This window comes from Platichthys flesus, chromosome 10 (genome assembly GCF_949316205.1).
Source record: "Platichthys flesus chromosome 10, fPlaFle2.1, whole genome shotgun sequence".
Classification (NCBI taxonomy): Eukaryota; Metazoa; Chordata; class Actinopteri; order Pleuronectiformes; family Pleuronectidae; genus Platichthys; species Platichthys flesus.
The window spans coordinates 4,508,455-4,570,180 of NC_084954.1; the positions used below are offsets into that span (position 1 = coordinate 4,508,455).

Genomic DNA, 61,726 nt, shown 5'->3' on the forward strand with positions numbered 1-61,726 from the left:
GAGAGATCATACAAACACAAGTGGAGCAAACGTTGAAATTATTATTATTTGAAAATCCCTGACCTGGTTCATCCCTGCAGGAGCTCTGCAGGAACATCATTGTTTTAAGGCAGTTTTATTTTTAATGGCTGAAAAGAGCTGTGAAATTAAAATTGGTCCTGACATGATGGAGTAAACGTTTGTTTACTCTGGAGACACATGGAATCATTGTGGACCTGAGGATTTGAGTCCGTGATGAGTGAAGGAGCTCAGCGGAATCAAACGTGTCCCCTGGCCCACTGACCCACTGTCCAACTGACCAACTTTTGGCACCAACTACTCTTTCTATGTCCCTCAATGCATCACACCTCCCTCTCATTTCCTTTCCTTTCTCTTTGCACTCTTCTTTCCTTTCCTTCCTCTCCTCTCCTTCTTTCCACACTCATCTTTCCTTTCCTCACTCTAATTTATTTTCCTTTCCTCAGTAATCTCTCCTCTCCTAATCTCCTACTTTTTATACTCATCTTTCCTTTCCACTTCTATCCTTTCTCTTCCTCGTCCTGCCTTTCTCCACTTTCCTTTCATTTACCCTACACTCTCCTTTTCTTTCCTTTGCACTCTTCTTTCCTCTCCCTCTCCTCACCATGCTTTCCTTTACCCTCTCTTCCTTTCCAATCTCCTCCTCTGCCCAATAGACCAAAGAGCAATTTAGTGATTAGAACACACACACACACACACACACACACACACACACACACACACACACACACACACACACACACACACACACACACACACACACACACACACACACACACACACACACACACACACACACACACACACACACACACACACACACACACACACACACACACACACACACGTAACTCACATTTTCCACCACGACACAGATGAATCTATAAAACTGGTGAGGAGATGAAACCAAGCCAATAACACTGACCTGTGATCAGCTGTTACACTGACCTGAAGGTTTTTTCACAGCTAATCTCACTGCAGCCGAAACTAAGTTAGAGCGCTTGTACAACATTATTATCTCTCGTGTTAGTGTTGGATTCCTCCATCCTTCATTCCTGCCTCCTCTTGGTGGGGGGGACATATTTATTCCACAAGATGCCACAGAGCACCGGAGCGTTCACCAGCTTGTATGGTTCTTTAGCTCCTGAATTTATGGTCGTAAATCAAAAGAAATGGATTAAAAAAGCACGATTCTCTCAGAAAATGTGATCTACTGTTGCAGACCCCAGCACATACAAGTGACACACGTGCCCACGTCCTGTGAAGCAAATTTAAAAAGATGAATCCAACAGGGAAGGGATGGATTCTATATTTAGCTACGTTAGAGCAAAGAGTGTTTTTCAGAGTGTTGTGTGTTTGGTAATTAGCGGTTCCATCCAAATGCTATCTGAGAGGTTTAATTAATGCAAACCATCAGGAAACCAGAACCATTTATCCTCCAGTGTGCAGCACATCCCAAATGTGGCACAGGGGCTGAATCCAGCGTCGTCCCCTCAGGTGACGCGGACGTGAAAACCAATGACAACTCGGCGTCACCTTTCACCGGCTGTCGGAGGAGAGAGAGTCATTAATCAGTGGCCGGAGGGTTCAGTATCTCTGACGCTGACACGGCCGCAGGCGACTGAGCTGAAGACCGAAGATACGGTTTGTACTTCACAAATGAGAAAAAGGCTTTGTGCTGTTAGATGATGTGCTTTAGAGATAACATGGGACAAGCAGGAGGTGGTGCTTCTTTCTTTCTCACGGCGTGCAGCACAAATACAACAAACAATAACTATAATAAATAGTATAATATTATTCTTTAGAGCTCAAACGTCAAACTAGACCCAACAGTTTCCTCTTCATTCATCAATCACCTCACTCACCTGAAGCTGATGTCACTTTGTGGCATTTCAATTTAGGAATAAAATCTCTGCATGTGAATTTCTTATAGTTTCTGTGTTTCATTTAAAACCCAGGTTTTAATATTAACAGATCTTTAATGATGGGAAACTAAATTAGTCAGAGAAAATAAGGCTGAATTGCATTAATTACCACCTGGTTGTTCTTACGAGACACCTAATTAATATCAAATTTAGTTATCCACAGAATGATGATGTTGTAATGTTGTGTTACAGCAGCAGCTGCAGTGTAACCACGCTGCGTGGAGCCTGTGATGTGTGTCCCTGGAGACTCCGAGCCACTGGAAGTCATCACTGCGAGGGCGAGTAAGATGTGTGAGGGGGACACGGGGCAAAATGAAAATCTCACTGGTAATCAGCATCGCTCCACCGGCTCCAGATGTTGATGGAGATCCTGGAACAGCTGGTGTTTAGCTGTAATTGCCACCAGCAGCCTCCCAGCTCTCAGGTACATGTGGTTCTCCTCATCAAGTCCAATGAGGACAGATTGTCTGCGTCACTCGGCTCGTCCTCCTGATTCTGCAGAAACACAACAACATGAACACACACTCTGAATGTGTCTGTTCGTTTCATTACATCCACTCTGCTACACAAACACCTGCTCATGTTACAGACCTCACTCAGGTGCACGTGAAACATTTTAGCTGCTTTCATTTTAAAAAAATCTGAGCGTAAAGAATTCATCTGTTGGCAATTGTGATAAAGGTTTTATTCATGTTAATAATATTTATTTATTTACAGAATAAAAATGCAGAAAAGATGTGCATTTATGTTTACATTTTACATGGTATTTATTTTTGATTTATAGTCAAATGTATGGTTAACCGTCTTTGTCATGAGGGTTTGATAATGGTATAATACATATTTCATATATATTTGTTGGACGATATATCCATTTAAGAAATTGTTAACTTCCAAATATCATTATTGGCATTGGTCTTCAAAAATCCATAATGGTAACGCTGTTATTTAATGTATTTATGTTTCATTGGTTAATTTGTTTTAACCACACATCTTCTGCTAATTGTAATAAAGTGACTATTTGTTTAAAGCACCACTATGCGTCTTTTCCTGAGCAACAGCGCCCTCTGCAGTAAAATGTCATGTTTGTTTCTGTTGGGCTCCATGTCCAAGTGATGAGGTGGTTTTCATGGAGAGAAAAATCAAAGCAGAGTCCCACTAACTGAGCGGTGGATATTACCCACAATCCTCTGCTTCCTGAACCAGAAGAGCTGCTACTGCTACAAATAAACCAAACTCTGTTTAGAGTTCCTCTTATTTTAAGGGTTTCCGGCTAAATATTGGAGATAAACTCAGGTTTTTCAACTGATCTTCAGTTCAGCTTCACTCTTCAACTTGCTGGACCTGATTGTGATGATTGAAGAATCAGTTCCTCTCCCAGGAGATCGAAACCCACTCCCCACAGTTCCATAGAACAGACGTTCAGGGTGAGGAGTGGGAATGAAGGAGGAAACATTCTCCACATTCACACTCGCCCAACCATCAAACTCCTTTTGAAGCTGCTATAAAAACTGCACAGTGTCGCTTTATTAAGATATCTGCTCATCGCTTCCTATCATCTCTACAATCACATCTGAAGGAACGATCAGGTCGGAGCCGAGACGGAAATCTCTCAATTTGTTCTGCTGCTGTAATAAAACCTCTTGCAGTTATCTGATTGAAAAACATCTTAACATTTTAAAATAAGAGAAAGTGAGAAGAGGGGAAACCAACATTGGCTCGTTGTTCATCACCACTGGATGTAGGTGACAGGATACAGTCGCTGAGAGGAGAGTATCAGGACACGTTGTGCAGCCCCTCGTGCAGAATAACCACACACTGAAGTGTCGTGCACAGTGCAGCCTCGGGCGGCGACTCTCGGCTGTGATTGGAGGACGCGCTCTTGCCTCCTCACTCCCACGCGGTGCCACTTCTCCCTCATCACTCTTGAAACCTGGAAATTACTGGAATCCATCAGTCGTCACGTGGATCTTAACAATCTGTCTCTCTGAGCTGCGTGTCAGCACAGTGGCACTGCCCACGGGTGACCTTCACCGCCATGCAGGGCCTCAGCTGCGAGTGTGAGTGACAGCCCGATCTCTCCGAGGTGAGCTAATGCGGGGAACCTTGGAAAATATTGAAAAGGAATGAAGAGAGTTGAGGCTGTGAGGAGAAGCGAGCATCCATCCTCCAGGAGAGGGATTCGAAGCCTTTGTGTTACTACGTTGTACATTTGACATTTGCAATTCCTTTGTGAAACCATCTGTACCAATGTCAATGATTATATGTACGAGGACATCCGTCACTTTCCAAAATCCTTTGTTTGCCTCCCTCCATAAAGGAGAAGTTGACGAATGCATGTTTTACAGTTTCGATTGTTATTTGTCAGAAGGCCTCACCTCTCATCGATCCCAGTCTTCCCAGTCGTCCTTGGGGCAAGATACTGGATTACCCCTCACAGTAACAGTGCTGCCCTCAGATGCACTTCATGAATGTGTGTGAAGAGCAATAAACTGTTCACCTCACCACTGACAATAATGATATGAATGATTAATACAACGCGGCCACAAAGTGTGTTACATGGTTGAGACAGGATTTAAACATTTCAGGGCCGAGAGGGGGCATTAGATCAGGGAATTAAACAATATATTAAAGGGCAACATTAAAACAATAACAACAATAAAACAGACAACACAGCAGAAGTGGGGCTGTTATAAAAGCAAAGGGAGGAACTACCCAGTATTAGTCTGTTTAATAATAAGAGTTTATAGAAACTCGCCATTTTCTGCATGACTTCCCTACTCTGGTTATTTCATTTATAACTTGTTAATAGATCAAAAATATATCATCATAGTTACATGAGCTTAATAGTTTTCTCTGAGGGGCCCTGGAATGGTCCTAACCCCCCTTACCTGCGCCCCTGCGTGCGAAATAAAGACACTACGTGATAAAAAAACTTAGTTTAAGTTAGGATTAGTTATTTAAAAGGTGTTAATGGAGTCAGGATCTGAGGAACATGTCATGGAATGTCCTCACTACTGTAGGAAGTCAAACAAGACCTGCGCGCGCGTGAGTGTGTGTGAGTATTCAAAACAAACTTTATCACCTCTGTCAAACTTCCTGCTTAGCTCAGAGTGTGTTTGTGTGTGTGTGTGAGTGTGTGTGTGTGTGAGTCCTCCTCCACCTCCTGACGGCTGCTTGTGGACACACCAAGCCGAGCAGCAGCGTCCCCCCCTCGGATCAACTCCTCCAGAAGAACCCGGGTCCAAATCTCAGACTCTATGATTCCAACAAACACGAAGACACAAACTCTCCAGGTTCGTTTCGACTTCCGCTTCCCCGGCTAACCGGTTAGCATCGAGTCACGAGGGGAAAGAGAAGTCTGCTCAAAGTGGTTAAACTTTCCCAGGTGTGGAGCCACTTACGTGTCCGCCATGTTCTGAGGTCACAGCCCGCTGCGTGTCACTGAGTGTGTTGTGTGTGGTTGTTGTGTGTCCCAGCCGCTGAACCGTGAAACATGGAGGACCGAGGCCCGGCTCAGAGGAAGATGTCCACAGCTGGAGACAGTCTGTACAAGGTGCTGGGTCTGGAGCGAGGAGCCACGCAGGAGGACATCAAGAAGGCGTACAGGTGGGTTCTCACACTGGGAGCTACTGGTTACACATCAGCCAGTTCCCTTTTTAAAGACTTGAACCAACACAAACTGGGGAGAGTTTGTGTTTTAGAGCTTGAATGACTCACTCAAAACTATTTACACAACAGTTTCACAATCACCCTGTGGATCTACGTGCTTCTCTATCACACATCACTCACACACTACCTGCACAGAGGGTTCTGTATCTTGTAGTGAATCTTGCCCAAGGGCACTTTGGCATTCAGACTGAAGACTGCGATCGATCGAACCGGCAACCTTCTGGTTAGTGGACCACGCCCCCCTCTCCCTCCTGCTCTCCCAGTTCAGATAACCAGTCTACATTAACAACATCTTTATTTGTGTAGCACTTATCTAACAAGGTTATAAAGAACTTCACAAACACAATCCATGGCTAAAAGATTATTGAACTAAAATAAAAGGTTTTAAATTCAGTTCAATTATAATCATAACATGCTAAAATGTAAATCATGCTAAAATGTATAGATAATAGGCAGAGTGGGTAGAGGTCATCCTCCAACCAGAGGGTCAGCAGTTCAATCCCAGTCTTCCCAGTGGTCCTTGGGGCAAGATACTGGATTAAACCTCACAGTAACAGTGCTGCCCTCAGATGCACTGCATGAATATGTGTGAAGAGCGATAAACTGTTCACATCACCACTGACAATAATGATATGAATGATTTATACAACACAGCCACAAAGTGTGTTACATGGTTGAGACAGGATTTAAACATTTCAGGGCCGAGGCAAATAATCAGGGAATTAAACAATATATTAAAGGGCATCATTAAAACAATAAAAACAATGAAACAGACAACACAGCTGAACTGGGGCTGTTATAAAAGCTAAGGGAGGAACTACCCAGCATTAGTCAGCTTAATAAGTGTTACTTATACTCAACTCGCCATTTTCTGTATGACTTCCCTACTCCCCCTCCCATACACACAAGACATACAGACACACACAAGATTGACAACACATCAACCAGACAATGACAGAAACAGCAATGATTGAAAATACCACGAAGCAGAAACAACATCTGGACTAGAATGGTAGAAAGGTCAACATTCTCCTGATGAAACTATGTTTAATGTGAATTATTACCTGATAAACATGTTAGAGTATTACAAACTGCCCTCGGGCAATGTAGGAGAAAGTGAAAATACGTTTTCTGGATGTGCACCATGATTTTGTGGGTTGTTCACTGACCCGTAACACTTCCCTCCACCAGGTTTCTTAAGAATAGTAAAGTTTTTAAGTAGGCGAGAGAATTCAGTCCAGGTCTTGTGACACGAGTCGATCAGAAAGTGAACAGCAGCAATAAAACCTTTTATCAAGAAGAAACCTTGTACAACGGACCTGCAATAAATGCCACACTGATAATTCTCACTTGTGTCCACACGGCTTCAGAGGAGTTTGATTATATTCTGTAATTTTAATCAGCCTCAGTGGAAGTGTTTGTCTTTTGTTTATTTTACAGCAGGTTGTAAAGTAAACAACTCAAACTAAGAACTGCACAGTAGCTTCTGCTCAACAGATCCCATACATTAGGTGCTATGTGTTGTAGTAACCAGTAGATGTCGCTAGTAAGCTACATCCCTTCCTTAAATATATCAAAGTGATGAAATAAGTATGAAATAAAAGTGACGACACACGATTACAAATGTTTGTGTGATCGAGACCATGAAAAGATTCAGATGAGACGAGATCTAATGAGATTCTTTATTTGTCCCACAACAGGTATTTGTTGTGTTACAGCAGTTGTAAGTGAAAGTGAAAGTAAAAAGCGTCTGTAAATGCAATAATAAGATAAATAAGTGTAGTAGAAACATGATCATAGATGACACAAGGCTGCACGTTGCACAGGTTATTATAATTATTATAATTCATGCTGCATGTTTGGATTTAAGAGGTTCAGTACGACACAAAGACAGAAGTTAGATTTGTTGTTCTGCACATTTGCAGGAAGATTTATTCTGCTCATTAGGATTAATGACATACTGGACGTTTTCTTGGCAAAGATTCCATCTGTATAAAAGTTGTAGTAATAGTTCACACTCAGCCAGTTGTGTATCTGGATTTGTGTTGATCATTCCCTGTGCTAAAGGCTGGTGTCCCTCTCATCCTTGTGTTTCCAGGAAACAGGCACTAAGGCATCATCCCGATAAGAACCCGGACAACCCAGAAGCTGCCGAGAAGTTCAAGGAGATCAACAACGCCAACTCCATCCTCAGCGACGAGAACAAGCGGAAGATCTACGACGAGTACGGATCCATGGGCCTGTACGTGGCCGAGCAGTTTGGAGACGAAAGCGTGAAACTGCACTTCCTCGTGAACAAGTGGTGGTTCAAGGTGAGAGACGTCTGGATCTCATGATGCCCTGCAGCTGGAGAGTGGTGTGTTGGGACTAGTTGCAGAAACAACGGCGCAGAAGAGACGGAGCTTTTATCGTTGTTCTTTTTTGTGTGATTTGTAAATAGTTCTCTGGCAGGTTGTAACGTATACACAGAGCGTTGTTTCTGAAGAGGAGAAATTTGCTTTGTTTCTTTGAGTTTTGGTGAAATGTAGCTTTATGCAGCCCTATAGTCAATTCCCTGCTTTTACCTGAGTTCACTTTATAACCACCTGAATAATGTCTACTAATGGAAGTGAGTGGAGTCCATAACACATTGTCAATTATTTACATAAGAATTTATTTCACCAAAGCAGTCATGTAGTTGTAATAGTAATGATTCGCTACCAGAAATAAGATTTAGTTATGTTTAGGCTATTTAAGCTACATTTAGGCCCTGTATAACAAACTCAATGGATATGGGCACTAGGCCAATAATGAAAATAGCAATCTCCCTTATCAATGACCTGCATACAAAACAGCAGCTCACATTTAAATCTGAATTATCAATATGGGAGCTAATAACAAGCCACACAGAATAGTAACTGCCACAAAAGTCTCCCTAGTATAACATAAACTCTGTGTTCACATGGAGTTACAGTCACCTGTTACACACAGGAACATGCACACAGGCTTGTTAACCCCACGTGGGGGGGGGGAGGGTTCAAAGCAAACACCGAGACGTCTGCAAATTACCTTTAACATTGTAGTTTGTTTGAAGACACCAAAAGGTACCAAGTGAACCTGCTCTGTACAATAACTGACACGTCTATGAAAGGAAGCAGCCCCTCGAGGGGTTGAAGCTGCAGCTACTGGTGTGTATTACACAGTGTGTTGGTTATTCACATTCCCATTTGCCTTCCCCTTGTGTTTAAGGCCCTCCTGGGGTGTGGATGTTTCTTCACCTGCCTCTGCTGCTGTTGCTGCTGCTGCTTCTGCTGCGGGAGGTGCGGCCCCCCCACCCCCGAAGAGGAACCCAACTTCTACATGGACCCGGACGACCTGGACGGGGAGTTTGGAGAACACAGAGCAGGTGAGGGGAAGTCTGCGTTCAGACAGTGAACACACACGCCGTCTCCTGGCTGGTCACACACAGACAGAACAAGGCGACCAAGCAGTTCACCACTGATTCCCGTCTTTACCGACCGCTGACAGCTTCGTGGTAAATGTGACCTGGGGTCAGTCGCGGCAAGAAAGTGAAGATGTGTCTCCTCCTCTGAGTCTTGCCCGTGTCCTGCGTTGTGTTTTTTAGATACTTCACCATTTTTATGTCTCCAGCTGCGACATTAACTCCAGTTGTTTCTGTGAGAAGCAGCGCGTGGTGGGTTCAGTGTTAAATTCTGTTTCACAGAAGGAGATCCTGTGATAGTTGCTCAGCCGAGCTCCTCCTCTGCTGCTGCTGAGGATCCAGGTACAGTTCTGTCCCTGCAGGTGATGCTCAGCTGCTCTGTGCTGCTTCAACTCTCTGACAGAGGCTCTAACACGCCTGGAACTGTGTCGCTCACAACATTCACTCACTCACTAACATTCAAGGATTTCCTGGTTCTAACAGCTTCCCACAGGAGAAAGCACAATCGGCTGAGGGGGATTCTTCTTCTTCTATCTGTTCCTCTTTTTTAACTTTCCTTGTTTTCACCTGCTGCTGCTGTTGATGCTTTCAATGTAGAGCGGTCAAATAATGATTGTAAAGAAACGTGCTCCTCTTTTAAGATACTAAAAATATGAATTGAAGGCTTCACATGCGTTTGTTTAAACATCTGCTCTGTTGTCCTGCTCTCTAATGCTGCCAATCAAATACAACGAATTGTCTATTTCTTCTAAACCTGCTGTTTTTATTGTGTTTCCAGCCGGAGGAGAGCATGTGATCGTTATGCAGCCGAGTCCTGCTGCCGCCGACAAATCAGGTAAAGTTCCTCTCTTCAGGAAACTCTCACCTGTTAGTTTCAGCTGCTGCGGAATCCAAGATGATGTCTTTTAAACGTTTAACCTGTCAAACAGTCAAACACAAGAATATGAAGTTCACATTTGTATGAAACAGGGAAAACAAGCAAATCTTCATATTTATAAGCAGGAAGCAGCAAATGTGGCATTTGTTTGGTTTAAGTGAAGGATTGAGATGAGTAGATCTTTCTCTGATCATAAAGATGGATGATGCACAGCCACTGGATCCCATCGCACAAAACATACTGCACTTCTAACCTGATTTGAAGCCAGAGTCTCAAATAAGCAGGGTTTTTTAAAATGTGTTTTCAAACTCATGGAAAAAAATAAAATCCCTAAAAAGTTATGGAAAAGTCGTGGAAATTAGTTATATTCAAATTTGTTAATGTCGTTCAGTTACGCTGAGTTTAAAATAATTCATATTCTTTTAAAGAAACACACTCAAAATATAAACAGGCATACTTGGGTTTGTGTCATTTAAGGTTAACTGTATGCCTTGGAATTCTCATTGTTAGTTTAAATACACTGAGATCTCACAAAATGTTCGGTCATGGAAATTTGGTTTAAAGTTATTGAAAAGTTATTGAAAAGTCATGGAAATCCATTGGTCAAAATGTGTATGAACCCTGAAATAAGTGATAGAAAGTTGTCGTTGTTATTAAAACTCTGTTTGTCACCCGTGCAGGTGACAACGCAACGATTGTGATTCAGCCTCAAGCGAGTGACGGCTCCTCGGGGCCCGGAGCCGCCCTACAGGAAGAGTGAGCTCAGGAATGAAGACGAGAATGAATGACTTGAGTGAGTGGAGTCATTTCTGATTGTGAACCGTCTCTAAACCAGGTCATGGCTGTTGATGAACACAAGTCCAGTGTGTGTGTGTCTGTGTGTGTTTCCCCTCAGACTGTGGCCGGCCTGCAGAAAACCTGTTCATCTCTCAGGTGTTTGCGTTTACATGAACCAGGCAGCGATCTGATTGTGCCAACGTTTCTCTTCCTTTTAAAAACAACAATGTTAATGGTGTATTCTTTAATCCCGTCTTTTATTTATTTCTATAAGATATAATATGGAGCAACTCTTAAAAATGACTTGATGACCAGATGTTTTCTATTTAGTTGACTCGTGTACTTTGATTGTGTAAACTGTTTCCGACAGAGTTCCAACCCAGAGGATATCCACAGTTTTATTCAAGGGAACGGTACATTTAGATCTGGTCTCCTTTTTAAATTTGTGCCATATGAGCTCTGTCCGTGTTTGTGTCCGTCCCAGCTCAAACCTCGAAAAACTCATCGTTAGCCAGTCGTCAGTTTGTTTGTACTGGTCACTCGTGATGGATCAGGACTCGTTCATCGCCGTTTGATTCGTTACCTCATGGAAAACACGTCTTTTCCAAAGAGCTGAGCGGGGGGGGGCACATAGTAGCTGTACTGTACAAGCACTTGAAACGAAAGCCAACAGGGACTTTATTTTATTATGACTTTTTGTGCCAAATGTTTCTTGTTTTCTGATATTTCTGGACGCTCCAGATGTGTCGAGAGCTTTTCTTCCTCTGGTGTTTGAGACGACTTGTTCCCTGAGAAGTTGTGACGATGTGTTAAAGGTCCAGTGTGTAAGATTTACCTTTTTAGAATAGGCCTTTTATATTTAACCACTTTATTTTAAGAAGGAAGTGGAGGGTGAGGTGAGGGGTATCCACCTGCAACATGCAGCTTAACCACTAGATGTCACTAAATTCTACACACTGAACCTTTAAATACTGGAATCATGTTATCTTGTAAATTCAGAGATATATATTTTAAATCTGAGGTTTTTATATATATGCATATATATTTATGTAAAACCTTAAATGATGTCATCTTTAATCATGTTTATATTTTATGATTCTGCTGTGTGGGCATCGTTGGGTTGCTTCTATCTAATTTAATTTGTACAAATCTATATCTATTCAATCTATTGAGATTTAAAAGAACATTTGTATATTTTGTTTAATTATCTCAACCTTCCCTGGTAACGTAATGATTTTTTGTTTTGAATGACTTTTACATGCTTCTGTAAAATGTAATATTTGTCTGTTCAATAAACTGGTAAAACTGGAACAGCTGGTGTGTGCTTTGATTAAAAGAGTTTCCTGTCCGTGAGCAGCAGCTCTGAGATCAGGAAGCTGCCATTGGCTGCTCTCATGCTCCTCCTCTGACAGGAGGCAGGTGTGGGAGCAGCTGGCCGGTTTTCAAGCTTCACTTCAAACCAGTTGAACTTAAAGTCAGGGAATAAGTGAGAGTGTGTTCACCTGAAGAGAAATGGAGTTATCCTCTGATTCTGAGGAACAGCTTCTGATTGAGACTCAACCTCTCGGATGGTTTGTTTCAAATCTTTTTATCCTCCTTGTAAATTCAGTCACTGCTTTACACGTTCAGAATTTAATCTGGACTCATTTGCTCACCTGCACTCCTCCGACAGGGCGAGTTCTCTGGAGGAGAGATACTCTGAATCCAGATCGGAGATCCTGGAAGACGCCTCTGGTTCCTGTGACCTGTGGCAAACTGAGCGAACCCTCCAGCTCTGCCAGGAGACGGGTGCGATGCCGGCGGCTGAAAGTGAGGCAAGACGTGTGGCAAGGAGGAAACTCTTCATCGCCGGCGCCCTCACCCTCGTGTTCATGATCGGGGAGGTGATCGGTAAGATCACAAGTGGATTAAATGACTCCCTGACTCAATGCACCAAACGTTTTGGTTATATCTTGAACTGACCGTTTATAACTGTCTCCTGAAATATCCTTTTTTTTTTGTCTGTGAAAGGAAAGTGACTCCTACATTTACTGAAGTACATTTTCCAAGAGTTAAATAAAAGAAATGGCAACAATATGTAGAATGTAGACAGAATATTTACAATGTGAACAGGATTTTGAACAAAAAGATATGTTCAGAGACAGAACATGAATACTTCATACTTTATAACAAATATTTAGTTTAATTTTGTCACTGATTAGATTCCCTCACAGCATCCGAGAGTCGTCTAAAACCCTGCCCCCCCCCTCCAGGTGGATACGCCGCCCACAGTCTGGCCATCATGACGGACGCAGCTCATCTCCTCACGGACTTCGGGAGCATCTCCATCAGCATCTTCTCTCTGTGGATCTCCTCCCGACCTCGGACGCAGACCATGACCTTCGGCTGGCATCGAGCGGGTGAGGTCAAAACACTGGAGCGAAGACTTTGTTGTTCGGAGAGAGAGAGAAATGATGTTCAATGTAGAGATTTCACAAGGTTTGTAGTTTATTATGTATTTGTGGGTCTTTTTTTTTAGTATTTGGAAATACTCTTGGCTGGATTGTGTTCCCTGAGTGAGATGAGGAGATTTATATCAATCTCATAACTGTGCATTGAATATGAACAGGGCTGAGGTTTGTTTTAAATATCTGGCAAAACGTTTTAGAGGCATTTTTTGAAAATATATATATAAATTATTATTAACCCCTTAATGCCTGAATTACTTTCCAATTATATAAAAAAATATATTATTTGTGTTTTGGCTGTCATACAGATACTAAATTAATTGGAGATTGTGAATTTCAATATAGCATATACAGTAGATATAAAATTAATGTATGAGGCAAATTAGCGACATTAGGCATAATGGGTCATAGCCTTAATTTAACTCATTTTCCAGTCTCTGGTATGTAGATTGATGCTGCTTTTGCTTGAAATTGAATAACAACATGTGTTTCTGTACAATCATTGCTGTTCCATCATCACAGTATTTAAAATACAGCTTGATACCTCAAAATAACTGCACAGTCCCAAGTGGCTAGTATGTATTTTCCACATCAACTACTAGATGGCCACAGAGTGCTTCCAATACCTTCCTTGGTATGTGTAGTATTTGCACCATCAGGCACAATCGTAATCAAATCATAAATCGTAAGACCGGAATAGGGTTTGAGGCAAATTCGCGACTTTCATCCACAAGGGGGTAACTCTGATGATCCAAGTGGATTCTACTTATATAAAATTTGCCTTTTTCTTCCCCCTGTAAGAGATCATATGTAAATGATTTTGACTTGTTTTGTGTGTTTTGTGTGACTCTCAGTTGTTGTGTTGAACAGAGATCTTGGGCATGTTGTTGTCCATCGTCTCCATCTGGGCTTTGACGGCGGCTCTGGTCTTGTCGGCCGCTCAGAGGATCTCAGACGGGAACTACGACATCGACGGTCGCATCATGTTGATCACGTCGGGCTGCGCTGTGGGCGCCAACATCCTGTGAGTGGGACGAGGTCGGGTCATCGACCTCCTGCAGGCAGACGTCTCATCAAACGTCTCTGAAGAGTGTTTTTTGATTTGTTTGACCCAGGATGGTGTTGATCCTCCATCAGTCCGGGGCCTCCCACGGACACGGCCACAGCCACGGGGTTTCCACCGGCCGGCCGCAGGGGCACGGGGAGCGTCACAGTCACGGCAACGCCAGCGTGAGGGCGGCCTTCATCCACGTGCTGGGAGATCTGCTGCAGAGCGCCGGCGTCCTGCTGGCCGCCACCGTCATCCACTTCTGGGTGAGTGGGTTCTTATGAGGAGTCGTAGTCGGATGTGGCAGATCTGCATTAACTCCACTTACTGTTCCTGGAGCTTTCAGCTGTATCGTGTGGACGGAGGGAGACTCCACCACCTGATGGAGTCAGTGGGATGTGGTTGAAGCTCTGGAAAAAGCTAGAAAGTAAAGCTTGAGAGTATTTTATTTCTAAATTCGAGAGCAAAGTTGTTATTGTTTTACTTTATTTGTTGGTACAAGGTCAAGAGGTGATATAAGCTGCATCTCTATTGTTTTAAACTGAAACACAAAGATAAACTAAGTCCCTGGAAGTGGTTGCATCAACTTTTTTTGATAAATTTGAGGCAGACAGACAAATTAATGTGTTTAGTCGGAGAACCTGTCCTCACGTGTGGAGTTGATGCAATAAACTCTTTATTCTGTGGTTTCTTATTTCTTGTGAATCATATTTGTACTTTCCTCACAGCCTGAATATAAAGTAGCAGATCCTATATGCACGTTCCTGTTCTCCGTCCTCGTTCTGGGGACGACGCTTCCAGTCACTAAGGACGTCCTCAGGATCCTGATGCAGGGTAAACACTGCATGGAAAGTCATTCCATCAGTTCCTGCAGTTCCTGTTGTGGTCAGTGACTTCTCTCCTGTTTTCCTGCAGGAGCTCCTCGGGACACGAGCTTCAGCGCCGTGAGAGAGTCGCTGCTGTCGGTCGGAGGAGTCGTGGCCGTGCACAGTTTGCACATGTGGAGCCTCAACCCCAGCAACGCTTTACTATCAGTCCACGTGGTCACAGGTAAAGGCCAAAACAAACACTGCTTATCTACAGCGGGGGGGGGGGGAGACGTGTGCATGAGGTGCTAAGCAGCAAGTTGTTCTGGATGTTTGATTGTTTGGTCATATCTCAGAATTCACGACTTCTGTAAAGATTGGTGTGGCATAGAAAAGTCCTTTTATATATATAGATTTGTAAAATAGTGATAGTCCACTAGCCGGTGGTGTAGAGTCACTGCAACTGCAAGAAAAATCACAAATGGTTAATGAAGTCAAACCAAGAGGTGGTGTAGAGAAGATGAAACTGCAGCACTGGAGTTTGTTCAGGATCATTTTAAAGTCATTACTCTGAGCAAATGTCTGTTTCTGTATTTGTGTCGTCAGAAAAAGACGCAGATTCACAGATCGTCCTCACGAGGGCGACAAAGCTCCTGCGCTCGGAGTTCAGTTTCCACAGCGTCACGATCCAAGTGGAGCGTCTCAGTCCCGAGTCCCGGACGGACGACACAGGAATCTGAGGGAGAAGCTTCCACAAGCCTCCGACTCACCTGCTATCTGAGGGGTTTTGACACTGTTAACATGTATTACACATGGTTTCCTCCCCATTGTGTTCCTTACATATAGTTTCTGTCTGCTGGAGTTCAGCTAATATTTACTACTCTTGTATTTATACAACATCCTAGAGCTGGGATCCTTTGAAATGTGTTTTCTCTTTTGTTTTAAAAGTCACGTTTTAACTTTATTCGTTTCTTAAATTTGGCTAATTCTCCTTGAAAAATTAAGAAACTTTCACAACCTCCTTTTGCACAAATCTGAAATGTGAAGTCAAATATATTTGTCAGGCATTTGAAACTAGAAGAATTATAACATTCTAAGTAAATTAGACAGAAATGTATAAAGTACTATGGTATTTTCTTTCCATGTTGTATTCTTGATTCGAGCATAAGATGCCAAAAACAATAAAAGATTTATATTATTTAAAATTACTGAAAACATATCAATTCACATCATATTTTTTAATTTATTTTATAGCATAAAGTGATTTGAATTAGAAAACAGTGACACACGTCACTAAACCCATACATTTTATGAAGGGTTAATTCATTCAAACTGGAAACCCTGGTTCCTCAAACTAGACAAATGCACAACAAATTCAAACACTACACACAGATAATCTTCACTCATAATATTCAATGTAGAGTTAGTGTGGTTGGAGTCCTGGGCGAGATAGAGAAATGGAATCAGAAGCACACAGAATCTGACGGTGAAAAGATCTGGACACACAATCTGCTCCAGGCTTCACGAAAATATCTCCACAGGTGAGAATGTGGGAATTGAATAGTTCAACGTCCTACAGAAACCACTGGGAACTCCCGGGTGGGAACAAGCTTCCAGGAAACCCCGTCTCTACTGGTGGTGCACGTCCTTCCAGTAGTTGTCATACGCCTCCTGGAACATGTTCTTGCAGGAGATTTTAGCTTTGAGTTTGGAGCAGATGAGGAAGGAGCCGCCCATCTTCCTGTGGAGGGAGTAGGTTTCCTCAGGAGGAGGCGTCAGGCGCTCCCTCAGCATCACGGGGATCAGGCTGTGGATGCGCTCGGTGGTGCTCTGAGCGCCGAAGTCAAAGGGCTCCTCGCAGGAGAAGGCCTCGCCCAGGATCATCACGGCGTCCACGTGAGCGCTCTCCATCGCCTGAGGGTGAGACACGAGGAGTTGATGATACACTGATTTGATTCAATTCCACAGTGATTCCAGTTTGTTGTTGTGTGCAGTTGAAACAATGATGTTTCTCACCTTTGACTCGTATCCCGTGAGGAACTTCATGTCTCTGGATCTCTGCAGGACGCCCTCTCTGTCCTGATGTGCAGCTGCCTTAATGATCTGGTGCGAGAAGGAGCACATTAAATAAAAAATACTTTAAATCTCATAACACTTTCATTATGTCTCATTCCAGATATGAAAGACAGTCACTTTTCTCTATGTAGAAACATTTTTTTCATAACTTTTTGGTATTGACTGTAGTTACATCACATTATTGGAGAGGCGGTGGTGGACTAGTGGCAGAAAAATTGGACTATGGGCAGAAAGCTACGGCCATCAGACCGGAAGGTCTCTGGTTCGACTCCTCGCAGTGACAATAAAAAACCTACCTGGATGGATAAACCCTGGATCTGTTAAAAAAGTCCAAAGAGCACTCTCCCTACCCCACTGTCTAAGTGCCCCTGGGCAAGGCACCTAACTCCCCCAACATCTGCTCCCCGGGCGCCGTGCATGGCTGCCCACTGCTCTGTGTCCTCCTGTGTTCACCAGATGGGTCAAAAGCAGAGGACAAATTTCCCTCATCTGCATGTAGTGTCACTGTGCCTGTGTTCCGGATCAATACATGTATCTTGTATAATGAAAGTTTTGTCACGAAATGATTCAAGAAAGTTTTTCTAAAAAAGTTAATATTCATTAATAACTAGAAGGAAACTGTTCAGATAGTTGGAATGGAAGTTTTTAGAGTGTCTCACCTCGATGTACGTGTCAGTGAAGCTCTTATCAAATCCTCGTGTTGCTCCGAAATCCAACAACGCTACCTGAAGGCAAGAAACAGGAGAAACAGACCAATTAGACAAAAAGGTTTAAATGTACAAAACAGTGTGTTTATTATTGACAAACCGAAGGTGAAGTGACCTTGTGCGTTTGTGGGTCAAAGAAGAAGTTGGACCAGTTTGGATCCGTCTGCATGTATCTGAACTCAAACAGCTCCCTCAGGCATAAACTCAGGATCTGCTCACAGATCTGAGGAGAAGAAGGAATAAGGAGTCACTCTATATTGAACTGAACTATTATGAAGTGGGAAACGAGCTTCATGATGCGCTGTACCTCATTCCTGAGCTCCTGGGACAGGTCGGTGGCCTGGTCCAGAGGGAAGCCCGGCACCAGCGTGGTGGTGAGGACGTGCTGGCTGCTCAGCTCCTCGATCACATCGGGCACGTAGAAGAACGGGTGATCTGTCAGCAGCTCCCTGCAACACAGAGAGCAGAGTTAAAGACACACGTTACCAACATGTAAACACGGAGAACACGTCAACATCAAAGCACTCCTGGGTCATCGGGGTCGTGACTAAGATTGATCTAACAACTGCTCTCAGGAACTTCCTTTGTTTGGCCACATGGGGGCAGTGGAAACAAGTTGTACAACACAGCTGATATCACAGTTAAGGTTGAGACATGTCTAAGCAAACTAGAGTCGGACCGATATGGATTGTGGTCCCTGTTCGAAACCTATGTTAGGGAGTGAATATTTTGTGATTACATTATATTGGCTAATATATATACACAAAATGAAATGTAATCTTTTGAAGATACGTCTCCATATTAAGAAGCTAAAGGCAAAAAGTTTGGAGAACAATCTGCACCACAGGGGGTCACACTTTTTAAACTGTGTCCTAGTGTGTGTGTGTAGAACAGATACATGTGAAGGACTCACTGGAACTTTCTGGCACATTTGGCCTCCCTCACGTAGTCACACTCCAGCGCCAGCTCTCGGCTCATGACCTCGATCAGGTGCTCGGGGAACAGACCTGTGAACCAGAGGATACGGACAATGGAGCGGCTGCAGCAGGTTAGTGGGTCGGCGTTGGAGACGACAACAAGCACGCAAAAGCAGAAGTTATCACAAAAATGATCCAAATGTTACCTTCAGGCAGCGCGTTGCTTAAACTCAGAGCCGTCATGATGTTGTTCACGTCGCTGTCGATACTCTTGGCGACTCCAGGATACTGAAAGAAGAGGTTTGACGGTGTGATGGTGAAGCTCACTGGTGCCTCAGGGTTTCATCTCCTCACTCACCTGGATCTTCATGGCCACCTCCCGGCCGTCCTTCAGCCTCGCCAGGTGCACCTGCCCGATGGACGCCGCCGCAAACGGCTTCTCCTCGAAGTACTCCAGCTGCTGCCTCCAGTCTGGGCCCAGGTCGCTGCTGATGGCTTTCTGCAGAGAGAGAGAGAGAGGAGCCGGTCTCATCCCTGAACTGAGCGGTGGGTGGATCATCACAGATCTGAACTCTACCGTCATCTGCTTGGTCGGCATGAAGTCGGCGCTCTGTCGAACTCGCTCGAAGATTTTGGCCAACTGAGGGTTGATGAAGGCGTCGTCTGAGAGGAAGAGGAGGAGAAGAGGGACGCTGAGAATGGTAAATGGTTTTGTATAGAACTCTTCAAGTCTTGATGACCACTCAAAGCGCTTTACAGTACAGTTTTACATTCACCCATTCACACACACATTCATACAGTGCATCTATGCGCAGCAATTAGTTATTCTAGGGGGGGGGGGCATTCAGGGTTCAGCATCATGCCCAAGGATCAGACTGGGGATCGACCTGCCGACCTTCAGGTTGGAGGACGACCACTCTACCCCTCAGCCACAGCCGCCCATGGATGGTCAGAGATAATTTGCTGTGAAGGTGCATCTAAAGCTAAATGTTGGTTAAAGGAACTCAAGAGTTTATTTGAGCTTGTCTGTGCTTCATGATGTTTGAATGATGTAGATGTGGAGATAATATAGCTCATTGCACTTTTTGTGCATATGCATGACAAATATGTAAAAGTTTAATATGATATCAATATAGTTGAAAAGACAATTGCACCTCATTGGCCATGTTCAGTAAAAATGACAAAATGATCTATAAAAAAATAAATAACTCAAAATGATTTACATGAAAGGTGCAGTTGTTTCTGAGCCACAGAATTATGACATTTTTAATAAATTAGAGTCTTATTCACACATGCAGCCGTTAAAGAGAAACAATGGAGAGTGGTTTTTCTGCTATATAATAATTATATATATAATATTCACATTTTTTGCTTTGTTTTTGGTCTCAAAACAATTTAGATAATTTCACAATAATAATTTCTTACTGACCGACATGACTTATAAATTATAAAATCCACTAACATTGTATTTTCTGTCTCTTAAGACTAGATGATGCTGGTGCTTTATTGTTCAGGAAGACGCTTCCTCTGCGACCTGATGATTCTCCTCGAGGGAGGGGGGGGGGGGGGGGGGCTGTCCAGTCCGACAATAGCTCCTCTGGAATGGCACTTATTGTTCAGCGGGCCCGGGGTTTATTTTCGGTGATGACATTTCCACGTTGGTAAAAGGGAACTTGTGTGTTTGCCAGAGTCTGAGTCAGAAACACGATGAAGTGCTGCTGAGGCATCAGTTCACTTTCTGTGTTTGGCCTCTGATGAAAGCTGCACCTTTATTTCCAGGGACACATGAGACTTTACTGTCCATAAAGTGAGAAGTCCTCTGTGTCCTGATGTCCCCGGGTCATGTAACGTTACTTTGGGGACGAGGCACTGAAGACAGACTCGTGTTTAATGGGACATTCTTTTCTCACCTTGAATGCTGAGCATCTGTCCCAGTTTCAGAGCCGCGCCTCGGACTTTGCAGAGCGTCCGTACGATTCTCTCGGCGTTGGCTTCCGAGAGGAAGGCGCTCGAGTTCAGGACCGACTTCTTATCGTCTAAAAGAATAAAACGTATTTAACATCAAGCACAGATTATTGGCAATACCTCCAATATCAGACTTTAAACTTTTTATTATCTTTCATCTATTCATTAAGTAATGAGGTGGAAATCCTGTGGTTGAAACAAACAGTCTGTGGAGGTGTTTTAGAAAATCTTAATAAACAGGAATATAATGGCGCATGTTGCCGACTGTGTTGGTCAAACAAAGTCCAAAGGCGGATTATCAAACTGACTTTGTTTGACTTGCACTGCAACTATGAGTTATTTCATATCAGCACCAAACTGGGACTGATATGAAGCCTGAAACTTCCTCTGTAAGAACCCTGCACTGACATGTTGCTGTTTGATTTAACTGTTCAAACTCCTCATGCTCTTTGTTATAAAGAATTCTATGATTGCTACACACTGTATGTAAATTATACTTTCATATATTCTATGCTATTCTATGAAATCCCAGCACCATTGGATTTCTTTAGATTTTATGATGTTGGAGGACACCACACTTCCTGTAAAACACTCAAACAACGATGAAAAATGATAAAATATGATAAGAAATTTGATAGTAATATAGTAAATATATAAAATAGGTTTACGTTAAAAAACCTTTACAAGAATGAGCATAAATCATTGTTTAAATCCAAATCAATTTTCAATGGGTGACATTGATTTTGAAGCCAATTTCACAGTTTCAGTGAAACATAAATTAATTTCCTTTGAGAAGAAAAATTAAACCCTTTTGACATGAAACTGAATTATGAACCATTTAACAACAACAACAACACAACATCCTTGTGTCAACACCTTGTTGTTGTGGCTTCCAACTCTTCTTGGCCACTTCAGCGATCGCTCCGATCCCAAGTCCGACGGCCAGACCTGCAAAAAGAAATGAAAATGATAAATGATTCACAAACTCTCTCAGCTCTGCATCTGATAACGGCAACTTGAAAAGAGGCGATAACAGCAATCAACATCCAGAGGTGAGTTCAGCCTCTGAAAACAAGTCTGAGGAGTCCTGAGGACACGTCTCCTCAGCTGATGATGGTCTGTAGTTCGAATCCAGCTCCAGGGTCATCAATGCAAATCCTCTCAGCTATTAAACTTTGATGTCCAGGGAAAGTTATCAAGTAATAAAACAATAAACGTGTAAAAGGTTGTGGCCTTGTGTAAACTCTGCTGTGACCACATCCTGCTGTGGAGGGAGAGTCAGCGTCAATATCAGAACAAGTTCAAACTACTGATGAAATTATTCATTCAGGATTATCACAAATATCTCGAGTAGATAAAAGTTTAAGAATCGGATTGTGAGTCATTTTATTTGTTTAGTTAAAAGAATCAGAGTGAACTCAAACATTAGACGAGACCAGAATCCCATCAGGACCCATGAAGTAAAAACGAATGGTTTTTATAATCACTGATTCATCTGCTGCCTATTTCAAAACTTTGGTGATTTGTTTGATTCCACACGTTTTGCTGCGCGTGCACCTTCTCTCGCTTCACATTCATCAAGATCTCAGCCAGTAAACTGACACTGGTTACACAGCACTGGGGCAACTGAGGGTCAGACGCCTTGCTGAAGGGCACGCTGGAAGTAGCTGTAAATATTTACCTTCCACACAGTTTCTGGGCTCTGTGATTCTGAATCAAAAACATTTACCTCCAAAATTCATCAGCCTTCCTAAGCGTGTGACCGGCACCTTCCTCTCTCGGGCCTGTTCACTGAGCTGAAACAGAAGAAGACTTGATCTTCCAGAGCAGCACTGAGCAGGTGCAGCCATGAACCAATGAAAGATGTGAATACCACTTGTTTGTGTTGCTTGTTGTCGGTTTTCTTGGCGCTTCGGGCTTTGGCGATGTCCTCTGACGTCAGCCCCCCCACGGTGGAGTTGTCCTGGTTCAACAACCTGGTGTGTCCGCAGAACAGCCGCCTGGACCAGTACCTGGGGTCCTTCAGAGGTTCGGTGCCGGCTCCACCGCGGCAGGGCCCCCCCCATCCTCCGTTCACACCGCCGGGGAAACGGAGGCTGACACACGCCGCCATGGTGGAATATCTGTGAAGCGTGGTTCTGTGGACGTCCTGAGGTTTGCTCAAAGGCTCCTGGAAGAAAACAACAAGGGACAGTTAGAGAGAAAGATACAAATACAGCAAAACTGAAAACAATGATTCCACATAATTCAAATCTGTATTAAAGAGACATATTTTACTACTTCTGTATTTACAGGATGTTTTTCAAGTCGTCTGAGCCTCTGAATTGATTTTTAAACATTTGGTTTGACTCTAATTATTCTTGTGTATTTACAAAGGCGCCCTGGGATATGCTTTATTATTATTCACCATTATTATTGAAGGGAGATAATTCAGAGTTTATTCTTGTCAGCCGTTCATCTCTTCCGCTTTAAATTCATTTTCCCGTTGGTCTCTCCGTTATGTCATAGTTTTTCTAGCATTTTAAGCCAAACTGACCTAAACAGTCATTTTTTTTACAATCAACTGATCAACTTAAAATCACAGACAGGCCTTTTCAGAGCTGTCAAATATGAAGGTGGTTCAACCGGCGCCTGAATGAGAAAGTTATCGCAGCTCCACCCGAAGCAGCACCTCACAGAATTAGGGGCGTAAATTGGATTTATTTTATCGGACCACTAATCCCACAGACTGTCTGGACCGAGGGCGTCTCACTCCCTGAAGGTCAGCAGCAACTGATGTAAACGTTATGTTGCATTCGGGTCCATTAGAGATTTAATGTAGTGCCCTGCAATAATTCAAATCAGAGAAATCTGAGGGCGACACGACCTTCATGTATCAAGTGAGAGAAGTTTCAAGGTGGAGGACTTGTGCAAGGTGAGAGAAAAAAAACATCTGTGGGAAAACAACAATGAAGTTATCAGACGCCCACATCAGCTGAGTCCCTGTGGGTTTCTCCTCCAGCGTCACCCGCCTCCCAGTCACTGCTGTGGGTGTTGATGAGGAGACGCTGGCAGAAACAGACAGAGGAGGAATGGGGCTGCGTGTCTGTGAAACTCTAAACCTGCTCTGCAGCAGCGTGACGGGCAGATGACGACCCACTGCTCACCCTCGCTGACCCGCCGGTCAGGGCGCCTGGCGGGGCTCTGCAGGCCGCCTGGCTCACCAAGGTCAAACCCCTCCGCACCACAGCGTCCCCTGTCATGGTGTCGTCCTACTCAGACCTGCAGGGACAACACAGACAGACACGCCTCTGAGCAACAGGTGGTTCTTTAAGGTTGTGATTTGTCATTCATTTCCCAATTTGGCTTCGATACACATCTATCTGTGTGTGGTGTTTGAGGAACCATCGGTTTCTGTGCCCAGGCTTGTTGGATTAAACATGATTACACATCCACAGCATGCTGGGGCAGAAACACCCAGTCAAACACAGATACCAGTGTAATGTTAACTGGGTGATAAGAGCAGAAAGTCAGAAACAAGCACTGGGATGAATCTCTACACCAAACCTGAGAGAGTAAATAAAACAACATTGGATGTGCTTTGACTAAATGACTGACAGGGACAGAGACACAGAGAGAGACAGAGAGACACAGAGAGAGACAGAGAGAGAGAGAAGGAACTCACCAGCAGAAGTTCCCTCAGCTCTGGGAACGAGCTGTGATCATCATGCAGCTGCAGCTTCACTTCTCCTGGATTTCACTTCTTCACGTCAACACGTTGAGCTCCGGCGCTGCAGCGACGACACGCGACTTGTGCAAAGTTCAGCCGCAGGACTCCGATCATCAGCTGGTGGGAGAGACCGGGAGAGACTGTCAGTGTCTGCTCGGCCACCGCTGACGTGTCCCCGCAGGGCGGTCCCTGAACTGCACACGTGCTGCGTTCAAGAGCAGCCCGGAGTTCCCAGGGAGCACAAATGAAGTCCTATTCAGAAGTAGTAAGTTTTAAAACGATATTTAACAAGACGAAGACCTACACACTTTAAAAGTTATAACTATCAGGAGAGACCTTGAACAAGAAGAGTAAAAGTGAGTTGTGCTTAAAAAATACAATGCTTTTATTCTGAAATGTGTCTTTCAGATTAAAATCAACTCAAAATATGACATTAATGTAATTTAAAGATTCTGTCATCCTGGCAGACCATTTATATTAGATTTATATGTTGCTTTGTTGTACAAACATCAATCATCCTTTCTGTATTTATGGTGTAAATACTGTTTGTTATCTAAATGCTAACATGAAACCATCTCCATTTCCTTTTTTTAAATTTAGAAACATTTAAGTATTGAGAACTACTCTCAGTCACCAGTTTATTAAGTCAAAAAATAAATAACCGCCAGTATTTCTGTTACTCAGCTTGTCCTCGCTGATATGGACTAATACTCAGACCTCTCTGTAACAGTTCATATTAAGGCCTTCATGGGTTAGGGTTAGGGTTAAGGTAAGATTTACAGCAGGATTGTTTTACTAGATTACATGAGTGTGTTCCTAATAAACTGCAAACTGATTGTATGTGGATAACATTCAGCTTCCTGGAAAATAAGGAAACGATCTTACTTAGGGAACGTGAATCACTGCTTCCTCTTCTGCTTTGTCTCTTCACACTGCCGACGTTTTTCAGGGCAAATAATCGACTTTACATTTCAGCCTGTGTTCAATCAGGTTGGGTGAAACTTTATAAAACTATTTAATTTATGGATTATTGACACTTCGAAGATGGGAGCATCTGAGGAGCACTTGAAAGCAGCATACCTCATCCCACTGTGAGCTGTGACTGATCCAGGCCCATTAGAGTTTGGCTTCAGCTGCTGATGCTAAGTGAAAGATGAATCACCTTTAATTATAAAGAGCAACAACACTTATAAATAAATAGAGCAAGTGACCAAGGGGTAATTCCTCTGTGATATCACGGCTCTGATCGGATCAGGTGATGCTCAGTGTAACAATGAGGAGAGCTGCTTGTTGTGATTGTTTATTTCATATTGACATGAATAACAGCTGTCAGTAAGCTGCTGTTACATGACACATTGTTTATGAATGGTTGGATGACTCAGATGTATCGCACAGATGAAAAATACACAACTTGTGTGTTAAAATAGTTGTCATATCTTTATTGATTCAAGAATTTCAGGAATTAATAGATGGTGTATTGAGTTGTTTATACTTCAGGGCTTCTAGGTTCAATCTGACGTCCTCATTATGTCACTTAAATAGATCGCGATGATAACAGAAAGCTGCGGGTTTATAATTAAATAAATTGTAGGCCGGTGAAATTAACCGTTAAAGGCTGCGTCAGGGTCTGATGGCCGCCTTCAGCTTGGGGAAGAGTCGGAGGGCGTTCTGCGTGGTCACCTCCATCACTCTCTCCAGCGACACTCCTTTAATTCTGCTGATGTACTCGGCGCTAACAGAAATGTTTTTGGGCTCATTTCTCACCTGCAAACACGACACAAAGAAAAACACGAGAGCAGATTTAAGCCATTTATGTAAAAAAATGAATATAGAAAGGAAAGAATATGTGGGTCAGAATTTAGAGGAAATATAGATTTTACCACCAACTTCTGCTAAATATACTGAGTTTGGATTTCAGCATTTGCTTTATTCTGAGGCACACAATATCTCACCTGCTTCTCAGGACCCAGAGCAGGTGAGTCAGTTTCCAGACAGATGTTCTCCAACGGCAACTGTTTCACAAGTTTCTGCTTCTTGGTGGAAAAAAAAACACACAGAAATAAACCGTCATCAATCATTAACATATAAAGTGATAACGTCAGCCAGGGAACACCAAGTCAACACGTGTGTCCCATGTTGTGTGACCTAGAAATATTCACATACAAACAGCAAGTATATTAAAACAATTTCTGACGATATCAGTGAAATATTTAGAGTCGTTCTGGAGATTTAAATGCAAAATGAGAATCTGTGGGTGAGTTGTGATACTGGTGGACCTTGTAAAGCAGGTTGGGTATATATACAGTGTGTATTTGACATTTAAAACCGCTCTATTGTACCTGTTCACTCCGAATAATGGACGGTGGGATAGAGAAGAAATAGCCAGCCTTCACTCCCTCCATGGCGACAGACGGTTTCCCATCGAAAGCATGGAGCAGGGCTTTTTCGACACCTAGTGACATTTCAGAGGAACTGCAGTTTACTTCTCTGATGTCCAGGTGAAGGATTCATCCACAGGCCATCTGAGAAACCAAACTGCTCACCTTGTTCCTTTAGGAGATGGATGGTGGGTCGTCCTGCCGACCGCGAGTGAACATTTCTAGAAATATATCACAAACGAAACACACTTGTTATAGAGACTGCAAGATATTAATTTAGGTTTACAGTAGATCTTTATGGGAATTCAAGACACAGATTAAAAAAGCAGTGTTTATGTTTTTATATCATGTATTACTAACAGAGGGAGGTCCAGCTCCTTGGCTATCTGCGCCTGACGGATGAGGACCTGCCTCTGAGCGTCTTTATCGGTCTCACTTTTGATATATCTTGGTGTGAAATCCAAACCAACCTTCAACAAAAACAAATGTTAGTGAACTGTACCATACCTGCAAAACAACACCCGGACAGAAAACTGCTATTCAAGTCATGACAGAGGGAATCTTTACCTCCCCGATAGCCACAAGGTGGTCTTTGTATTTCTCTATGATGGGTAGAGCTGCATCTAGATCCTGTGAAAATGATAGAACCAAAAATAATTCATTCCAAGACCGATATTAAAACAAATCAGAAATTATCAACTGAATTGCAGTGTTGTCTTTTAAATGGTTGGTTAAGAAAAAATATATTATCTTAATTACTTCTAGTCGTACTGAGCCATGTAGATAGTGTGTCTGTCCCTGTGCAAGTTCAATGGAGGTGAATAGACGTGTGTGGTGCTCAAAGCATTGAACATTTAAACAGACCAATCATTAGCAACATGGATTTCTAGAAAGGATGCCCCCATTATTCTAAAATGAATCATTACACATTAGTTCTGATAATGTCTTTAGTTCAGTGTAGGTCATCAGGTTCCTGAACTTCATTCAACTCGTGACTAACAACCCTCCTAACACCTGTCTTCCTGTCTGGCTGCACTTTATTTTGAAAAATGTGACACATTGGTTACACACACGGTGCACTAAATATACACACACACTCCATACAGTTAAAGTTGTTACTTAATTTGTCACAATGCACCTTTGAATGTGTATAGCTTAAGTTTTGTATTTTATTTTATATTTTTTTTTTTCATATTAAGCTATTTCTACTTTACTTTTATTTTAATTTAACTATTGCACTGCTGAGCGGTTTCTTCTTGTCCAACACAGACTTGTGTACTGTTAAACTCTGTGTTCAACTGCATATGACAAATAAAAGTTAAAAACTAGCTCGATATCACTCAGTGGTTTGAATGAACCGACCCGTGGGAAGTGGTCAGTACCTGAAGGGAAGCTCCTCTCTGCTGCTCCGGAGAAACCTCTTGAACGGGGTGAACTCCTAAGCAGGGAAAAATAAAACCTGGAAACCTACGACAACAAGAACAAGGTTAGTGCTCACGTGTCCCATCACGTTTAACTGGATCCATCTTGTCCTTCCATCACCTCTGAGACAAGGAGATGATCTTTTCAAATTCCCCAGCATGCTCTGCAACGGCCAACAGCGCCAACACTCCAGCCTGAGGGCGGGAAACAGCAGATGAATGAGCTGGACATGGACAATAACAACTATTCTGTTGTATTCTAGAATCAGCTGACAGGGTTTCTCACCTTCTTGGAGTTCTCAACCACTTCCTCTAAGTCCTGGCGATGAAAAGAGAACAGTGAACACAACTTGGGACATTGATATTATCTATAAACTACTGTTATGTGTTTAAATACCTGGTCGAAGTCCCGCGCAGAGATGTGACAGTGACAGTCGATGAAACCCTGCATGTTCACAACCAAAACATGCCCACTTCCGGTGAGAAACTCCAACTGCGCATGTGTAAAACAACGTTAACGACCGGGGCGCGAGGTTTAGAACGCGGCGTCTGCCGGGAGGGCGGGGTTCTCTTCAGGCTGAACTCCGATTGGTTGAAGCTGGACGACGGGATCAACAAATTAACAAATCGAGCATATCAACAATACATTCTGTTTACTTCCGCATCGAGTGTGATCACGTGACTCTTCTGCAGACACTGTTTATCTATCACATGATTCCTGCAGGTTCATTCCACCCGGATCATCGAACCGAGCGCCCCCCCTACCCCAGCTGACATGGGGACTTTCACGGTGTGCTCCCTGCTGGTGTCGGTCCTGGTGATCGGAACCAGCAGTGTGACCAAGTATGAACCCAACTGGGATTCTATCGACTCCCGGCCGCTTCCGGAGTGGTACGACCAGGTGAAGTTCGGGATCTTCATCCACTGGGGGGTTTTCTCTGTGCCCAGCTTCGGCAGCGAGTGGTTCTGGTGAGTGTCCACACGGTTCAACCTCATTTTAATTGATTATATTCGTATTGTAATAGAGTATACAATACTTTACTAACTGGGACTTGGTTAAATTGGGAATTGGGGCCAGTTCTAGAGAGAGTCAAGAACAAATAAGTTAAATTTTGTCGCTTTTCTGGAGCTTTCAGGCATGGTCTTCATCAGCAGGTGGAGCTGCACATTTTCATTGTGTTTCAATTCATACATTTTCCATACTTTCTGTGCACTTCCTTCCTTGTCTGTGTAAAGTCTGATCATCTGACTAGCCACAGCTCCAGAACGGGTTTCAAACTGGTTTGCTCGACTTCCTCCCTCAGCCCCATCCACATCAACTGCCAAATGGAATCAACACAGGAGAGATGTGCAGACATAATAGGTTCAGTGGTTTGAACCAGCTGCTAGTGAAGATCACGTGATGAGACTGAAAGCTCCAGAACAGCTGCTAAAGGAATGAAGTGGATTAAAACATGTTGGATAGTTAATCCACGAAAAATTATGATTCATCAACTCGTCATAAAATGTTATTCATGAATTTTTATAGGATAAAACAGTTTATTGGCTTTCCTCTATTTAAAAGACATAAACAGTATAAAACAAAGCACAATATTGTCACCCTGCCTTTTTCCATTTTCAATCAACCTGTTGTATTTATATCCAAATAGTACCTTTCACTTTTTTATCAATTTATTTGAGGTAAATACTCATAGATGAGGTGGATGGGGGGGAACTCTGCCTCCCTGTTACAGGTGGTTCTGGCAGGGGAGAAAACTGCAGCCGTACGTTGACTTCATGAAGAGGAACTATCCTCCGGACTTCAAGTACCAAGACTTTGCTTCGCAGTTCACCGCCGAGTTCTTCGATCCCAAAGAGTGGACGGACATCTTTGCGGCGTCGGGGGCAAAGTACATCGTCCTGACGACCAAACACCACGAAGGTGCAGTGTGTGATCCTGTGATTCAGTATGCTCCACCTGTGTGTGGGCAGAACATAATCCCACATACTTGGAGCACTAATGCTGTTATTTCTACAGCATATAAGATAATTTTTTTTAAATAAATGTGTAGGTTTCACACTATGGGGTTCAAAAACCTCCTGGAACTGGAATGCAGTGGATGTTGGACCCAAACGAGACCTGGTGGAGGAAATGGCGAGCGCCCTCCGCGCTAACAGTGACCTTCGTCTGGGGCTGTACCACTCCCTGTTCGAGTGGTTTAATCCCCTCTACAAGCAGGACGCTGCCAACGTATACAAAACAAACTACTTCCCGACCAGTAAAACTCTGCCTGAGCTTTATGAGCTCATCGTCAAGTACAAACCAGAGCTGCTGTGGTCCGATGGGGACGGGGATGCACCTGACACATACTGGAACAGCACTGGTTTCTTAGCCTGGCTCTATAACGACAGGTAATAGGAGAAAAGAAAAACACAAATTCATCCTGCCAGAGGAAAACGTCACTCGGTTAAAATGTTTTTTTTTTGCGTGTTTGTTTGTTTTTCCCACAGTCCAGTGCGAGACACCGTGGTGACAAACGACCGGTGGGGTTACGGCACCATCTGCCACCACGGGGGATACTACACCTGCAACGATCGCTACCAGCCGGGACACCTGCTCAAACACAAATGGGAGAACTGCATGACCATTGACTCAAAGTCCTGGGGCTACAGACGCAACGCTCCGCTCAGCGACTACCTCACCATCGAGCAGCTCGTGGCGGTGAGATGGAAAATCCCTTCAACCTTTTGAGAGGTTGTGTAACTGCTGAACTGAAACCGAAGCATCGGGTGGAACTAAACGGATTATTGGAAGATATCAAAATTTGGGGCGAGACAAAGAAACTATAAAACTGATCTTAAAACTATCAGGAATGCAACATATTTTATTTTGTGAAGAATATATGTATATGTTTTAATTAGTAGCCCAACAGTCCCCCTGTTAATAGAAATTAAAACCTAACAACTCCAGGCAGCAGTTGGTTGAAAGATTCAGAACAAGCGACAAAAGATGAAACCACTGTTTCATAGAATACAAATGTACAGACAAGGAAGGAAATGGTTGAGACGACCACATTTAAAAAAAAAGAAGTTCCAGGTTCTCCTTAAAATTCGGGTTCTCACACATTACTTCATTTTTTTCCCTGTTTCTTATTAAGAACACAAATACGTTCCCCCTCCCCCCCCCTCTCATCCTGTTTATTTTCTCCATTAATCAGAGTCAAAAAAGCTCATTAACGATTTCCTAGAAGCTTGTCAACATATTTTAAATACTTAATGATCAACAATTCAAAACCCAAAGATTTTCAGTTCTAAAATATAACCATTAAGTCTTATTCAAAGGCCATGTATGACTAATTGACTGAGAGACTGTGTTGTTGTTGTGTGTGTCAGTCGCTAGTAGAGACCGTGTCCTGCGGGGGGAACCTGCTGCTGAACGTCGGTCCCACACACGAGGGCAGAATCTCTCCGATCTTTGAGGAGCGCCTGAGGCAGATGGGTCAGTGGCTGAAGGTGAACGGCGAGGCCATCTACAACACGACAGCGTGGAGAGTCCAGAAAGACAACGGCACCGCGAACGTCTGGTAGGTTCTCATCCATGTTTGGTTTGCAGTGATCCGACTCACAAACCAACACTGGAGTTAAAGTTACTGCAGGTTTCAACCAATAGAGATTTGATCTTCAACAGGTACACAGCCAGGCCACAGGAAAAAGCCGTCTTTGCCATTTTTCTGGATTGGCCCAGTAATGGATCTGTGATTCTACATGATCCTGTGGTGAAACAAGGAGTGACTCAGGTAAGACATATATCTACATCGGTTTTTATGGAAACTGATCAATACCAAGAAACTCATTAGAAAAAGATAAGTAATGTCTCCATTTGTCCACCAGAGGTCACTAATGAGATTTCCCAAGTATCGGTCAGACTCAGGGTTATGATATCACAGAGTTTAACAGAAGGTGTTTATTTTTCTTTTAAACCATGATGATGTTAGTGATCAATTAGCTTTAAAGGTTTTAGTGTTTAATTTAAATGTTTTTTTGAAGGGAGTTACTTATGTTTTAAAACCGTTATTCATCTGTTAGATGCGATCAATCCCATGATTCTAATTTATTTATTAAATTACATTACATGTCATTACAAAGCTTTTAGCTTTTGTCCAAAGCGACTTACATTTTTAGAACACTCAGCATTTTATGAGGGGCCATTTAGGGGTTCAGTATCTTGCCAAGGACACTTAGGCATGCAGATGGGAAAGAGTGGGATTCGAACCAGCAACCTTCTTGTTGAAGAACACCTGCTCTATCCCCTAGGCCATGCTCTCCCGATCTCATATTGTAGAAGCTGATAATTCCTTTTGAAAATAAATAATTTGAATATTTAGCTGTTTTTTTTTATGAATCACTGATCTAAACATGTAACAAAAATTGTAGATTTTACATAATAAATAAATAAATAATTGGCAGCAACCTCCATCATACTAGTGGTGAGAGAAATGATTGTTCAGTATTTAATTAGCGGCTCAGCACATTGGCACTCCCTTCAGACCGCACTCCAAGATCCAATAACCGGAAAAATGAGTATGACTGGTAATTCCCCCTCTCTGCCAACATGTCGCCCTCGTTCAACGTGTCGTCTTTGTTCTATAAAAGGTGGTGCTGGTCGGCCACGGTGCTGTGCAGTGGGCACCAGTGCAGCCCAGCGGACTGCGGGCGCTCCTGCCCCCGATGGCCTTCATGCCGGCGCAGTGGGGCTGGACGCTGAGGCTGACGGGAGCCACTTAGAGGGAAACCAGATCACTTGAGGAGGAGCTGGAGGCCCGGAGAGGGGACCAGCTTTAAATCACTGAACACAAACCTGTGACGTGAAATCACATCCGTCCACAAATGAGTTCAAATCTGAGGCTGAGGGGGGAAATGTTTTTTAGTTGTTTTTTTTGCGTGTGTTGTCTTTTATACAAACTGACATGAAGGGACTTAACAATAATTTGTCTGTAGCTTTATTGCTTTGAAACTTAAAGAAATTATTTTAAGATAAATATTCATCTGCAGGGATAATGTGACAGATGTGATCTTTATATCATGAAAGATGAAAACATTCTTTATACGTTTATACGATTTTTATTAAATATTTGCTGCTTTTCTGTCATTTTTTTAACGAGATTTTTCTGCGGCCTGATGAATGTGGTGATTTGTTTGATTTGCACTATGGAGGAATTTTTAAATAAAACAAATAAAGCTGTCGAGCGTCTTTTTCATGATCTAACACGATTCTAATTTAAAACAGGCCGAATGAGAAGATCATTATTGATTATTGATTGTATCAGCTCACCTTTGACCCTCGTGATCACTGGGATGGCTATGAAGCACATTCCCCGCATGTTGAAAACCTCCCTGGTAACAAACGCTCATTCTAATCATCGAAGGTAATGCATCTCTCTAGCGCCCCCTGCTGCTCGCATTTTCAACCGCACCGCAACTATGCGGGTCCTTGTATCGGCTGACGGCGCAAATAAAAAAAAAAACGACCTCTGCTCTCCAGCTGCGCACATCTGGAGCAGGTAAACAACAACATCCCTCTCGTGCATATAGAAAGATCTGCGTGATGACGTAATGCGCGTGTGGCGTCTCATTGAGTCTGCTGCTCCGCCTCATTTTTTGTTCTTCTCCAAAACCCCCGCAACTGTGCGTGAGTGCCCCCGCATGCACGAGCTGCGGCGGCTGCAGGTGTGTGTGTCACCTGAGCTGCGGAGTTCAGTGCAGGGCACAGCTCTCTGTTGTGTCTGCTCCCCGCTGCACGCCTTTAAAGTGGGTGGTCCCTCTCCTGCAAATGTTCCATGACGTGTGGATGGGGGGTTTGCAAGGGGTTCTCACGTCCGTGCGTTTCCCCCCCTCAGCGGGCAGGCTATCCCCGGCTCATGACCGCGAATCCCCTGCATCACCACAACAACACGAGGGACAGATGCAGAGGATGAGGCTGAATGTGAAGCTTACACACATGCAGTGTTGCAATGAATATTGTTATAGTATACTATGAAATACGTTAATTTAACATTTCATTTAAACGTATTCATCCATAAATATAAGAACATAAACATTTTCTTTGTTTTTTGTCAATACAGAAATATATTGATATTTGATACAATAGATGATTCGTTTAATATGCATTTTATTTTTCTTCGTGATGAAAAAATAAATGCAATGTGATCCTTAAAATGTTCATAAGGTTTGTTTGAACAAGCCCAAAATACATTGTTTGATATCATAGAAGATTTATTAGCTAAACTGCATTTTATTCCCATGATTAACCGTTTGGCTTAAAGGTTCAGTGTGTTGAATGTAGTGACATCTAGTGGTGAATACATGACAGAGAATCTGTGGCAGGTTTCAGTTGTCATGAAAACTCAAAAGCAGTTTAGTTTGTCCAGTCTGGACTACTGTAATAAAACATGGCGGCCAACGTGGAGAGGACCCGCTCCTGATGTAAATATAAAGTATTAAAATATAAAGAGACCATTCAAGCGTAAAGAAAACATGAATTTGTACAACTTCAACAAACTAGGATTGTTTTATATTAAATTTCTTCCATTGGATTCCTTTCACCTGAATCTTGTGAAAAGCAGGTGGCATCTTACAGTCTAATATTTAAAGCTTTAACACAGAATAGAAGCAGCAGACTCTTTTAAACCAACTCTATATAATGTGCTGGTGCTCCACTGGAATCTTAATAAAATCTTCAAACTGAATCAGCCTCTTTGTCGATGCACATCCGATTCAGCCCAGTTTCCTTCCCAGTTAAACGACAGGTTTTATTCTCTCATATTACACAAGCATTACACTAAATTTCAACATGATTCACATCCTTCAAAAATCTAACTTGCATTCTGACCACACAAATCTACTTATATAAGAATACACCCCCCCCCCCCCTCCATCCATTCTCTCCAAATAAATTTGCAGAGCTAATCTTTGGATTTAGACGAATATTTGAGGCTTTGTTTGAGAAACTCTGCAATTTCCTCTCTGTGCGCTGAAGGTGAAATATAATTGGATGAGCCTTCATATGTTTAGATGGTTTTGTGGATAAGCAGGGAGACGGGGGGGGGGGGGGGGGGGGGGAGCCCCTGCAGACTGCTCTTAACTGTACCGGGGGGGCACTGGGAACAGCAAACCACCATTTCATCATATTCAGGCATGCATGGTCACTTTCTGCTCCAGAGAAATTCCTTAGATATGCTGTCAAATCTCTTAAAATGTGAGAAAATGAAGCAAGAAGTTTAAGAACACAATTATTAAACATTATCTTCTCTCCACTTCCCCCTGTTGAAGCCTAAATATCCCAGATATTGACGTTACCCTCTGTCGCTTGTGACCATTTCCTTTGGAGCCGGACATTGTACAGTCGTGATCACGAGGAGTATACACACCCGACCCATCAGGAGCTGGTCTCAGCTGTCAATCATGACGTTTTATTCTCTAATTTCATGTCTATTCATAGTGTAAGCAGCTTTATTTTCACCATATGAGCACATCTGTGTAACCTGTAGCAGCGTTTGATCCCATGTTCAACGTGGCTCATTCTCTGCAGTCCTTGAGTGCTGTGATCAGTGGTCGTAATTATATATGTAGACAGGAAACTGGGAACCTGGTACAAGCGTTGGCGTGGTCGCCATGGAAACACACACACACACACACACACACACACACACACACACATCATGTCAGTTTATTTCCAGGGCACTGCTGTGATAATGGCAACGAGCTCGCATGCCTGGTTTGAGAGGCTCTCACTCAGAGAGACGGATAAATGAAATGAGGGTTAATTGATCCCAAGGAAGGGAATATGTTTTTTTTATTTATTTATTTAAATCAATTATTAATGCACGGAGGCTGGCAGGGGTTTGTCTTTGTGTGTGTTTGAATCGGCTGCTCGTTCCAGCTGCAGTGTTGAGTGTCCCCTGGATACGATATCTCAATCCACCAGTTGACAGCAGGAAGGAAAACCTCATTCCTTCCATTCATAAACATGCCCCCCCCCCTCCCCTCCCCCCCTCTCTCTGTGTTGCTCCCTCTCTCTCTCTCTCTCTCGCGACTCCCATGAGCCCTGCCACTAATAATATCATTAGAGGCCTGCTAGTAGTCAGGTGCATGTGTGGCATTCAATCACATGCAAATTTGTGGTGGATCTGAGGCGGTCAGCGGAGGCGCGGTGCAGCTTTGGATCATGGACGTGCCGAGCGGTGTGGAACATCCCGGGGGACAGACCATTATATTTATAGAGACGGGCGACTTGACCTTCACTGCACATAGAGTATCAGCCATTTTAGTGCTGCTCCTCTAGATACTGAATCCAGCCTAATGGACCTCAGCTGCACTGCAGATTAGTTAGCTTCAACTTCATCGTCGGCTTGTTAGAGGCTGTATCTAATAATAGCTCCCTGCAATTCCATACTGTGGAGGGACTCTGTCAATACATAGTCTCTGTGTTCGCCGCTGTGTCAGGCTCCCGGGCGAGTCGCAGCTCTCCAAAGGAAACGCACTGTGAAATTGCAGTTTTACTACGCAGCAAATAAAACTCCTGCCGTTCGGGTAAAAATCGGGAACTCGGCGGTGAAGTTCAACTATAAGTCGGTACATAAGTCTCAGGGCTTTGTTCTGCTGAGTAAGCTTTATATTAAGAGTAAGGCCTCTGTTAAGTATGCCTTACCCATAGTAAGCACAGCTGGTGCAAGCCCTAAGCCAAGGACTCCTATTCATAGAGGCTCCCAGTTGTTCTCACCCGATGGCACAGGGGGAAACTGAGGAGGATGGTCAAAGGAGGTTAGGTATTTATAGTTGTGTAAACTATATTGTGTTAAAAGGCCAAAGTTCCACACATGTGACCCTGAGTGATCGTAAATCACATTTGAAATCAGGGAAAGACCTTGTCTGCTGCGTTGAGGGGAACAAATTCAGACTCGGACAAATTGTAATGGAAATAAACGTTGGCAACAGCTTGTCAGCAGTTAACTCAAGTGAAGTCCAGTTTGTCAAGAGGTCTAACTGTAGCTGGACAAGTTGCATCCCGACAGGTTGCACCCCCGACAGGTCGCCGGTGAATGGTTTGATAATACAAACTGTAAGGGGAACTTCTGAAAAAACAGGTAACAAATCAATTCTAAAAGGTAAACAACTAAATTCAGCAAACTGCTAAACTAACAGCAATTTTGCACGTGTGACTTACTCTGCTCAACATTTCAACTTTAAGTCAATTGATATCCTGCTATACACAAAACTGAGTAAAATAATATAGAAGTAAATGCAAATGAAGTGGATCCAATTGATAGCATTAACATTTACCATATACATGCAGGGAATCGCTCAAAAACTTTCAGCTTGGATTTTGGGGGCAGGTACTGATATTTCAGCTGATAATGTAAAAATAAGAAAAAAGAAAATATCCAGTGCATCTCAAGTTGTAATTAGGACAATAGTTCTAATTGTGGCTTGATATTTTCCAGTAACCATAAACCCTATTATACGTAGCTAAAAATAAAAAGTAAACAGAAAAACAAATAAAGAGATCTTTAATGTAGAAAATAAGAATACATTATGTCTGCATTGTTTTCATACCTGCAAACTCAAACAAAATAGCTGTGAAAGAACTATGAATATATGAGTCGGGCTCTACTAAATACTACATTTAAAATAAAACATTAAGAAATATTAAAATTACCAATTGTAAATTCCAAAACTTGAACTTGATTCATAAAAAATCTAAACTCCTGGTGAATTCTTCTTGGGCGGGGGGGTTCAGATCCAGAGGAGTTGTTGCCTAAATGTGGAAACGTCTCCATGTCACGCTGAACTCGTGCGTCTGATTCACAGGATGAGGTCTGCAGCTGCACATAATCTGCCGTATTGTCCTAGTTTCTTGCCGTGTTAATGACACCCTCATCACAACTCTCTCCATTCACAAAGCAAATCCTGTCGTGACGGGAGAGAGCTGCCTCTGAACGGGCTGTGGGTGTCTCAGACGTTTGGAGAACATGTCTAATTCTTTTCATCCGCTTCCTCTCCATGTACACGCTGAATGGGAGCATGCTGTCAGAAATGTACATTCAGGGTGGCCGCACCGTGTGATTAGTTTCTTTCAAAGCGTCTGTAACTTCTGCAAATCCTCCTCTGCTCTTGCATACATCCACACACACACACACACACACACACACACACACACACACACACACACACACACCGTCCAACAGATAATAATAATAGTGAACGAATATGTGTACCTTTGTGTCTTCCCCCAGATCATACAATTCGTGGCTAAAATGATAAAAGGGCTGAATCCAGAGAGGTGATGCTTAGCTCTTTACATCATGACATCCGCACTGTGTGTAGAGCGAGGCAGCTGCTGCTCTGCTCTGAAACACAGCGAGAGAGGAAAAGAGTCCTTAAACGTGGGCTGTTGTGTAATCCCTCCCAGGGCCCCTTTGCTATTTTTGTGCCTGGGTCCGCACGTCACGGTTGGGTATTTTCTCTGGTGACTAGCTCGCATCAATAGATCTTCTAATGTACACCCAGTCAGCCAGCAGCTTCATGACTGATGGGACTCTACCTCGCTGATCTATTTCATTATTGTCTCCCGGACATGAGGAGAATGGAGAAACGGAGTACACGGCATGAGGAATGTCACATGTGACCGTCGATATGGGACAGGGACGATTCAAATGCCAGGTTTGTGTGAGGATTATATTTGATGTCTGAATGTCAGCTGCTGTATGAGCCGAGGCGTTTTTCCCATCAGACCGTGTGCTTTATGCCATTCTGCTCCCGGTGAGAGCAGGCGACTGCTTGTGCATGCTATGTGCTGTGCTGCTCCTGGTGAACCACAGAGGGTTTTTACCATCCAGCCTCTGTGAAGCCGGTCATCTCCTTATGATATATTTATGGATTTGTTGTCAGCGTGAGGCTTCATGCCTGTTCCCTTTAATGGCCAACTTAGCCTCTAATGATGTAATGCAGCAGCTCTCCACAGCCAGCATTTTTCTGCTCATTGTCATCTCTCGTGTGTAAACCAGTCGGGGATGTGCCCCACCGATGCAGCCTGTTCAAATGCATGTCTCCATACAGTCATTTCTCCATCCATGCGGACATACTGTACCACAGTGTGCCCACAATTGTCCCCAAACACACCTACTGCCGCCCACCTGCCTCCTGTTGTTGCACGTCATTGCTGCCGTGTCATATATTTTCGTTTGGGTCGGTGCTCGTTACCCGGAGACGTTTGCAGTGAGATGGTTCTACTGGTACAGTCTTTACACAAAAAGTCTGGATCTGCAGTGAGACTCGACAGTGGGACGCTGATTGCGTCGGCTCGTGCTGCTCATGCTTTTCAAAGGTATGCATTGTTTCTGTGGGTCTTATCTCGCTCTCACTCTGCACCCATATCCCCCTTCCCTCCTCTCGTGGCTCACAGAGGATGGAAACTAAGCAATGAGGTCAGACCGACCTTGAAAGGGAGCTCCCTACCAGGCCTCTGAATGTTGTTACCCCCCCAGGCACCCCACTTAGTTTACCTCTGTAAACCTTCCTGTAAAAACATGGATCCTTCCAGCCCCGACACAGCCCTCTCCCCATCATTCCTACTGTAAGCCTGCATTATTTTTTGTCTCCTCTGCTCTGGAAGAAGTCCTCAGATCTGCCTGCAAGCAGGGCTACTGAGCCATAAACAGTCGAAAGAGGGAGTGGGCAACCACGGGAAAAATATTTTTATGGGAGATTATCCTTACTGCTGCTTTCACGCATCCCTCTGCATCTCGAGTCACCTTGGATTCATATCCTCTGGTCTCTGCCTGAGGAGCGTGTGGCGTTCTAACAAAGAGAAAAGAGAGAGTGAGAGAAAGAGAGTCGGAGGATGTCCTAATTAAGGGGAACTCAGAGGGTTTGAACCAGATAATCTTACATAACCTCGTTAGGGAGGACACAGTATTTGATACTGAGAAGATGGAAACGACGTGCCCTCAGAGACTCGTCCCCCTGCTATGAAACCAGAGTACAGTGGCAAGACCGATTCACTTGTACCACAGGCGCGGTGAAGCTACCGGCTGAGGTCCGGGGGTGTTTACATACAGTATGTACAGTAAATACCTGTGCAGCTCAGCGTGGACACGATAACACCGCCACAAGTTAAAGGGTGTGAATGAATTTTTTTATGTACGAACAGTTGCTGATGTACTGAAGGAATATTTGGGTATTTATATCACATCGGACGAGTAGGACGACTTGTCATACTTCATTGCCCACACTCTACCAATGTCGACTGTGTGTGCTGGCATGCAACACACACACCAAACTCATGTCTTTTCGACTTTATGCCTCCTATCTTCTCCAGTTTCAAGTATTTGTATGTGGGCAGATGATTCGCTTTTCATTTGGCAAGCAGACCTGTAGTGGAGCTTGGATTTCTTTTTTCTTCTGATACTGTGAAAAGATCCATCGAGGGATGAGTGTTGCGCGTCAGCCTTGGCTCTAAATGCTGTGGCATGTGGCAGCGTCTCATCCTGGAGCCTTGTCTTGACAGAAATTAACTTGTTGACAGGAACTGAGTCAGAGTCGGATATAAAATGAAGTATATCGGTGGTTTAGTTGGTTTGTTTTCTAAGTGTGTGCAGCTATGCCCTCTATGGTGCATTATTATCAATTTACTCATTCACAGATGTTTGTAATTAGAATAGTAACAATTCTAATAGGAGTGACATTACATATTTAAAAAAGAGGAATGGATTTTTGAATTAAATGGAGCTGAGACAATTAAATGAATTTTTCCATTCAGCTCTCTTACACACCACCACCCTCAAAATAAATGTACACACACAGACATCACTGATGATGCAAGAACTACAGTATTTGCATGTACTTTACCATAAAGGCACGTACAACTAGGAGTGTCCACAGGGCTTCAGCACCATTAGGTTCTGACCTTTGGCTTTTTTTATAAGCTGATAAAGAAACTTTTTTCCATTCCTGCTGCGATGGAGCTCATTATGAATTTTATACTCCAGTTTTATAAGGAGGATTTTTGGGAAACAGCCTTGAAAAGTTCTCAGTCTCAAGGAGTGAAGTTGAACTCAGATTTCTGTTCCACTCATCTTCAGTTTAAATCTGGAAGTCTATGATGTATATTATTGCAGATCATACATCAATAGTCTAACTTTGAACTCTGTCTTGTTTCTTTCAGATGACCCTTCCCTGCAATCAATTCACACACATGTTAATTTCACTGCAGTTACATAACAGACATTGTCCTTGAAGATCGAGCCCAAAGAAAGTGACATTGGATTCATGGCGTCACTTGAAACTACTACAGGGGTGAAAACCCCCACAGAAGGTCAGGACGGAAACATTGCACAGACAAAATGCACATCGGAGGCTGCCCAGACTGGGGGGAGTCCACCAGGGGAACTGGACAGCAAGGGATGGCACCAACAACTGGAAGAAGCTCAGAGCGAAGACACCTGTGGTTTCAAAGAAGTATCTGACTCAGGGAAATTACTACAATTAGAAGATCAGCCCTCCCAGTCCACAAGCCATCCAGACTATGAGGTGTCTTCATATCCAGTACAGTCCACAAAACAATTTCCCTCCGGCAGACAGAAACCTGTCGGCCACTTGGGTTCTGCACAGACTGCCGGACCCACCTCTCACAGGAAATCCTCCGGTTCACTTGGAGTCCAACAACAGTGTTCGCATTCAGAGATGGATGAGCTGTCGGACAAGGTGGAACCTGCGTGTAAGGTGGATCAGAAACCACAAAAGCCTGGGAAGTATGTATGTGATTACTGTGGAAGAGCATGTGCCAAACCCAGCGTGCTTAAGAAACATATTCGCTCACACACTGGGGAACGGCCCTATCCCTGTGTTCCCTGTGGATTCTCCTTTAAAACCAAAAGTAATTTATATAAACACAGAAAGTCCCACGCTCACTCCGTCAAAGCTGGAACAGTGCCATTCTCAGAACTTGGTTCTTACAATGCCAACACGGACCAGGGGTCTTTTGAAGGGGAAGGAGAATTATTCTCTGATGCTGAGCAAAGCACGGACACGGACGAGGACACTCTTAACGACCCACTGCTGCTGCTGGACTCTCCAGTGGAGGGATCGGATAACACTGCTGTAAAAGTACTGAATCTCATTGCTCAGAAAAAGGGAGCCACTTCGATGTCAGCCCAAGATGGTTCATCCCAGCCTCAAGAAATCAATGCACCTTGTGCCGCTTCCGAGGCTAGCCGTGCAATTCAATCTTGCACAATCAAACAGAGGCTTGCACTTCGGCTCTCTGAAAAAAGAAGCAGCGACTCGGAACACAATCTGTCCCTTCCTAGTCAGTCCAGCAAGGGCAGCACGGATTCCGGCTACTTCTCTCGCTCCGAAAGCTCTGAGCACCAGACTGGTCCGCCCAACACCAACGCCAAGTCCTATCAAGAAATCATGTTTGGAAAGTGCTACAGGCCGAGCCCTAAACAGACGACGGTCTGCAGCACAGACTCGAGTGATTACACCAGGAAGCGCTCAGAAAAAGGCGTTTCCCGTGTTTTCACCCAGGAGAAAGACACAGTGGAGTCGATCAAAATAAACACCAAGTCATTCACGAGGGATGAGGTGAAGGAACCCCAGTCAGACTCTGATGTGGGGCCTCTGATCAGAAGCAACTCAATGCCAGTGTCCTCAGCCGTGTGTCTGACAATACCTCAATCCCTCAGAGGCAGCCATTCGTTTGATGAACGAACAAGCACCGGGGGCATGAGGAGACTCAGGCGGCAAGCTGCTTTCGAAGTCACTGCACATGACGGGCATGCAGAGGCTGACAGCCATGGAAAAATGGGTGAGTGTGGCATATCAGCCTCAGGAATGGAAGTGGAAAATTACCCCTCGATGGCGTCTAATATGAGCCATCAGAGACATGCAATGGAACTGGCAACACGGAAGCGTCGGAAAGAGAAGCGGGAGGAGGAGGAGTTGACCGTTCAGTACGAAGGCCTTCATGAGGAGAATGAGGAAATGTTTGATTCAAAACAAGACTATGATTCAAAACAAGCTGCTCTGGGCATTTTGGCTTTAGGGAAAGGACATTCTTCAAGTGTGCTCACACAAATTGAGAAGTGTGACATGGACATATCAGTAAGCCCGGAAATATCTGGTCGAAAAACCTTAGGGAATGTGATTTCAGTTATTCAGCACACAAACTCCATAATCCGGCCTCACTCGGAACAGTCAGAATCCTACAAGTATCACGGACACAGGCAGGAGAATATTTCATTATTTCAAGCTATGGAGGCAGGTGAATCATATGAACTGGAGCGGAGTGACAGTCGACTACGGCAGTCATTTCAAATCGGTCCCAAACTTGTGAGACAGCCCAACATACAAGTCCCGGAGATCAGGGTCACTGTGGAACCTGACAGTCCAGAGAAGGCTCCAGAGGTGCAGGTGAAGGAGCCAGAGAAGCATGTGGAGGAGTTTCAATGGCCTCAGAGGAGTGAAACTTTAGCACAATTCCCTCCTGAAAAACTCCCTCCAAAGAAGAAACGTCTACGCCTCGCTGATATCGAGCACTCCTCTGGTGAATCTAGCTTCGAGTCCGCCTGCACCAGTCTCTCCCGCAGTCCGAGCCAAGACAGCAACTTATCATACAGCTCCACCTTCTCCTTTGACAGGGAGGAGAGCTTGAAGTCCCTCTCTCCAGCCCGGCAGGATGAATTTGGCAAACCACTAGAGCTCTTAGCAGTGCCAGGGAGTGGGCACTCCCTCTCTGTGCTCACCCAGCGTCAACAACATGAAATGAGACGCTCCTCCTCGGAGCAGGCGCCGTGTAACTTGCGCAAGGAGTTCCCAGAGGTACGCAGCATATCATTTGACTATGGCAGTCTTTCTCCAACATCCAAAGTTAGACACGTGGACACCAGCGCTGGCCTCTCTGCTCTGAACGAGAGAAGGAGGGGGAACTTAGTGCGACAGGAGTCTCTGAATATGGACACTGAAGTTGCACAAGTCCCATCACAAGGGTTTCCACAGTACCTCAGCAGCACTTCCCCTCCGTTCACGGCACTTACTGCTCTGCCACAGACTTTGCCAATATTTTCCACAGGGAATACATTTCCCCAGCTGTCACATCCAAGCCTGTTAGTTCCCGTACGAATACAGACCCATGTGCCATCCTACGGCAGCATCACATACACCTCAGTATCACAGATATTTGACAATCAGTACGACAGTGTTAGCTCTACTACAGTCACCTCTCTACATCAAGCTTTGCGTTTGCCTGGGATTCTTGATTCTCATAATGTATCAGCTCACACCAAACCACTCTCTTCACACACACTCAGTGTCGAAGCCCTTGATTTGTCCTCAGCTAAACTCAAGACGGGCATCCCACTCTCTCTGACTTCCAGAACCATCTCAACCACTAATGCCTCCAGCGGTGGTGCAAACAAACGGATGCTATCCCCCGCCAGCAGCCTCGACCTTTTCATGGAGGTCAAGCAGCAGAAGCGCGTGAAAGAGGAAAGAATGTTTGGGCAGATTGTAGAGGAGATGAGTGCTGTGGAGTTGGGAAAATGCAATTTGAGCGAAGAGAAGGGGCATAGGTCAGAGATGCTGGGTGTATGCACACCTGATTTAAATAGGAGTACATTTGTCACGCTTCAGCAGAAAGCCACAGAGGCCAATGATGCAGAGTCAGCTATGGAAAGCAGCTCCCTGGAAAGCGGCTCTCCTCCTTTCTCTGTGATATCAGTTAGAGAAGGCAAAGGCATTAACATGGAGAAACGGATGCAGATGGATATTGTGGCACAGCTGGTTACCAGTCAAGACATCCTGACCTCGCACGCCAAGCCATCAAGACTGTCATCTCAGTTCCCAAGTCTTCGCACGACGACAGGTGTGAGCTGGTGTTTCCTCAACTACACCAAGCCGAGCTGCTCGCACAGCAACTCCCCTTTGTTCTCTGTGTACACCTCCTGGTGTGTGAGTTCCCACAACCCAAATCCTCTGGAAGTGAGCACCAGTGCCGCTCTGGCACTGCTCCGGTCCAAACAGAGGGGAGACAAGGTTATATACACCGTGGCCGCCATGTGTCAGCCGGGGACAGGGAAACTGGTGTCATCGCTCATCCTCTGGAGGCAGAGCATGGAACAGGTGAGAAAATGATCCCGTCTCTGCATCGTTTCTGAACATATCACAGCTGTAAAACGTTCAAAAAGCACTTTGCTCAATAGTTTGGATTGTTACTGTCAACACTGAAGATAAAGGAAATCTATTTATAGAGCAAATACCTACATTTAAGCTGCAAAGGCCACCTCTCTACCCTAGCAACATACCAGTGAGATGTGGCTGTTGAAAATGGAGAAAGTTTGAAGCGCCCTATTATCCAGAATTATAAGAGCATTTCCCCCCTTGTTGGTTGTGATGTCACAGCTTCCAGACTGGCAAAACTATTACAAAGTTGTACTGCGTGTTTTTTCCCTCTGCAGCAGCATAATACATGTTTGCACAACAGGCTGTGTAACACCACGCGTGACACACAATCCAGAAAGCATCGCGTTACACTGTCAATACGGTGTCCACTTAGAAAGGAGGTTAACAAAATGTTTGTTCATCCGATTCAGCTGCAGAGGAAACCGGAGCCCAAAGAGGTGGACATCGGCTATGGGAAGAAGGTGAAAGACATAAGCTGCAGAGTGAAAACTGCCAAGGAGGAGTGGAAGGAGAGGGAGGCCACCGTGACCCAAACAGTGCCAACACGCATTAAGATCTTCGAGGGAGGGTCAGTGAGGAGATTAACATAGCGATTGTCATTTCTGCTGACAGCATACACAGCAGCTATATTACCGTGCTAGAGCAGGCAAGACTTTCCAAGCCTGCTTTTTGATTAAAATGTAAACTGTCTCTCCTTTTCAGGTACAAGTCCAGCGAGGACTATGTGTATGTCAGAGGTCGAGGCCGGGGGAAATACATCTGTGAGGAGTGTGGTATTCGCTGCAAGAAGCCAAGCATGCTGAAAAAACACATAAGGACCCACACAGATGTGCGACCCTACATCTGCCGGGTTTGCAACTTCGCTTTTAAAACTAAAGGTATTGAATTAAAAAAGTGTGAAGGTAAAATGTTATGTTTTCAGCGTTTTGTGACTTGGGTGAAAATCTGTAAAAACAAATAAATGATCAGAAGAATTTAAAAATACTTTCTGCAGCAGCAGCAGAAACGCAGCTATTTAGAGGTACTACACCATCATGCAAAATCAGCACCTCAGCTGCAATGTTTCCTCATTTTACTTTTTACTTTCTGTTGCTGGGAGTTGGCTCCGTCTTCATGACACTAACCAGTGTCCTCTTGTGGTAGAAAAAGCTATTCTTGGTTGTGTAGGGACATCAAAAAATGCACAAATCTGCTCCTTATAAAAGGTCATGGTTTTTTTGCTTTTTGGAAAATTGGTAATTACCAAAAACCCAGAGTCTTACCTTGTACTTATTTTATCCTTCGACAGGAAACCTGACTAAACATATGAAGTCGAAGGCGCACATGAAGAAATGTCTGGAGCTGGGTGTGTCAGTGACGATGGACGAGGCAGAGATGCAGGAACATGGTAAGATAGTTGCATACATACATGTACGCCATTATACCACAACAGATCAAACTTAAGATTAAACTTGTGCCCTTGTCTTTTAAAGTTGACGACAACCAACAAGATTCAAAGACAGGGGTGGGGGTCACGGCCAAACATCAGTTCTCAGACGCGGAGGAGTCGGATGGCATGGATGAAGACCCTGATGAAATCGATGAAGACGACGATGAGGACGATGACTACGAAGGCGACTCCACTCCAAAGTTGCGCTCAAGAAGTACAAGTCCTCAGCCCTGTGGAGTTACTTCTCTGTCAGTTACAGCCACTGCTGCCCTCCACGGCTGCTCCCTCAGCTCTCTACCCGGCACCAACGTCCGCCAACAGCCCTCTGGCAGATGGACAGACTCCGACCAGCGGCCTGTCCTCACCAGCGACCATAGAGAGAAGTCTGTGGATGAGGACTCCTTGACCATGCTGTCTCCAGACCACGCCAGCTTCCTGTTTGACCCTTACTCCTCCTGTCTGCTCTCTCCGGGCTGGGAGTCTCCCATCAGGGAGCCCTCGCCTTCCCGCCTGCGTTACCCATCCCCAAGGCGAGAGCTCTCCCCGCGAGGGCGCTCCTCGCCAAGATGGGATACTTCCCCGCTGAGGCCCAGCTCACCCAGCTTCACGCCCATTCAGCATCTCTCCCCGGCCTGTATCGAGCGACCCATGTCTCCTGGATCAGAGCTGTCTGGAAAGCGAGACTCCTCGATCAGGGGCCGACAGAGAGTGGTGCTGAGAGCTGTTTCACCGCGTAGAGGTTCGCACCAACACAAAGGCGGCGGCGATAAAACCAGACACCAAGCAAAGATGGAGATGGCTCAACAACAAGGAGCCTTTGAAATGGAAATGGTACGTAGCATGATGTGTTGAGTTAAACTAAATCCCTGCTCAAGAAAACTAGGAGGGAGGAGAGCGTTACGTTGTCAAGGGTGTTCCCCGACTTTCGCTCAATGTCAGCTGTGTGTAGGTGATAAAGATAATAGCAGATGGCAAATGAGCCGAGAAGTTTCAATCCAAACAACAAATATTACATTATTGTAGCACTAGAGAAAGGTGAGTTGAAGGTGCGATGACTAGAAACTTTAGGAAAATGGGTTAGAAGATTATTCTGAAGTTTATGGCAAATATTTTTGAGTGCTTTATATGTCATTCTCACATTTCTGTGTGTTCCAACTGAAAATGCATTTTCAGGAGAACTGATCTTGGCTCCGCTACAACTGCTACTAACGCTGCCAATATGTCATTTAAGGATCAAAGAGGCAGCTTGGCTTCGACTCTGCCCGGCTCTGCCAGTTCTCATCACCAGAACATCCTCAGCCACCTCCCTCTGCACTCGCAGCAGCAGGCCCACAGTTTGCTCCCCGTGGTTCCTGTCGGAGGGCTCCAGATGTTACAGTCCCCGTCCTCGTCCAGCACTGATGTCACCTCCTCCTCAGCGCCGAGCCCACAGAGCAGCGAGAGCCAGCGCTGCAGCAGCAGAGAGGGATCTGTCCACGAACCCGAGACAGGTGGAGAGGACATCGGAGGCCAGAACCAGCTCCCCTCCCACCAGGAGGAGAGCCTGAACCCTGGCGGCAGCGACACCGGACAGGAGGAGAACGTACAAACCTGTTTGAAAGCCATCGCCTCGCTAAAGATTACCACAGAAGACCCCCATTAAGAACCTGTTTTCTGTTTCCCCAATCTTAACCAAGATCGAACATCCCCCTACGCTACACCTGCAACCTTGTCGTGCTCAGCCCTTTATGCACATAACCTCATCTTTATCCCATTAGGAGGCAATATAATGACACTTCTTCTGGTCTTGCACATACCCCAGAGCGCTCCTTTTTAATCTGATTGGATATCTAGCCTTCTCCGAGCAGAAGGAACCCGTCCTGTCTGGTGCGCTCTTCTCTTCAGAGACTCTGAAACGACTGGACGAGCGGCAGGAGGTGTTTTGCGAGTTGGAGAATCCCTATTGGGTGCAGGTGCAATATGGAAAGATATTATGCTAATATGCCTTTTGTTTGACATAGTAGTTTGCACATAAATTATATTTATGGATTCTGTACAAATGTACTTAACATATACTCCTTAGATGCATACAAACAGTGAATTTTACTGAATGTGTACTTTGAAAATAGACTGTTGTTTAATGTAATCATATCGAGGTGTGATGCAGTAGTGCAGTAAATTAAGACTATTTATAAGGGGGGGGGGGGGGGGAGTACGTGTATTATGAAACAGTCTGACCAAATTTTAAGTAGACGCTTCATGTGCAGTTTGGTGCTTCTAATCGAGCAGCAAGGGTCTGTGCCTTTTTTTGCTTTTTATTGTTTCTTTATCAGAAGGTTGTCGAGTATATGGAAAAAATACAGAGGTACGTTATTCAGTATTCAGTGAGCGATCGCCCAAAGGAGAGCCTTCAATTTTTGGTCGCTCAGCTGACAGACGGATTGCAGCTTGATTTATGTGAGATAATCTTTAAAAAGAAAAAAAAACGATTTCTTATGTTGCATTTTTCTTAATGTTGTGATTTATATCTTGTTAAAATGCATGGTATTTGCTATTGCACAAAAATAGAGGAAGTTATTATGTAATTATGAATACTGTAAGATGTATTTATATATTAGAACGTAAGCACTTATTAATACTGGTAAATATTTGACTACTATTTATATGGTATATCTGTACTTATGCAGCGGTTATGCAGTTGGCATTTGCTTTTGATCTCATGTCTTCGCTTTGATTAAACAGACAGCTTTTGTCTCTCTTCTACGACCATAAGCATTTTATGAGTTTTGATTTTGATGATGCACTTTGATCCGTTCATGTTTGATGTGGAACCGGGGAGTAAACAAAACAAAAAAAACATGTTGCGTTCTCGTGTGGTTTTATGAAACATTCCAGGTGTTTTTTCACGTTTCTCATTGTGTGGAACACGAGTTCAACGGGCGACGATGATCCGTCAGTCGCACGTGTTGTTGCATTTCAAGTGTAACTGGATAAATGGATATCACTTACTGTGAGAAAATTAAAGTAATGATGTTGAGTTGGTGGCATATTACTGTGCTTCAGCTAGAAAATGTAAGTAATCATTCACGTTATGCATTACTTCTTCTCTGTATATATGCGTTTATTTTTATGATTTAAACTATTTTTGCAGTGTTGAATTATGAAAACTTTTTACGTGGATTGTTTATATCTCTTTAAGAGGTAAAATGTCTGCAGTTGACATATATCAGAAGGTTTAATGAGGGCAAACGTATCACCCGTCTCATCTTTAAGAAAGAAACGAGTGTGTTCACATCTTCGATTGGTCAGGTGACCAGTTTGAGAACGGATTTCACAAATCTGAAAACACTCTGTTCACTCATGTTTACATAAAGAAAAAAAAAAAGACAACATTTACAAGGTGCACTGCTTTAATTTTGTGTTTCCCTTTCTGGACATGTACGTAGCTTTGATTTCACGGTCATGTAATTTTTGTTTGTTGTGGTAACAGTGCAGAATGCTCATAAAATGTGAAGGGAAAGTGAAGCCTTTTCTTTGCTTTTGCATACACATGTACTCAGATTGTGTTCTGTTTTTGTTGTGTATTCATTGTGCCTCTCAAGTATATGAAATTTCCTGTAAAACACATGGAGGACAAATCATTTTACCTCTCAGCTAATGTTTTATTTTGAGGGAGGAAAACAATTAATCCTCAGTAGCCAATGCGCTGTTCAGCTATTTGCATCAAAAGTGGTTAGTCAGGACGGAGTGCCTCTTTTATGCTTTTATGGAGGAATTTATTGTTTGGTGCTCTACTTTTTCAGATTAAATCAAAAATTGTTTTAAAGAACAAACTTCTGACCCAAGGATGTGTGTTGCAGCTTATTTCCTGTTTTTATCTCTTTCCTCCTGCACAATTCACGATTGAGCGTTTCAGATGAAATCATTCACAGTTTGTTTTGGGGTGGGGGGGAGATAATAACAAACAACCTCCAGGGTGAATAATTGTGGCGACTCTGACCAGTGACATCCTCTGGTGAAGAATGATCACTGCATTCATAACACTGCGCGAGAAAAATGCTTCCAAAAATAGTTCTCACCTTGTGGATAATATTCAACCATCATTTTCCATTTCACTGCATTACATCTAGCATCATCTCCACTGCTGCGTGTTACAGCTCATACAGAGCTGCACTGGGAGTTAACGCAGCCTGTGTCGAGCGAGGACATGACTGTGATCTCCCAGTTGCAGTAGCTCAGCTCTGACACTCTTCTCAGAGCTGGGGAGGGGGTCTGTTCTAATTCTGGCCAATCACTGATAGCTCTCCTGCTCAGCGACTGGGCCTGTCGGGCCCCATTTGTTAAAATAATTATACGGCTTTTAACAGCATTTCCCGGCTTAAAATAAAAACCTGCACTGCGTTGGTTTACAGCAGCAGAGGTGTCGCATAAAATGGCTGATTGAGATCTGTACAGGAAAGAGGTTGAAGTGATGAAGCAGTCACTCAGCGGCCACATGGGTAAATTCCCTGCATGATAACAATCAGAGGAGGTCTTTGAAGGGTTTTCTGTGGTCGCCCTGGTCAGAGACAGTGGCGCTGCATGTCTCTGTCCTCCCTCTCTCTGCTCAGAGTTGAGCTGTGCTCCTCTGATTTATTTTGAGGTGGTCATATCACAGCTGTTGTATCTGTGGTGGCAGACCCTGGCCGAGCCCCTCGACACTCTTCCTTCTCCCCCACTGGCCCTTGGTCCTGGTAAGAACCCTGCTTGCTCGTCAGCCTGCTTCTTCAAGGACATTTAACATCAAAATTACTCTGCATCCTGTCTTTTGAACTGCTATTCTTCATCTTTAATCTTTGTGTGAATCTGAGGACTCTGGTAGGTTTATCTAAGATGAGGAGGTGTTGGATTTATGGAGACTTGCCTGTGTCCTTTGTGTACCGAGATTTATTTAGTTTAAGGGAAGACGCTTCATTTATAAAACACTGTTGTTTCCTCGGACAGCGAAGAAATCAATACTGCTTTTCCTTACAGACGTTTATTTTTAGTTGAATTTCAGCTCGGATCCCTGCCTCCCTCTAAAAATATTGAATATACAGTAGCTGGGGATGCTTGTGTCACATTGATGTGTTTTTTTTATAGAAGCAACTTTTGCACACACACTGCCTGACATTGACATCAATAAGAGTGGATTAGAAATAAATAAATAACTTGCCCATATTAAGAAGTTCTTAAAATAGCCCATGGGGCCTGGAACAGGTGCCATGTGCTCGGCTTGTGAAAGCACAGGCAGTTTGAAGGCGGCACTAATTTTATGCACGTAAACAAGCTCCGGCTGTGAGCCTGTACAACACAAGACGGACGCAAGTGCAGGCACAGTGTCGCTTCATATCGCTGTGGCTACACTAACAAGCTTTGTTATTTCAATCAAAGGTGTTTTATCACTTTCCCAAAGTGTGGAAGCTATATTTATATATTTCCCACTGCGTATACAGCAGATTTTTAATGCCTTGCTCAAAGCCACTGTGGTGATATCCCAGAGGGAAGTGGTGTTTGATTAATCTAAGGTTAACACTGGGAAACTAAGTCATTTAATGGACTCTTCTGAATCTTACCAGAACTCTTCCAGTAACTTGAGGAGCTTCACATTTTCACCAGTAGAAGAAAAACACATTTTCAGCAAATTACATAAATTTGAATCTCCTGAGGTGAAGTGTGAAGCGCCAAGGTTTTGATGATTTCTACAAACTGAGTGGAACATTTCACAGGAGAGAAATAAACCTGTCACTTCTCTCTTTGTCCTTTCTGCCCTGAGAACACTTATTCAACTTCCAGCATTAAATGTTTGATATATCTGCAATAGGGCTGCAACTAAGACATTTTTAAGTGTTAAGTATCGTCCCAATTAATAGATTGGACAGTAACTGGCTTTAAAATCCCACCGTTCAATGTGACCTTGTGTTTGTCTGTGGCCAGACCAGTAGCTGCTCACCTTAGATTACAAAGAGAAGAGTTGAACACTAATATTTGAGAAGCTGCGACCTGCAAATGTTTCTTCAGTTTTTCTTGATCAGAGTAGATTTTCTGTATCTAAGGGATTGATTCATCAGTGGAGCTGTGTCATGGTTCATAGTTAAGGTAACAAGGACACACACGTTGGCTCTTTGTCTCACTGTCACGGGTTACTGGGACGCTGGGAGAATGGAGAACAGACCATTGTTACAATGGTTATTTTACGTTTTAATGTCCGCTATTCTTTTTTATTCTCCTATTTTCTAAACTCCTTTAAAAGTAAAAGTAATTGATATATGTTACAAATTACAACAGTAATTTTATAAACACTGCTTGCTCAGATGCGGGTCATATCAAAAATCATATTAAAAGTAAATCTGTCCTCCTCTGATTCCTGAACATGTTAAAGGTCAGTTTTATGATGATCAATTAACAACCACAGGATGAGATGAAATATCACTCCTTCCCTCCCAGAACTCGTTCATAAAAATGGAGGCTTGTCAGGAGAGCGTCCCCGCGTCCACTGGTCCCACAGCGCCGCCAGCCGAGGGTCCCCACATTGACCTGACAGAGGACCTGGCCCAGCAGCTGGAGGACATCATTAGCACCTACCAGGCCGCTGAGATTGAGCCAGAGGACACAGAGGAGGTCACAGCCATCAGAGAGGCAGACTCGCGGAAGGACCAGAAACTGGAGAAGAAGATGCTCAAGAATCTAGGTGTTGTATTTGATTCTTTCTCCACCCAAAAATGTTGTATTGATTTGAGCTGATGTGGGTTTCATTCGGCTCAGTCAGCAGAAGTCAGAGTAGTGCTGAACCTGATAGGTGTGTAAGCAGAGCTGTTGTGCATGTAAGTGCATCCATCTGCAACAGATGTGCAGAGAAAATAGTATTTGGTCTTTTGTCCAATTGACTCAGGAGCAAAAATTGTTTTTAACGGAGTGTTTTAGCAAATATATCTGGATCTTTTTCTGGAAAGTCTCTTTTTACATATCAGCGTGTGATAGTTGTGCTCTAGGATGATGACGGACATGTAATGTTGTCTGTGGCTAATCCAGGGAAGGAAGCGATGCTGCTGATGCAAAGTTTGAACAAACTGGGTTCTCCTGACCAGAAACTGGAGGCCATCATCAAGAAGCACGCCGAGCTGGTGAGTGGACCATGAATTAAAAAGGCACAGAGCTGGAACGTGGACTGGTATTCAGGAGAGATATCTTCCCCTCTTGTGGACATAGACGTTTGTGTGTACTTGTGTAGTTGGAGGAGCATCGCAGTGATCAGAAACAGCTGAAGGTTATGCAGAAGAAGCTGCTCCAGGTGTTGAAGGAGAAGGACCAACTGCAGAGCGAGCACAGCCGGGCCGTGTTGGCTCGCAGCAAACTGGAGGGGCTCTGCCGAGAGCTGCAGAGGCACAACAAGACCTTGAAGGTACTTCAGTGTTAGTAGCAGCAGTAGTACTCGTAAGAAGAGTAACTCCACGCCTGGGGTCTGAGCTACTGGAATGACCAGGTGCAGTTAAGTTGAGTTTTGGTGCCGGGTGTTGTCAGCATATGTTCTGCTGGACAGGAGGTGACATCAGCTGGCACCAAAGGTCAGCTGCGAGGTCAAAGGTCAGGAGTTTACCTCTAAACCTGCCACTACAACTCACGCTGTAAGAAAACAAGTGCTGCCAATCCACCAAACCAGACACAATTGTGAGAAATTGTATATAAATATATATATATATATATATATATATATTGTATTTATTATGACATATATTTGTTGTGCATTATCTACTATAAAGAGCGTAGGTAAACAATATATTTATAGATATATGAAGTTGGTAAAGTATAAGATAAATATTAATTATTGCCAAATGGAGAAGGGGTGAGATTTAATAAATTTGTAATTCTTCTCACTCCCTTTCAAATATGTAGATTAAATCATTAAGTGTTTGATTTCCTTTTTTCCTCATCACTGTTTGTAAATAATACTTTGTTCTGTTTATTTTTTTACACATTCGAAATAAATTAACATGAATAAATTGAAACTGAGAAACTTGAGATGTGAAAAAAACACAGGCTGGGTCCCTATTGGTTAGAAAGAAAAAAAAAATGCAGGGAGACCTGGGGATTGCATGAGATCTGAGAAAGTACATGTTGTCACTGCAGCTTCATCTTGCACAGTTTGGTTTCTAGCACTAAACTCCGTCCCCGAAACACAGGAGGAGACCCTGCAGAGGTGCCGAGAGGACGACCTGAAGAGGAAAGAGATCACCACCCACTTCCAGGGGACGCTCAGTGACATTCAGGCCCAGATTGAGGAACACAGCGGCCGCAACACCAAGCTGTGCCAGGAGAACAGCGGCCTGGCGGAGAAGCTGAAGGGGCTCATTACTCAGTACGACCAGCGAGAGGCGGTATGGATCCTGCCACGTACTAACGAGACCTGGGGTTTTAGACGAGACAGTCACACAACACTCGGGCAGTTACAGGAAAGCATTAGTGAATTTGAACTTGTAAACCCGCAGCAGCTTCCAACATTGCTTGAATTGGACTCGAACCTCACACATCTGGGCCTCGGGGCGACTGTCAAACCCATGAATTATTTGCAAGTTTCACCCAAATCTTACATTTATTAGCAACAGTATTTCAGCTCTGTGTAGCCAAGCAAGAACAGAAAGAGCTTTCTGTGTGAAAACCACTCATAAATCCTCCTGAACGTCTTCCAGAACCTGGAGAAGGTCTTCAAACACAGAGACCTGAAAGAAAAGCTGCTGGAAACCAAACTCGCACACGCGACCTTGATACTGAAGGAGACCGAGGACAAGCACAAGCTGGAAAAAGAGCTTGTAGGTTTTGTGTGTCCGATTTGTCAAGTGCTGAAGCATTTTAATAACATTTTCAATACTAATCTTCCTAATGCTCATTTTCATGGAACGTTCCACAGCTGGTGAAACAGCTGGCAGAGTATAAATTGCATTTGAAGTCGATGAAGGCGCAAGAGAGCGATATGAAGATCCAGGTATTCATTAACACAGCATCATAAGCTAAATGAGCTGGTTTTTCTACCTCCCCGGAGATATGACTTTTCTCACTGTCTCTCCCCAGCTCGAAATGTACTCCCAGAAGTTTGATGAATTCCAGGGCACGGTATCAAAGAGTAACACCGTCTACAGCGGCTTCAAGCAGGACATGGACAAAGTAAGAGAATATTTGAAGCCTCAAGATAACATGCAATAGCCTCGAACAATAATATAACACAATCTGACAAACTGTACCATCATATTGATCATGTGTCGTGGTTTTGTCTTGTGTTATAGATGGCCAAGAAAATGAAAAAGCTGGACAAGGAGTGTCAGTCATGGAAGACCCGCTTTGACAGCTGCAACAGGAGTCTCGTTGAAATGGTGTCAGACGTAAGAAGCATTTTTTCGTTTCTTTGCAACAAATGCAAGACTTACGGAATAGTCCCCTTAAATCCAATCCAATCCACACTCATATCAGTCCAAGTATGACGTGTTCTTCAAGATCCATGAATTATTCTCAGGGAAATCAATGAAGATGTGGAAAAACTCCTCACAATTCTAGAGAAATTACTGGATCCGCCACCTAACTCATGCTGTATATGTCCACCAAGATTTGGAAGAAGGTAGCAATGACTTCTTCACTTGTGCTAACACATTAAACCTGTTTAATCCTTAACAGAAAGCCATCAAGGAGAAGGAGTTTGAGCTGATCATGAACAAGAACCAGAAGCTGGAGAATCTGTGCAGGGCTTTGCAAGGGGAGAGGAAGGGTCTTTATGAGAAGGTGCAGGGAGCTGCAGGTCAAGCAGACGTCACCACTGCTGCAGCCAATGTGGAGGAGGAGGTCCCTGAGGTGAAGGAGGTCCCTGAGGTGAAGGAGGTCCCTATGGTGAAGGAGACCCCTAAAGAGGTGGAAGACAATCACCCAGTCCAGATCACAGAAGCCCCCGCCACCGCTGCCCCTACTGGGACCCCGACAATCCCAACTCTGAAGACCATGCAACTGGAGATACTAAAAGCTGAGCAGGCCCGTCTGAAGGAGGTCGCCAGTTCTTTTACGATCTCTCACATCATACCCACAGAAACAGTCACAAGCCAATCACAAGGACCCTGCGAGGGCGTCCAGGAGCCAGAACAGAGCCACGCAGACGAGAGCGGCGGCGACCAACTCCAGGCAGGCGAGCAGGAGGGAGAGCAGGAACAGAGAGATTTGGAAATGGAGTCAGTTGATTAATGCTGTGACAAAAGAAACCAGATTCATCCGAGATTCGTGGCAATAAAAAGAAAAATGCTGGCTTTAATGTTGAGTGTGTGATCCTGATGTGTCAAGTGATTTAAGAGATGCTTCCTTTTATGTCCTGCAGCGGGACGACTGCAGCTTAATGTCTTTCTTCCTCGCAGATAAATAAATGTCCTGCATACACACATGAAGCTGCTGAAGATCCTGGTCGATCATCACTGCAAAATATTAACAGCATTGAAAATAATGTCTGGATTCCCAGGCTGAATAGTTCATATCAAACATTTGAATGTAAAACCAGTGGAACACCCCTTTAGACAAAGCTTCAGTAGAAGGATCTTTTGCTTCCACACGTGTAAAGACAGCCAAGGTTATTTGAAGCTGCAGATTTCAGGAAACTGTCGCAGCTCCACATTCAAACAGAAAATGGCTGAGGGGGTAAACCCAGCTGTGGTCTCTTGTGCAAAAGCTCTCGCAGCTTTTTTATTGAAAATGGAAAAGCTCTGCAGGAGCTCGCCGTCAAAGAGCGCACAGAAGGTAGGCAGCATTCTGTGGGGCCAGACAAGTGCGCGTAAAAATAGACACGCAGACACCGTGCTCTGCAGCTGGCATGCGATTTATGGTTTGTACCCTGAGCGGTGGCGGCAGACGGCCTGTCAATAATTAGATGTAAAGAATAAATCCTAACAGGTTTTAACTTTACCTCATCGCCCACAGTCTCTCTCCAGGAATTCATCGGGCAGAGAATCCGCATCGAGCAGAAACACCCGAGTGAAGCTGCTGCAGCCGTGTGCAGGAGGTTGTGAGCAGTTTCTACATTATGAAGGTTGTGGTTTTAAAATCTACGTAACAAACAATCGTTAAATAAAATCTTTTTCAAATCGGAGGTCGACGTTATCCCTCCTCACTGTGCTTACAAAATGAAGAAGTATTATATCGATGTATACTGGACTTTTGGAGTTTTCCTATCGATGAAAATTATTGATATTGTGTTATCGCTCAGCTCGACATGTTTTCTAAAAAATAAAGCTAAATGTGACCCCTCGCTGCATCGTAGATTGATCCTCACTTTCAGATCAGGGATGCCATTGGGTAAACATGTTTCTAACACCTGTGTTGCCGATTGCACCGGACAGTTTATAATAACTCTTATCTTTAAAGTTTGATTTCCCTGCAGGGCCGCCTCACTCTGGTGCTGCCCTTGAGGGTGAGTGCAGTGTTACTCAATAGTTAGCTTAGTTAGACTGTGGCTAGACTTCTCATAACAACATAGAAGTTCTCCAACTTGTTGTTTTGTGCCGTTGTTTACAGTTTTCTTCGAGAAGCAAGTTACACAATCGGTGTGTGTCTGAATAACACATTACTCAGACGTCCAGAAATAAAAACTAGTAAGAGCAACAAGTCAAAATAGACCAAACATAACAGTAAACTGAGAAATCTTAAACGGTCCCATGGTTTTAAAATCTATCTTAGATATCTAGATCTGTACAAGATCCAACATCATTTGTGCTTAATCCTCAACTTGTGTGAAGAGAAACTACTGATAGATGTCAAGTGTAGCAGAGCACATTGACAAAATAATATGTATAACATGTCTAAAGTACAAGTGCAACAGTAAACCTCAGTGTGCACCTATTCATTTATCCAGAACTCATAACCCATAAACTAAAACAACCCTAAAGCCTTTGCTGGATGACATTTTCAGCAGCTGTGCACTCAGTTATTCCAATGTTGTTAAAAATGTTGAAAAGTATTCTCCTTAGTGCCATCGCCTGAAACATGTTTCTTCCTCTGGAGTGTGGCCGATGTTACCCAGGTGCACTAGGATTCCTTTCCACAGCGTGTGGATGATGAGTTACAGTTTAGCGCTGAGATACCGGCTGGGGACCATCAATCAAAATGTATTTCACCTGACAGCCCGACTTTGATTTATCTACTTTTATGTAACCATTCTTGTTAAGAAAACTCATAAATTACCACCTGTCAAAACATGTGTGCTGGCATTTTAGTGATCTACTGTTAGTGTGTGTTTGTCAGAACAGTGACAGTAGAAAAATACCTTGGGCAGGTTCAAAGATCCTGTTGATGCTGATCCGTCAGTTCTCCTGTCTGCTCGGTCGCCTTCACAGTAAAGACCTGGAGGAGAATCAGGTAAACGTCAGACAAGTAAAAACTAATGAACTAAACTATCAAATGAATAGAGCCTGATGATGCATTGTCAGCCGATAACATCAGAATCTGAATTCTTTCTTATTTACAGAATAAACCATGCAGAGAAGATGTTTATTTACTTATGTTTAGTCACTTTTTTTTACTACTGTATTATTCTGCCTATAGTATATTCATATCTATATATTTTTATATATTTTCATATATTTATCTTGCTTAAAGTTATTATATCATACAATACCTGTTAATACTGTACTACTTCAGATATATTACTTACTGCTCATAGTTCTTATATCATACAAAAGCTGTTAATACTGTACTATTTCCTTTATTACTGCTCATAGTTCTTATATCATACAATATCTGTCAATACTGTATTATTCCATATATATTTGCTACTGTACATATCTTATTTATTTACATTTCATATACGCACAATACTCTGCACTTTAACTCTTTAACTTTAACTTTGCACTTCTGGTTAGACGCTAAACTGCATTTCGTTGTATAAGTACTTGTACTGTGCAATGACAATAAAGTTGACTCTAATCTAATCTAATCTAATTTACATTTTACGTACAAATTTCAATTCCTTTATATTTGGTTGTGTTTGCTGTATATCTATAATTATTCATAATAAACCGATATATCAGATATTTTAAATTGTTTCATCATTGGTGGACAAAACGCCATATCGTTCCGCTCTGAAAATGAAATGTGACAAGGAAATGTCATCTCTGTCACTGATATATTTCAGCATGTGGAAGGTGACATTATATTAAAAGCTGTGATTGTCAACATTTTATAAACAAGCTCAAAACTCTTGTCATTCTAAAAGGTGATTATCATCTGACTCAACAGTTTATCCTTCAGTTCGTACTTTTTTTTACACGCTTATACTTTGCTGTTTTGATTCAATTAATGCAGATTTTAATAACATGCTGTAAATTTATAAACAGAGGATCTATTTGTTCAAATCAGAACATTTCAGCTGCTTTTAAAATAGTAAAATCAGCCAAATATAAACAAGAAGGACACAAAAATAACCTTTGAGTTCCAATAATAATTTTCTGATATATAAAGTACCTTTTCACAATAAAAATAAATAATCTGCAAGTTCGATTCAAAACTTCTGTGTTTACCACTTTGGTTTTTATTGGTTTTATTCTAATCTTTACAGAGAGAGTTTCAGTATTTTTGGTTTATTTGTTTGTTGATTTTGTTTCCCTGTATTTTCCAGCCAGTGGGTGACCTGGTTTCTGTCGAACATGGGGGGGTGCTGTTCTGTCTCTGCTGCAGGAATCCAGCAGACAGACCCTGGAGGACGTTTTATCTGCACAGTGAATATTAAACACCTTCATGCACAACACACGTTAATTAATTAAAGTTATACATAAACAGGGGGTGAAGGCTGATTCATTTAAGATTGTTAAATGCAGAGTTGTTAAATGATAAATATTGAAAGTGGCTTTAAGCAGCTAATTAAAAAATTGTTGTAACGATTTAGAGAATGATTAAAAACAGAAAATCAACATGTTCTCTTAAGAGGGTTTAAAATCACAGAAGAATAGATGTGTTACTATATGCATGGAAGAAAAATTACATTTTACACATATATCTGGAAATAATTCTGTTTTCTAATGAGAATGACACGTCTAAATGTCGTTAGACATGTGTTCTGCACATTTTGCTTTATGGGTGGTCCAATCATCTTTCTGTTATTTTGCAGCTAATCTTTAAACGCACCATCAACAGTGCTACTAAGGACCATAAGTGCATTTAAACACTGAGGCTGCAGGAGACAAGATGTCATTTAACATAACTTTTAAAACCAGCTGCAGAGGACTGTGGTGAAACATCTATCCAGCATCTCACAATGTTTTATCCAGTCATCACAAAATCTGGAATGAATTTGGTTGAAAGGAAAAAACTTTGATCCTTTTAGGTGTGACACTCGGTCGGTTATCAGCAGGACGCAAAACTACTGAATGGATTCTTCCATTAGGACATGGGTCAGGAGAGAACTCATTACATTTTGGGGCCGATCCAGACAAAGGGTTATCTTTGTTATTTATTTGCTACATTTTCACCAATTTCCCGGGAATTCATTCATGGATCTTGATGAAAAGAAACAAAATCCGGCAGATTGAGAGGACTGATACTTGAGTTTTTGTGAGTGTGTGCAATTTACTGTGGCCTCATTGAATTGAAGCGGACATGAATTGCTACTAGAACCAAAACAACACGCACATATCATCTCAGTGAGGCTGCAAAATGTATAAAGATGTTCTCAAAACACTATGATGAGTATACCTCTGTGAGGATTCAGGTATCAGAAATCAAGGCCACATCAGTCAGATCTGGATTCTAATGCCATTTTAAACAGTTTTTCCTTATTATTTCCAAAACGAGATTGACAGAATTACACTGTTGGACCATGGTCCCATACCTTTTTCTCAAGGGGATCATCATCACAGAAAGTTATGTGTTTTTCCTTTCAAAAAAACTAAAGCAAACCTTCTTTTTCCA

At 43.3% G+C, this 61,726-nt stretch overlaps 7 protein-coding genes and 1 long non-coding RNA gene across 13 annotated transcripts; 5 read left to right on the forward strand and 3 right to left on the reverse strand.

Annotated features, from left to right (window-relative positions):
* Window positions 1-1,399: 1,399 nt before the first annotated feature.
* Window positions 1,400-5,036, reverse strand: LOC133961394 (uncharacterized). Its single transcript, XR_009922002.1, has 3 exons — window positions 3,654-5,036; window positions 2,269-2,438; window positions 1,400-1,564 (listed from the first exon to the last, which is right to left on the reverse strand). It is a non-coding gene; the product is annotated as an uncharacterized LOC133961394 (long non-coding RNA).
* A 38-nt stretch (window positions 5,037-5,074) lies between these two features.
* On the forward strand, window positions 5,075-11,998 carry LOC133961392 (dnaJ homolog subfamily C member 5-like). 4 transcript variants are annotated; one of them, XM_062396481.1, is made up of 8 exons: window positions 5,075-5,236; window positions 5,420-5,549; window positions 7,711-7,924; window positions 8,841-8,997; window positions 9,316-9,375; window positions 9,812-9,868; window positions 10,591-10,703; window positions 10,806-11,998. In XM_062396481.1, exons 2-7 carry the CDS (start codon window positions 5,437-5,439, stop codon window positions 10,668-10,670), a joined length of 681 nt encoding a protein of 226 aa, XP_062252465.1. In that variant the 5' UTR covers window positions 5,075-5,236; window positions 5,420-5,436; the 3' UTR covers window positions 10,671-10,703; window positions 10,806-11,998. The 4 variants fall into 4 exon arrangements, with proteins under 4 accessions (XP_062252465.1, XP_062252464.1, XP_062252463.1 ...); XM_062396480.1 differs by having other exon boundaries at window positions 5,075-5,328; window positions 10,591-11,998; XM_062396479.1 differs by having other exon boundaries at window positions 5,076-5,236; window positions 10,591-11,998.
* Window positions 11,999-12,122: 124 nt separating this feature from the next.
* Window positions 12,123-16,159, forward strand: LOC133961391 (proton-coupled zinc antiporter SLC30A2-like). Its single transcript, XM_062396478.1, has 8 exons — window positions 12,123-12,258; window positions 12,360-12,577; window positions 12,940-13,086; window positions 14,005-14,158; window positions 14,250-14,448; window positions 14,911-15,016; window positions 15,098-15,232; window positions 15,595-16,159. The coding sequence occupies exons 1-8, from the start codon at window positions 12,200-12,202 to the stop codon at window positions 15,726-15,728; spliced, it is 1,152 nt and encodes a 383-aa protein (XP_062252462.1). The 5' UTR covers window positions 12,123-12,199; the 3' UTR covers window positions 15,729-16,159.
* Window positions 16,160-16,207: 48 nt separating this feature from the next.
* LOC133961390 (atypical kinase COQ8A, mitochondrial-like) lies at window positions 16,208-24,541 on the reverse strand. Its single transcript, XM_062396477.1, has 15 exons — window positions 24,318-24,541; window positions 23,800-23,914; window positions 22,527-22,823; window positions 22,383-22,449; window positions 21,530-21,601; window positions 20,599-20,724; window positions 19,266-19,351; window positions 19,047-19,187; window positions 18,895-18,976; window positions 18,685-18,778; window positions 18,079-18,220; window positions 17,887-17,994; window positions 17,724-17,789; window positions 17,005-17,091; window positions 16,208-16,902 (listed from the first exon to the last, which is right to left on the reverse strand). Exons 2-15 carry the CDS (start codon window positions 23,893-23,895, stop codon window positions 16,618-16,620), a joined length of 1,749 nt encoding a protein of 582 aa, XP_062252461.1. The 5' UTR covers window positions 23,896-23,914; window positions 24,318-24,541; the 3' UTR covers window positions 16,208-16,617.
* Window positions 24,542-25,785: 1,244 nt separating this feature from the next.
* On the reverse strand, window positions 25,786-28,748 carry LOC133961829 (putative deoxyribonuclease TATDN3). 2 transcript variants are annotated; one of them, XM_062397176.1, is made up of 10 exons: window positions 28,559-28,748; window positions 28,448-28,480; window positions 28,283-28,356; window positions 28,123-28,207; window positions 27,308-27,370; window positions 27,101-27,210; window positions 26,906-26,961; window positions 26,702-26,814; window positions 26,315-26,392; window positions 25,786-26,126 (listed from the first exon to the last, which is right to left on the reverse strand). In XM_062397176.1, exons 1-10 carry the CDS (start codon window positions 28,610-28,612, stop codon window positions 25,983-25,985), a joined length of 810 nt encoding a protein of 269 aa, XP_062253160.1. In that variant the 5' UTR covers window positions 28,613-28,748; the 3' UTR covers window positions 25,786-25,982. The 2 variants fall into 2 exon arrangements, with proteins under 2 accessions (XP_062253160.1, XP_062253159.1); XM_062397175.1 differs by having other exon boundaries at window positions 26,315-26,395.
* An 84-nt stretch (window positions 28,749-28,832) lies between these two features.
* Window positions 28,833-33,383, forward strand: fuca2 (alpha-L-fucosidase 2). Its single transcript, XM_062397172.1, has 7 exons — window positions 28,833-29,130; window positions 29,895-30,082; window positions 30,213-30,552; window positions 30,652-30,862; window positions 31,534-31,724; window positions 31,829-31,937; window positions 32,794-33,383. The coding sequence occupies exons 1-7, from the start codon at window positions 28,937-28,939 to the stop codon at window positions 32,923-32,925; spliced, it is 1,365 nt and encodes a 454-aa protein (XP_062253156.1). The 5' UTR covers window positions 28,833-28,936; the 3' UTR covers window positions 32,926-33,383.
* Window positions 33,384-38,704: 5,321 nt separating this feature from the next.
* On the forward strand, window positions 38,705-49,805 carry hivep2b (HIVEP zinc finger 2b). Its single transcript, XM_062398000.1, has 7 exons — window positions 38,705-38,859; window positions 41,363-45,318; window positions 45,789-45,946; window positions 46,081-46,256; window positions 46,667-46,765; window positions 46,851-47,638; window positions 48,039-49,805. The coding sequence occupies exons 2-7, from the start codon at window positions 41,467-41,469 to the stop codon at window positions 48,447-48,449; spliced, it is 5,484 nt and encodes a 1,827-aa protein (XP_062253984.1). The 5' UTR covers window positions 38,705-38,859; window positions 41,363-41,466; the 3' UTR covers window positions 48,450-49,805.
* Window positions 49,806-51,355: 1,550 nt separating this feature from the next.
* txlnbb (taxilin beta b) lies at window positions 51,356-57,089 on the forward strand. Of its 2 annotated transcripts, none has more exons than XM_062398145.1 (10): window positions 51,356-51,519; window positions 53,252-53,495; window positions 53,837-53,928; window positions 54,036-54,206; window positions 54,985-55,179; window positions 55,492-55,611; window positions 55,710-55,784; window positions 55,871-55,963; window positions 56,083-56,178; window positions 56,468-57,089. In XM_062398145.1, exons 2-10 carry the CDS (start codon window positions 53,267-53,269, stop codon window positions 57,020-57,022), a joined length of 1,626 nt encoding a protein of 541 aa, XP_062254129.1. In that variant the 5' UTR covers window positions 51,356-51,519; window positions 53,252-53,266; the 3' UTR covers window positions 57,023-57,089. The 2 variants fall into 2 exon arrangements, with proteins under 2 accessions (XP_062254129.1, XP_062254130.1); XM_062398146.1 differs by lacking the exon at window positions 51,356-51,519 and adding an exon at window positions 51,525-51,643.
* The last annotated feature ends 4,637 nt before the right edge of the window (window positions 57,090-61,726 follow it).

What these genes read in the sequence shown, in the direction of transcription:
- fuca2 (XM_062397172.1), top strand. Translation starts at nt 28,937, where the DNA reads ATGGGGACTTTCACGGTGTGCTCCCTGCTGGTGTCGGTCCTGGTGATC. An exon ending in GCCTGGCTCTATAACGACAG is followed by an intron (nt 30,553 to 30,651) that starts GTAATAGGAGAA and finishes TTTTTCCCACAG; the next exon opens with TCCAGTGCGAGACACCGTGG. An exon ending in TGAAACAAGGAGTGACTCAG is followed by an intron (nt 31,938 to 32,793) that starts GTAAGACATATA and finishes GTTCTATAAAAG; the next exon opens with GTGGTGCTGGTCGGCCACGG.
- LOC133961829 (XM_062397175.1), bottom strand. Translation starts at nt 28,612, where the DNA reads ATGCAGGGTTTCATCGACTGTCACTGTCACATCTCTGCGCGGGACTTC. An exon ending in TGGTTGAGAACTCCAAGAAG is followed by an intron (nt 28,357 to 28,447) that starts GTGAGAAACCCT and finishes TCCCGCCCTCAG; the next exon opens with GCTGGAGTGTTGGCGCTGTT. An exon ending in CCATCTCCTAAAGGAACAAG is followed by an intron (nt 26,815 to 26,905) that starts GTGAGCAGTTTG and finishes AAATGTCACTAG; the next exon opens with GTGTCGAAAAAGCCCTGCTC.
- txlnbb (XM_062398145.1), top strand. Translation starts at nt 53,267, where the DNA reads ATGGAGGCTTGTCAGGAGAGCGTCCCCGCGTCCACTGGTCCCACAGCG. An exon ending in ACAAGCTGGAAAAAGAGCTT is followed by an intron (nt 55,612 to 55,709) that starts GTAGGTTTTGTG and finishes AACGTTCCACAG; the next exon opens with CTGGTGAAACAGCTGGCAGA. An exon ending in TCGTTGAAATGGTGTCAGAC is followed by an intron (nt 56,179 to 56,467) that starts GTAAGAAGCATT and finishes AATCCTTAACAG; the next exon opens with AAAGCCATCAAGGAGAAGGA.
- LOC133961391 (XM_062396478.1), top strand. Translation starts at nt 12,200, where the DNA reads ATGGAGTTATCCTCTGATTCTGAGGAACAGCTTCTGATTGAGACTCAA. An exon ending in GAGACTCAACCTCTCGGATG is followed by an intron (nt 12,259 to 12,359) that starts GTTTGTTTCAAA and finishes CTCCTCCGACAG; the next exon opens with GGCGAGTTCTCTGGAGGAGA. An exon ending in CCACCGTCATCCACTTCTGG is followed by an intron (nt 14,449 to 14,910) that starts GTGAGTGGGTTC and finishes CTTTCCTCACAG; the next exon opens with CCTGAATATAAAGTAGCAGA.
- hivep2b (XM_062398000.1), top strand. Translation starts at nt 41,467, where the DNA reads ATGGCGTCACTTGAAACTACTACAGGGGTGAAAACCCCCACAGAAGGT. An exon ending in ATTAAGATCTTCGAGGGAGG is followed by an intron (nt 45,947 to 46,080) that starts GTCAGTGAGGAG and finishes TCTCCTTTTCAG; the next exon opens with GTACAAGTCCAGCGAGGACT. An exon ending in CTTCGCTTTTAAAACTAAAG is followed by an intron (nt 46,257 to 46,666) that starts GTATTGAATTAA and finishes ATCCTTCGACAG; the next exon opens with GAAACCTGACTAAACATATG.
- LOC133961390 (XM_062396477.1), bottom strand. Translation starts at nt 23,895, where the DNA reads ATGACAGGGGACGCTGTGGTGCGGAGGGGTTTGACCTTGGTGAGCCAG. An exon ending in ACAGATGCTCAGCATTCAAG is followed by an intron (nt 19,352 to 20,598) that starts GTGAGAAAAGAA and finishes TCTTCCTCTCAG; the next exon opens with ACGACGCCTTCATCAACCCT. An exon ending in TCACTGACACGTACATCGAG is followed by an intron (nt 17,092 to 17,723) that starts GTGAGACACTCT and finishes TTCTCGCACCAG; the next exon opens with ATCATTAAGGCAGCTGCACA.
- LOC133961392 (XM_062396480.1), top strand. Translation starts at nt 5,437, where the DNA reads ATGGAGGACCGAGGCCCGGCTCAGAGGAAGATGTCCACAGCTGGAGAC. An exon ending in TGAACAAGTGGTGGTTCAAG is followed by an intron (nt 7,925 to 8,840) that starts GTGAGAGACGTC and finishes CTTGTGTTTAAG; the next exon opens with GCCCTCCTGGGGTGTGGATG. An exon ending in TGCTGCCGCCGACAAATCAG is followed by an intron (nt 9,869 to 10,590) that starts GTAAAGTTCCTC and finishes TCACCCGTGCAG; the next exon opens with GTGACAACGCAACGATTGTG.